The 72089-nt window shown below is 38.3% G+C and overlaps 1 protein-coding gene and 1 long non-coding RNA gene across 2 annotated transcripts in view; both read left to right on the plus strand.

Moving 5' to 3' along the window:
* The first annotated feature begins 10878 nt into the window (after positions 1-10878).
* Positions 10879-50105, plus strand: TMEM26 (transmembrane protein 26). Its single transcript, XM_046649349.1, has 6 exons — positions 10879-11339; positions 27082-27160; positions 31251-31361; positions 33361-33581; positions 42987-43063; positions 46039-50105. Exons 1-6 carry the CDS (start codon positions 11149-11151, stop codon positions 46461-46463), a joined length of 1104 nt encoding a protein of 367 aa, XP_046505305.1. The 5' UTR covers positions 10879-11148; the 3' UTR covers positions 46464-50105.
* Positions 50106-66295: 16190 nt separating this feature from the next.
* Positions 66296-72089, plus strand: part of LOC124234829 (uncharacterized) — an 18256-nt gene continuing 12462 nt past the window's right edge. The window contains exon 1 of the long non-coding RNA XR_006887423.1: positions 66296-66493. This is a non-coding gene — a long non-coding RNA (uncharacterized LOC124234829). The remainder of the gene's footprint in view (positions 66494-72089) is intronic.

Consider the following 72089-nt stretch of genomic DNA (forward strand, 5'->3'; position numbering starts at 1 on the left):
ACAGTGAAATGCATTAGGGATTACCAGATGTTAGCTAGCCACACTCCATGAGAACTCTGCTCACATCTGTTTTTGACCTCTAAAGTATGTAAAACACTTTCTTTTCTCTTCTATTATTCGATCTCCTTATTTTTGTGGCCAAGTATATATTGGATGCAAAAACTTTTTCAGACCAAAACTTGGCATGTGAACTCTTGATTTGGCTGCAGTTGGGTTACCACCAATTTGCAAAATAAAGTATGAATAATAATCCAAGCTGTAAGAGTGCAAAGTAAAATAAATCTTTACCATCTTATCAGGGAATATAAATCAATCTGGCACATACGTCAACCTTAATTTCTGTGTAAAACTTCCAGATGTAGTTACGATTCTATTTTATAAATATAACCAACATGTTAGATATAATGAAAATTAAAGACCCCATGGATCTCATGAATGGCCCTTTCGTCATAAACACAACCCAAGCCCAGAGCCATGGAATTCAACTGAGTTCACTCAACAACGTCGCCTCTATGCAGGTTTTCCTCATCTCTTTGTTCCTGTCCTCTACTCAACTCAACTGCTTCCCCCTCTCCTTATTTTCTGCCATGCGTATGCCTCCTGTCTAGCTACAGGTGACAGATTAGCCCTTTGGGGAGCGCCTGGAGCCAAAAAGGGAATTGTTTTTAGAAGACATATCTGCGGGAGTGATTTGGGATGTTGACCTCCACCAATTTTTGTATCTCAGGGTAGGCGTCAATATTAAACTCTTGCTACTGGAAGCTCTTAGTCATATCAGACTCCCAGTGCGACTCTGCCTGCCTGCACTAGGGCATCGCCGCTGCCCTGTTCACTGTGTGCGGGCCTTGCATAGACTGGCCAGATGACCCAGAACTCTCAGCCACAGCGAAGGTTGAGAAAAAATCCACCGGCTCTCATGTATTATGTACCACTTACCATGCCACAGGTGCATTACCTTCTTTACAGCTTGTTAGAGCAGTATTCTTACAAATGAGGAAAGGCAGGCTTAGAGAGATTAATGTACTTGGCTGTAGTTACATAGTTAGGTTGGCCTGATACCAAAGCCTATGCCTTCACCATGAGCTGCTTCTCTCCTGACCATATTAGAAGCAGTCTATTCCAACCATTCTTGCCATTTTTGCATCCTTGGTCATCTCTACCCCATCTCCTCTCTTTGGTGTGTTTTCATCCCTTAATGCTTTGCAATTCTGCACCCCCGACAACTCCACCACCCCAGGATGCACTCTCCTGAAGCACCATTGAGCTTCTACCCTCTTGTGTCACCCTCTGTTGAAGTCAGTGTCATCTGGGTTTAATGTCCTCTGTCTCTTAATCCTCTTGGCATCTTCTTTTTTTTAATCAGAAGCTTATCACATGGATTAGTTTTCTTTTCTACCAAATCAATTTTTGAGAGATTTTTACTTTCCCTTTTCCTTCTAGAGACATCAAATTTTGCACTGCCTTTATTTTCTTCCAGTCTGTTGACTTTCTCTGTTTCCTTTTGTGCCCTACCCATACTGGACTTTACAGCTGATATCTGAGCAGTTGATACTAGCCATCGTTGGTTCCTGTGTATCCCTGCCTGGGAAAACTGAACCCAGGATGAATGCTACAACCCACTTTCTCTGTACTTTCTCTGAACTTGGACAGCTGAAGGCTGCCAGAGGAAATTGCATACTCCTATTTGTTGGTGCTAATACCAGCCCAGAATTGTTCATTAACCCTTTATTTACCTTGCTTAGAGTCTACTCTCTTTTCCCTCAGATACAGGCCCAAATCTTTACCACTCTCCTCACATTCCCCACTCAGCACCCATCCCTCACTGTCAGCACACGGCTTCACATCCTGCTTCACTGTGATGACTGAGGTCCTCAGCCCTGATCTCTGTCGACTTCCTGTCTCCCTTCAGCGCTGGCCTTATCTAAACCCACACCCTTCTTTCCTTCCTTCCTTGCAATCTCAGAAGACAAAAAGTCCTTTCTCCTGCCTGGAATCCCTTCCCCCTTTCTTCTCCATTTGGCCAACTCCTCACTCATCTTTTAAGGCATCTCAGGTGGTTACTCTTCCAAGAAGTTTTTCTTAAAGCTGGTGCCATACTTGGGTCAGGTGATTCTCCTCAGAGCTTTCCAGCACACACATCTATCCTTATGCTTATGGGTTTTATTATAAAACTTTGTTTTAGTTTGCTTCCTAGACGGTCCTATGAGGTCCTCAAGGTCAGGGACCAGATCTGGCTCACCTTTAAATCCTCAATACCTTGTGCATGCCTGTCACAGAAAAGGGACACAGCTTTATTTATTTGTTTTTGATATCAAGCTTCCTTCCTTAACTAAGCTAGCTGTGTTTCCTTAGCAGTGTAGACAAAAAACCCCACCAGACTAACAGACCCACTAAGACACTGTCCTATGCCTTTACATCTTATTTCTATTAAAAGAAAGATTATATATGTAATGCAATATATAATATATACTATGTGTGTATGTACATTTTATACACAAACATATACACACCCATATATTCATATTTTTTCTAGTACTTTATGTGCAATAAAAAATATCTTTCGTTTCACAGTTTTAACACCACCAAAAACTAAATAAGTTGTGACTCTGGACAAGTCACTTGCCCATTTTGGGCCTCAGTTTGCAAAGAGAGGAGGCTGGACCAGGTAAACTCCACAGACCCCTTAGCATTAAGATGATTTTGCTGATGACAATGATAATAAAACAGAGACTCTATTCTGGGAGACAGCAAAAAGCTTATTGACTCAGCTATTCTAAAAGTATTCTCAAAATAACATACAATAATTCCTTTATCCGACATTTCTAAAATGAGTTTTGAATTTACAAACTGCTTTCAAATAAATTGGAATAACCAAATAAAAACCTCATATTTTTATATCAATTTAATTTTTTAAAAAACTGTTTATTTTATAATAGTTTTAGATTTACGTAAAATTTGCAAAGATAGTGCAGAGAGTTCCTGCACACCCCTCATCCAGTTTCATTCTTGTTAACATCTTCCGTTACCTTGTTACATTTGTCACAACTGCAGAACCACCATTGCTGTATTACCGCCAACCAAACTCTAGACCTTACTTGGATTTCACTACTTTGTCCACTGACGCCCTTTTTGTGTTCCAGGATCCCATCCAAGATACCGCATTGCATTTAGTCATCCTGCCTCCTTCATTTCTTCTGGGCTGTGAGTTTCTCAGTCTTTGCTTGTTCTTTATAACCTTGACAGTTTTGAGGAGTGCTGCTAGGGTATACTGCAAAATGTTCCTCAGTTTGGGTTTGTCTGATATTTTTCTCATGGTCAGACTGGAGTTATGGGTTTGGGGGAGGAAGACCACAGAGATAAAGTACCATTCTCATCACATCGTACCGAGGGTACATATTACCAACATAACATCACTATAATGTTAACCTTGACCTCAACGTACATTTACAGAGCATTTTCATATTCATTACCTCATGCGATTCTTTGAATGATCATGGAGTGTACAAGGTTGGCATCCTCAGCTCCATGTTACAAAGGAAGATCCTGAGACGGGAGCTGGAACTAAGGCATTATGACTGCCACCCCAGCATAACACCCTTATCACCTCCTCTAAATCGCACCTACAACAAGCATTTATAAGAAGCAACATCGTACAATGCTTTCCAGTGTAAATTCATTTTAGTGCTTCTGTGGTTAAGAATGTTCATGATTAAATGATAAATGGTATCTTCATCCTATAGTTCTAACCCTAGGCTCATTTGAACAAACTCTAAATGGATCAAAATGTCCAATCAACTAATCTAGTAACAACCAATGAACTACATGAACTAAACATCATGATTTAAATTCACATTTTGAATAAACTTTCTTTTTCCAAACTGATTCTTTTGTGTTTTATAGTCATATTCTATTTTCTTAAAGATTCAAGCCTTATCAGACCCCAAAAATCATTTAAAAGAAGATTGTTTCCTCATCTGTGAAACAAGATTGTGATTAGAAAAAGATGCAACATTTTGGTGTATAACAATGTTGCTCACTTTTCAATCAGTTAGGGAGGGGCTCTGACACTGTCCCTCTGGAGATAGTAATAATAACAATAATAGTTACCATTATTATAATTATAGTACTACTAATAATAGCCAACATATTTAAGTCTTCTATGAGGCTGGCTCTGTGCTAAGTGATAATCTCATTTCACCCTCAAAACCTACGGGTTAAGTCCTACTAATGTCCTCATTCTGCAAATGAGGAAACTGAGGCTCAGAGAGACAAAGAAACTCACCCAAGTTTACACAGCTCATATGCTGAAAGCATTTAATTTGCTAGGGCTGCCATAACGAAACATCACAGACTTAGAGGCTTAAACAACAGAAATTTACTTTCTCCACCGTTCTAGATCACAGAAAGTCCAAGATCAAAGTGTTGGCAGGTTTGGTTTCTTCTGAGGCCTCTCTCCTTGGCTTGGAGATGGCCACCTTCTCACTGTGCCCTCACATGGTCTTTCCTCCATGCATGTGCATCCCTGGAGTCTCTTTGTGTGCCTACATTTCCTTCCTTTATAAAGACACAAGTCAAATTAGATTAGGACCCATGCTAATGGCTGTGTTTTAACGTAATCACCTCTTTAAAGACCTTACCTTGAAATCTGGTTACATTCTGAGGTACTGGGGGTTAGGACAAAACATATGGAATTGGAGAGAACACAATTCAGCCCATAACAGAAGCTGTGATTCAAACCCAAGCTGTATGACTACAAAGCCAAAATCTTAACTACGTGGCCATCCTGGGAGATAAGTCTCACAATATTCAGGGTAGTAAAACCACCAGCATTTTCAGACTTGCTTATCATCACAGCCAATCAAGCAGTGTTCCCACTGATCTGTGATCTCCTTTCACATGACAGAATGAGGCATTGAGCTCATACCAAAGACATTTAGTAGCTTTATTATTTACCCCATCATTTACAAGCAGCTGGCCTTAGAAGAAGACTCAGCTATGCGACCAGCTGGGGAATAACACACTGCTGTTTTGGGGTGTTGTTTATTCAATCCTCATTCATGTCTTAATTTATTCATTCCACAAATATTTACTGAGTGCCTGCTGTATTCCAGGCATTTTCTAAGCACTTTTGAAATATCAAGCAATTTAATTCTTACAATACATGAAGGTACTATCATTATTCTTATTCTTGTTTTATGGATGAGAAACCAAGGCTTAAAGAGATTAAGTAACTTGCCAACAATCGCATCACTGAAAAGATAGAGCCAAGGCTTGAAGAAGGCAACTTGAAGGCAGCCTACTCCAGATCCTTCACCTGCACTTCAGATTTCTCTTCTCACTGGCTGTTGAAGTGTCTGAAGATTGATAATTACCACTGGCCTTTACTTTGTTTTTTAAAAGAAGAGCAATTATTACAGCTATTGCTAACTTAATGAAGTTCTGATTTTCCTCCACTAGTGTATATAATATGAAATAGTTGCAGTTACAGTTCTCATTTAATCCACACATTTCAGGACAGTAAATATATCTGTGAGTTTTTTAGTTCGAATTTGTGAACTAGGAATTAAGCCTTTACCTTTGAAATGATAGAAATGGTTCTTAAAGCCAAAAGAATGCAGTAAAAGCAATGCCAGAAAGTTTGAGGGGGTGGACCAGAATTTTTGAGGAATTTCAGGAAGGTAGAATACAGACAGGATTGGGTCAATGGAGAAACCAGAGCAGAAGAAAACAGGCTAAGACAGCAGAGGTGGACACAGTTCTTTCTATGAGAGCCCTGAAGAACCTGAAGTCATACCAGCAAGTACAAAGCACAGTTGTGTTCAAGATATTTGTTCAATAACTATATTCACAACAGTAGAAATGATTGGAGTTCATCTCTGCTTCCTTATCTAGTCATCAATGATCTCAAGCTAAAATCTGAGAAATGTTCTTCAAAGAAAGATGAGATGGGGGTGAGACTCCTAGTAAGGGTGTGAAGAGAATCAGAGCATCCTTAGGGGTGGATATGGATCTTCAAAGCAGTCAGAGCTGGGGAATGGGGTAGAGGAGAGAAGTCAAGGCAGCCCTACCAGGACTGAATGAGATGCGCTAGGCACCAGCTCTCAGAGGAACCCTCCTCACCTGGAAACCACTGCCTGCCTCTCCCCACTGCACCCCACAGGGAAGCTGACCTGACAGTGTCTCCTCCCAAGTACCTAGGACCATAGCCAGCTCTCCTATTCAACGGACAAACAGCAACTCAGAACATCTATACCAAATACGTCTCCTAGCCAGCCCAGTTCTTTATTTGTAAAGATGAATGGAAAACAAAGGATTATTAGATTATTTGAGGATCACCAGATTAAAAAACCTGAAAGTGATGGAAGGAATGGAATAAATTGAACAATCGACAAGGTAAAAACAGAAATAATTCAGGGAAGGCAAAATAATTAAAAATTTATAAGTAATATTCTTAAAGAAATTTAAAAAGATATTGCATCTATCAAACAAGAACAAGCTGCTGTGAAAAAACAAGGTATCAATTAATAAAGCTTGTTGCAAAATTAGTTGGCCAAAAGAACCATTGCTAGAGTGGAACAATAAAATGAAATCATCTGAAGATTAAGCTAGACATCTAGAAGATGAAGTTATGAAATTCCACCAGAACTTAGATCAAAAAGAAAAAGACAGCAAATATAAGTCATTCTAGAAAGAGAAAACAGAAACAATAGAAAAGAAATTATCAAAAAAAATAACAGAAGAAGATTTCACTTACCTAAATAAAGATACACAATTACTGTGTGGGGTAGAGTACATGAAAAAAAGTCCAATATCTAGACACATTCAAATGATAAAGCATTCCAGGGATTAAAAAAAAAGACCTAAAAAATTCCAGAGACTAAAAAAATACTTAAAGAGTATTTACAAAGAGAAGGCAATGAAATGTACGTGAGACTTCTTATCAGTAACAGTGGACTCTAGAAAATAATGAATGTCTTCAAAGTTCAGGGGAAACAAACATTACGTCTGAAAAATACATTGAATAATAATTACATATTTTAAAAATTTTGTTGATTTCCAATTTTTAGGATCAACCCATTGACAAGGCACAGTAGACTTAATTATAACCAGAGAACAGAATGTTGTTGTTATAGACAAAATCATTAACAGAATTTGGTTAATAGAGGTGGAGTGAGGAAGAAAAAAAGTATTGAGAGACTATTGGACTCTCCAACATTCAAACCGAGAACTCAACCGTTTTATAACTTGGTAAATTGAGAAATGGAGGAATATAAAATATATATTTGTAACTGTAAGATGTAATTGTAAAAATGGAAAGTGTCAATTGTGAATAATTCCTCTGGGGAATAGGATTGTATTTTCCTATAGTGTATGATTTTTTCGTGCCATATAGTATACACATAGGCACACATGTATATAATGTGTGCATGTATAAGAGTGACGTCTGAATATGATCAAAATGGAGCCAAGCGGAGAATGAACACTACTAGGAGGCTGTGGCCTTTGAGACCAACCTGCAGCATTGGTGGCCTCTGTATGCAGATGATGTGGGATTGCATCGCTGTTGTGAGGCCATAGATGAGCCTATAATTGCATGCACAATGTTTAGATAGGACCAGGCAGGGACATCTCAAACATTGTAAGTATAGAATGTGTTCATGTCAGCCCAGGGCTGGATGGTACTAGGCATGTCAGCCAATGTGCTTCCCTTGCCCTCTTTCTCCCCTGCTCAAACTGCCCTGCCCAGAACTCTACCTGGAAGGATGAAAAAAACAGTACTAAATTGGTCTTTGCATAGGGATGGCCAATGACTGTTCTACAGTCAATCAGTAGCGCACTCACTGGTCCATGGTGTGACCTGGTACCTAGAGTTGAAAGAATTCAATCGAATTTCTTTTTCCAGGAATTTTAACTGAGAATTTGGAGTGATTTGGCTGGAAGCCAACAGTGTCAGAGAGTTGCTTTGAAAAGGTCCACAGACTGTAACCTTGAGATCTCTGGAGCCACTCGACTCCACAGCTGTCCTCCAGCTCCAGTTGCCCAAGGTTCTATTGTACCTCCTGTACTTGAATTCCAAGGGATTCTATCTCCCTTGTTAGACTACGTACCCTTCCAATAACTACTCCTTTACTTGAGATGGCCTGAGACACTCTTTTATGCAACCAAAATCACTCTAATTGAGAGAGAAACCTGACAACTGTGTTCGCTTTACATTCCGAAGGGAAGAGAGGCCTGGTGACTGCTGTGCCCTGGGATGATAGGATGTGCTGGTATTGCTTTATTGCAACCCCAGCCTGCACAAGAACTGGGTGCATGAGGCTGAGATTGCTTTTTCAGGAAGAGTAGATTTTTTTTTTAATTACTTAATTCTTTTCTCTTTTTTTAAAGATTATTAGGCTATTGGATTGGAGGTCTCAAGACATTTCTCAAAGCCTCCAGTCTTCTGAAATGAGCTTAGGAGGAAATTAAAAAGATATAATCTTAGAGTTCTTTTTAATGAGTTTTGTTTTTCAGATCCAGAGACAACAGAATCTCTGAGTTGAAACATTCAAAATAGAGAACAACAAAGATGTTTGGAAGATGTCAGACTGACCACCCTCCTTTTTTGTTAAACTCTTCTCCTGGGGAGCCCTTCCTAGGAAGCCTAAGAAAGAGAAAAGCAACCCTTGGCAGCAGGCAGCTGGCCTGACACCATCAACCAGGCCTCAGTACCTTCCTGTTGAACACAACAATTTCAAAGGACATCAAGATCAAGCAAGGCCACTCTGTGAGTGTGATGGATCAAGGCAAAAATAGGACCACTCTGCAATCATATCTGAACACAAACAAAACATCAACATTGTCCAAACCACAAAAATGACCAAACATTCCCCTATCTAAATAGGCTTTATTAAGACACCCAGTCATAGAATTAGCCCCAGTTCCTGACAGGATCCAATTTAGAGTAAAGCCCCACTTTATTCATCCCTCCCTAAATTTCTTCATCCCACCCTAAAATCACCTACCACAAGCCCAGATCCTTACTAACTTTCTAACACCTTCTTACTGGGACGCCCCACAGTTCCCTATGAGGTATGTTCTCTCTCCCTTAGAAAGTAATAAACTCAACTTGCTCAGCAACAGATGAGTTCCTGGTGGTGTTTGGCCGGAGGGCTTTGACCAGCCTAAGGAATGTTATGTTTCTCTGCTCCTCTCCTATTATTACTTGCCTCAGATCAGCAGAGTGCTTCCCCTGGCCAAACTTTCTTGGTCCAGGTAATAATTGCCAACTTTTACAAAGCACTGGTTACCTGTCAGGTGCTTTGTATGGACAATCTCATTTGATCCCCACAATGGCCCTATGAGTACATAGGCTTACTACCCCATTTACAGATGAAAAAACTGAGGTACAAAGGTTACAACACTATTAAATGGCTGAGCGAGGAGTCCAAGGCAGCCAGCTGGCCCGGCCCTATGGCTCCAATGTCCATGCCACACGGCCCCCTGCTGCTTTGGTCTACAGTGCTCTCATGCATCACCGCATAGTGGGCTGCCCCAGGTCACTATGCCATCAGCCCACATTGAAGGGCACTACGATAAGCAGTCCCAGGAAATCACTGCTGAGTTTCCTGCAAGACGTGGGAGAACGCAGACCCACAGCAAAAACAAGACTTCTCCCTAATCACAGTACCAGAAACAACTGAGCTGCTTCTTGGCAGTTGGATTTTTTTCAACTAATTAAGACAATGATGTAATCAGAGTTTTTCAACCTAATTTAACAAAGATATGGGATGATTTTAATTTGAATAAACCTAACCAAGAAAGATATTCCCTTTGCGTGTTTCTTTCAGTTTTATTAAAGTGATCAAAAGAGCATTCTTGCTTGATTGGGGTATGACTAGCATTTCTTTTTCTCTCCAGAAAGAGGGAGGCTGAGGCACAGAGTCTTGGAAGGCGACAATTAATAACTAGCGAGATTTCAGTAACTTCACTTTATTTTATTTATTTTTGTAATTACCTTCCATCTATAGGCATTTATAAGTGACCTAAAGTTTCCTTTTAAAAATTATTTCAGGAAAAATTTGAGTTCGTCTAAAGAAAAATGTTAAGTAAATAGTGGTACAGCTGGTAGGAAACCTAACAAGGAAACGAAAATCATGAGGGTGTTTTGGGAAAGCCTGACTTCAGTTGCGTCTTTGCCTCGGATGCCGGAAAGACTAGAGAGTGGTTCACTGGTCATTGATTTCCAGGGTGCAGTTCCAGGCTCCATGATTCCACCTTCTAATCTAACTCCTGGCTTTATCTTCTGTCTTCCCACACTCCCCCGTCTGCCTTCTTGTCTTGCTACCCTATATCCTTTCAGAAAAAAACCGGGGGCGGGGGTGGGGGGGGAGGAGGATGCCATGATAAAGAACATCTCTTTGCGTTAACAACACCTTTGTCCAGAGAGTAGAAGTGACCGGGCTACCTGTTCGCTATGTAAAGTGCTCGGAGCTCTCAGAAAGCCCAGCACGTCTGGTTTCCTCTAGTCCTGGGAAGTTTCAGTTCTTCAAACTGGGCAGGAACTGCGCTTCTAAAACTGCTTGGACAGCAGATTCTTTGGCCGTCCTCGGTCCCAGCTTCGAGTCGCTCTCAGAGCCTGTCTCAGTAAGAAGTGTGAATGAATGAAAGTCCTTTAGTGGGAAAGCAAGGAGGAGGTGCCACAGATGCGTGCCCCTCCCCCTTGCTGATTATGCAGCACCTTGACCTTCCGTCCACCTCCTTCCTCTTTCAATCCCTCGGAGTGGGGAAGTTCTTGGGGACCCCACTGGAGGCATGGGGTGCAGTGAGGGTAGAGGGCAGGGAGGGAGACTGGCTCCCGGGATTGGGAGGGGGATGGGCAGCGCTGGAGAATAACGCGCAGGAGTGCGGGCAGCACAGCCCCAGACTCCCTGGAAAGCTCAGCAGTCTAGAAAAGCGGGGTTTAGATTCTCCCCCAAGAGTTCTCAGGAAGTTTGGGGGAGGGGCGAGCCGCTCTCTCCTATCTACAGGCGCGGGAGAGTGCAGAGGGACGCTTGCAGCAGCTGGTCTCGGAGCTGTCGCGTTCCCGCCCACGGGCGGGCTGGGGTGCTCCCGGCGGGGTCTGCGGGGCGCAGGCGGGGGTGCCGCGGGCAGCGCGCGCCGGCCGGCATGGAGGGACTGGTGCTGCTCAACGCCCTGGTCACCCGGCTGCTGTTCGTGCTGCACTCGCTGGTTGGGGTCTGGCGAGTGACCGAGGTGAAGAAGGAGCCGTGGTACTGGCTGCTGGCGCTGCTCAACCTCCTGCTCTTTCTGGAGACTGTGCTCACCCTCAAGTTCAAGCACGGCAGAGGCTACAAATGGTGAGCGCACCCCGGGAAAAGGGGAGGCGCGCGGGGTCCTCGGGTACTGTTCCCCACGGCACTCACGGGCAGCCCAAGAGCCCACCTCCCCGCTGCCCGCCGATTCTTTACTCGGATTAGGACCCCCTTTGTCCTCGCTGCGAGCTTCGAAGGAGCGAGAGATGCTTGCGCGTCTCTCTGGCAGCCGGGGGTACCTCAGGGTCCCAGGGCAACACTGGGACGGCTCAAGCCGTGAACGCGGCCACGCGTCACCCAGTCCCAGGTTTGGGAACTTGGAAGATGAGGAAAAAGAAAGAAAGCGCTTACCTGCTGTACAGAAAGTGCTCCAAAGTGGGGGAGTGGCGGGGCAAGGAGGGCGGCATGTGCCTTGTTTTCTGAATTTGGGGTGTGCGGGTGTGCATGGGTTAGTCTGCGTGCGTGCAAGTGTGGGAATGCCCTTCACTGGGCTTCAGTGTCTTCTGCTTGAGCTTGTGGGCTTCCGGCAGCCTCCGAGGGCGAGAAGCCCCTCGCAGCACGTCTGTGGTTTCGGACTCTTCGCTTCCTTGGAGCCTCGGGCGCCCTGGCGTGACACTGGCCTCAGGTATCCCGGGTTAGCAGCTTCGGAGCTTAGTTAATGGGCAGCCTGTCTTGTCAAAGACGGGTTGCGACTCTGGTGGAGGGACCAGTAGGTAGTGCTTCAGACTTAACCTCAACGTGCAAGAACTAGAGGCTCTGCGTGGTGCTGTATTTCTTCCCCAAAGACTTGCACGGCAATAGAAGACTCGAGAAAAAGAGTCTCTTGCCGTTTACCAAGAGCCTCCACCTCCATCCGTCCACTCCCAGATTTTCATCCCAAACTTCTCCAAGTTAGGCCTCTTCCTGTATCAATTTTTTAAAACAGTGAGGCTATGTCTTATATTTCTTATATGTCGATACTTTTAAAAATACCTAATGCTACGAGAAAGAAGAAAATCGTATTAGCCAATTCAAGAATTACATATACTATGGCATTATAGCTGGCCACCATATTCAGGGGGAAAAAAAAAACCCAAACCCTCTCTACTGTTTTACATATTAAACTACAAGAGGTGGTGCATTTCATGACAGTCCAAGGAAGAGAATGTGTTATCTCTTAAAATGATGTGAATCTTGTTTAAATTGAGAAATTTCTAGAATTATCAAGGAAAAAAATTGTTCAAGTAGAATCCTAATTTAATACAATGAGGACTGGAATGTTACTGCTCTCCACCCTCAGCCTCCCCAGAACAGCTTACTAAGCAACAGAGAATCAAGGTACTTTCCAGTGTGTCTTCTGGAAATGTCAAAGAAAAATGGTATTAGCTTCCTAAGTAAGCCTTAGGGTTAAAGAAACAAAATGGGAGAAAAGTGTTCACCCAGCATGTCGTATGACATTGATTTAGTTTTTACCAAGTAGCTTTAATATGCTAGGGTAGAAATATCTTCAGTAACAGGAGGATGCAGTCTGAAGGTGAAAAATGTTCCATGTAAAGCAGTCTGGCTACCAACATCAGAGCTTCTGGGAGAAATGTCAACCTCATAAGAGGGACTAGCTCAACAGGACCTAAAATATTCCATCTCCTGCTCCAAGAGTAGACCACAGGCCTTAGCTTAGGTTAAGTCAAAATTCCACTGCAGTTGTGAAGAAATACTATAGCCAATGGAACTTTACCTCCACGTCTGTATCATCACTGACAGCTGGTTCAGACTGACATGCAATTTACAAACAAGAGAGGGAAAAAGATTGGGGCAAAATAGGTGATGGTCAGTGCATGGAGTTAAATTAGGTACTGGGGAGGTCTTCATGTTTAGAGTGTGGCCTCAAAATCAGACATAAAATGGGGTAAAATCTGGGCTTTCCTACTTACTTCCTGTGAGGCACTGAGCAAGTTACTTAACATTTTTGAGCCTCATGTTCCTCATCTATAAATACTTATCTCATAGGTTATTACAATGAAATATATGTTGATGGCCAACAAATAAAAAAGGAGTAGTCTTTTCTAGATCTTAAGGTTTTTCTTTCTTTTCTTCTTATTAAAAAAATAGTCTGTGTCAACTGGACGTATTTTCTGTCTGTACAAGTCAAACAAATTCACTTGAGAGACTGGCCAATAAACCTTTAGTTCAGAGCCAAAAAGTAGAAAAAACAATCCTCATCATTGTTTCAGAACAGACCCATGATGTACATTATAGCACTAATTTAAAAAAAGTCTTGCTAGTTCAGTATCTAGACTAATATCTGAAAATAAGCAAAGAAACAAAGTTGATAGATTTGGCTTGTTACAAAATTTCAGGAACAAATGAGTCTTTGTAACTGATCTAAATAGAAATGTGATGCAGTGCTGTGTTCTACTGATGTTACCAAATACAACTAAGTCTGCAGATATGACCATTTTTATGGTGGACAAAGCCCACACACCACTGTGTCATAAGTTTGAAAAAACATTAGAAGATGGAGTGCTAAAAAAAAAAAAATAGAAAATTCTCCTTGAAATAACGTGGTGGCAGTTAAAAAGGGTTTGATTTGGGGCATATTTCATTTCTGGGTCAAAGTTTTCTGAGTAAAGCAAGGCATAATTTTTTGTTGTTTTTGAGTGTTAAAAAATGTTTCCATCAGAAAATCTAGGCTGACGGAGCAAAAACAAGACAAAGTAAATATTATGGAAGTATCTATACTCTACATAGGAAAATATTAATATGTATAGATCTATATAGATCTACCTCTTGATCCATTGGTCTTACATTTTGGAATCTACCTTATAGAACCCAAAGTACTGATGTGTCAAGACATATGTACAAATATATTGAGGTCCATCTTGTTAGTGGAAACTAAGCCAAAAGTAACCTGATTATCCATCAATAGAATGGTTGAAAAGTTGTATCATACCCACACTATAGAATATTTTGCTGGTATTAAAAATAATGAACTAGATTCTTAGCTACTGACTTAGAGGGATGTCCATGATGTGCTGTCAGGAGATGAAAGTTACAATGATGTATATTACAGTCTCATGTTTTTTTAAAAGAAGGACTTGTCAAAGAATTCCCTTTGTATCAGCTGAGTACATTATCTATTAAATCAAGAAAAAGAAGAAGGAGAAATCTTCCCATACTGAAAATCAACGAACCAATCAATCAATCAAGTAATGCTTGAATGGTGGACAAAACTCCGTACACAAATGAAGTGAAAATTTCTTTTCTGGAACATCAGACCCATGAACCTCCTTTAGACTATTCTGGGCTAGTTTGAACATTGTTCTTTTTACTAAAATTTGCACCTGGCCCAAAGAAATAAAATCTACAGGACTCATGGAACAATAAACAGAGCTATAGAGGAAAATGTGAACAAAATTTCTTGAAATGTAGCAAACATATTACACTTGTCCAAAGAATGCTTCTTTAGCTATCCTTTGGAAAGGAAAAATGGAACTGAAGCTGCTGAACTCAGCTGTCCAGGGACAGGCAACATTACGTCAACACTAATAACTTGCCAGTTGGAGAAGTTTAATTTGTTGAAATCATATAGGATACAGAGAGTGAGCCAATGACACATCCCTTGTTAAACCCAATAACCGTGTGCTAGAGGAATTTGCTCCTTTTCACTTAGTATCTATTTATTTCACCTGCATTTTCACTTACATTTCTAGAAGATGGAAATTAGTATCACTTTGCTTTATTTTTTCATGATTTTATTTTCTATTGACTGGGCAACGATCCGATGGGTCTGTGAATCATCATTTAGGTAAAGTCAAATAGAAGACAATATTTTAGTTGCTTTCCAGCCAATACTGATAAAATATTCCTTAGGGGATAGAAAAATTGCCAAGAATGTGACAAGTTTGAAGCATGTTCACTTGAAAGCAGGAGGTATCCGAGAATAAGTAGAAATCTAAGTTGAATTTATTGGCAAAAGGACAGAATTTTAAGCACTGAGTTTTCTTCATCAGAATTGCAAGAATACGAGGGAAATATAATGGAGTTAATAGAAATACCTCACCTATGTGGTCACCTTTCTCTCTCTCTCCTTCCCCTTTCCTTTGTTCAGTCAGACATCTATTTGTTGAATTGCCTACTAAGGAAGCATGACACTGCGCTAGACACTGCCTGACAAGGCAGAAGAAACAGAAAACAAGCATACTTGAAAATTTAAAATAAAAGATAGCATTTTGGTTAAGTGCTCACATGTGTGGGAATAAGAATAATTATGAACATTTAGCATTTACTGTGTTCAGGCTCTTTCACGTGTTCTACACAGATGATCCCATTCGATCGTGACAGCAGTTGTAATTATTTTCTGTTTCTCTGTTTCCTCCCATTTTTAGCTGAGGAAACTGAGGCACAGAGCTGTTAAGTCATTTTACCTATGATCACTTAGCTGGCAATTGAGAGAGCAGGGATGTTAAGACTCCAAGCTCATGCTCTGACCACTGCTGTCTTTAACAATTTGGAGAAAGGGTACAAAGAGGAGTACTTTGAGGGGAGAGGGAGAGAGGACCTTACAGCATCCGAACTGTTGCAGGAAAAATGGGTAAGATGCACATGTGGAGAGAGGAGTGCAAAGGCTGTGTAGGTAAGGGGCATCCTGAGGGCAGAGAGTGTGGGGAAACAGGAGCACAGAGCCTTATCATTCTTCATTCAACAAAAATATCTGGAACATATGATATGTGTTAGACCTTGTTTGAGTGCCAAGAATATGGACGCGAATAGAACAGGTAAGATCATGCCCTTAAAAAACTCATGCTTTAGTTAGGGGACTCAGAAAATAAAGAAGCAAATAACAAACAAGGGAGCTAATAAGTAACAATAAGCAAGTAAACAAATGAGTGGTCAGAGCTATGGAGGTCTACGTGGTGGTGTGGGTTATAGAAGGATGGAGTACCAGGGGAAGTTTTCACTGGGTGGTCAGGGCGGCCTCACCGGGGAGGTGACATCTGAATTGGGTCTATTAGAGAAGAAAAGGAGCCAGGCATGGGAAGAGCCAAGTGTGCCTTGGGACATTCTGACATACTGCCAGAAGACAGACGAATACTGACTTTCTTTTCTACTCTCCTTGTCTCTTCTCCTCCCCATCTCTCCTGCCTCCAAGTGAAAAATGCCATGTAAATTTTGTATCTTTACCATATCTCACTTGAAACACTGTATGTTAGAAAATGTCTGGGTTGCTCCCAACTGAAAACAAGAAAGTTAAATTAGAAATCACAAGAGGTGCCAGCCCTGTAGCTCAGCAGTTAAGTTCACACGTTCCACTTTGGCGGCCTGGGGTTGGATGGCTTGGATCCCTGGTGTGGTCCTACACACCGCTTATCAAGCCATGCTGTGGCAGGCGTACCATATGTAAAGTAGAGGAAATGGGCATGAATGTTAGCTCAGGGCCAGTCTTCCTCAGCAAAAAGAGGCGGATTGGCGGCAGATGTTAGCTCAGGGCTAATCTTCCTCAAAAACAATAAATAAAGAAATAAATAAAAACTCACAAGAGATTCTATGCTAAATTAATTTCAAATTCAAACCAACTTTGTAAAAAAGTTGATGAAATCTGTTTTGAGTGGTCAGTTGTATTTAGAAGCCTCAACAGTAGAAATGAAAGACCTAGACTTGACAGATAACTTATGAAGTCTGGCCTAGAAGAAGTTTCGAGCAGTGTAGAAGAACTTCTTTGTATGATGTAATTCTGTAGGATTTGATAATATGTATCTTCCTCCACCAAACCGTTTACAAAAATGCCAGAGAGAAAGTTGGGGAATAAAAGCGCTCTTCTCCTGCGGATCTTTTTAGATATCAGAGAGGATGAAATGGAGGGATTTGGAAGCAGAGCCTGTGATTTCCACATAGCCAACCTGGGCACTAGAAATTCTCCCAGCAGATAGATTACTTCTCTTGCTGTTCACACTTGCTGTCCAGATTTCCCAAAATCTCTCCTTAGCTTTTTAGTTATTCCAATAGCACTTTACACTGTGCAATGGATTTATCAGCCCTGTCTGCAGTGTGTATACAGTTTTATTATGTTCATTATCTTCACATGTGTGCATGTTTTCTATATTTATTTATTTTTTTGGTGAGGAAGATTGGCCCTGAGCAAACATCTGTTGCCAAACTTCCTCTTTTTTTGCTTGAGGAAGATTGTCCCTGAGCTAACATCTGTGCCAATCTTTTTCTATTTTGTATGTGGGACTCTGCCACAGCATGGCTTGATGAGAAAAGCGTAGGTCTGCACCCAGGCTCTGAACACATGAGCCCTGGGCTGCCGAAGCAGAGCTGGTGAACTTAACCACTACACCACCAGGTGGGCCCCGTGCATGCATTTTATATCCTCAGCCTTGGGATCAGTGCAAAGGGTGACTTAAATTTGCATCCTTTTTGGAAAGGCACACTGAATGTTATCAGCAAATGACTGCTTTAGTTGATCTGAGTCACGTTTAGGAAGAAGAGTCTTATCCTATCTTGAATTAGTACTATGCTTCACCCCCACAAAAAAGTCATATGTTCTTTTATTTTACAACGGACTTGGGATCAAAGCAATAATTATGTTTGCAGTTAGAATGGGACCCCCAGGAAACCAAACCATTGAATGCTGTCCATGGTTTCTCCATGAGTATGTTCAATTGAGACATTTAGAGCTGAAAATTAAGGTTAAAATATTTTGTAACTTCTTGTACTTGATTGGGAGAAAAAACAGTTCGTGTGGACAGCTGCCATGAGTCAGTTTAAATATATCCCTACTTCTAAATTTCATGCACTTCTCCTTCTCATGGCAGTGGCATTATTATGCATACAGCAACAGGACAAATCTGAATAGTTTAACTTCTTTTCCAACAATGGAGAATTCACCTTTATGTCCAGGTTCATTCTCCCCATGGGCCTGTCCTTTACTATGCCAGAAGTTCCTCTGAGGCTCTGCTATCAGGAGAGCTAGACCCTGGGTGTAGAAATCATTTTATTAAAGAAAACCGGTGGGTTTTTTTAATAAAATAATTTTTTTATATGCAGGTATCAGAAAATGAACTTTCTTTGAAAGTCACACTGAAATAACATCAAGGGCATATGGGTCATTAATATAAAATGCCAGGCTCGGGACTGATTTTGTTTGCTTTCTCTGCATATAAACCTACCACCCACAGTTGTTCAGGGAGGGGGGTTATGCTTTATCTTTAGCTTGTCTGGCTGACCTCTGGGAGGTAGCTGGAGTACAACTGACTTAATGTTGTAATCTTACTAGAATAAAAATTACTAATTCTTAGGAAAAAAGAAGTCCTCTCTACCATCAGTGCTGCTGCCAGCCCTGGGCATGTCCTCGGAAGGATTTTGCTTTCTTATTTCCCTGATTGAGCCTCCTGTCCCACACACCTGTTTTGATCCACCTGGCATAGCTTCCTAAGTTGGCTGTGCCATTTTCTGACAGTCTTTTGCTAATGATAATGAGAATGATGATGAAGGTGATGGTGATAATGGAGGTGGCAAGAGTTATCAATTCTTGAGCACTGACAATGCTCCAAGCCTGCTGTACATCCATTGTCTCATGTAATCCTCACAATGACCCTATGAATTCGTTTTCATCTTTATCACCATCTTATGATGAAGACACTGCTGCACAGTAAGGCTAGATCACTAATCTAAGGTCACAACTAATAATAAATTGCAAAAACAATTCCCAGCATCTGGTGAACACCCACAGCTACTGAGCCAGGCGTTTGCATTGCATGCTTTACCTCATTCACCCCTCACAATAGCCCTGATGGTCCTATTCTTGCTCCTACTTAAAAATGAGGAAGCCAAAGTTTAGACAAGGATTTCCCAGCCAAGGATTGAACTCCATCAGCCTATTTGTTGTGCTCTGCATTCAATAAACAAATTGGGTTTTGCCTGTGAACGGTACAATGATATCAACTTTTAGGGTCAAGAATTCCTTATAGTGGAGAAAGGTTCAAAATGTTTTTTCTTTTTTAAAATTGAGTAAGTAAATCCCAGGGAACCTGTTAACGAGCACTGAGATGGTTTTGCATAGAACAGAATGTAGAAAACTTCAGACTACAGGTGGACATGGCTCAGAGATACTCTTGTACAAGCCAACATCCTTGTAAAACCAAACAGGATATAAAAGAAAACAGAAGGGAAAAATTCTAGATCATCTTTATTTTTGGTCCTAAAGTGAAGAACAATCTCTTCTAAGAACAGAAATAAATACCATTGTCTTTTATAGAATGAAATAAATTAAAACATTACATAAATAATTCCACAATGCATTTATCCTGTCTGAGACCATTAAAATTCCTGTAGTCATTAGTGCTTGAGTCCACTTATTCATTAAACAATCATTTATTGTACTAGGTACTATGATGGTGTTCTTGAAGGAATATAAAATATATGCAATTATATGAGAACAGTACAAAACAACATTCTGAGAAGCAAATAATGTTCCACAAATTAGGCCCAAGAGTGCAGAAAGGCTGCAGGATAAAGATAGAATCAGTACGGTAGGCTTGTTAGACAAGGAAAATTTCTCAGGTAAGTGGTTTATGTACTGCCCTTTGAGGTAGCTGATGGTTTTACCAGAGTGGGGAAAAGAGAGGGACGCGTCTCAGGTCAAGGGAATATCGTGATGGCGAGAGTTAGGATTTCTCTCAGAACCAATTCATTTAGGAAGATGTCGTGATTTTCTTTGCCTCAGAAATTTTATGAGAAAACTAGGATGTAGATCCTAAAATTGATGCATATTTTATTCCTAGAATTAGTTTAGTCATCCTGAAGCATACTGCTGAGGTTTGAATATGAGCAACTTGAATTTTAATAAAGCTTGTTCTTGCTTTAGATATGCTCTTGGAAAATTGTAAGTTAAGTGAGATATATAATACTAATATTCCTACTGGTTTATATCATAATTTGGGAATATGACTTTATTAAAAAAAAACTGGCAACATGCAATACAAATTATAATTAAGACCCCTAATATTCACCGTCACAAGTGTTCTCCTCTTTGCAAAACCTAAATGTGGGCATTCCTCAAAGGCTTTGGAAGTATAAAGAATGATTCCATTGCAATGGATAGTCCCAACCCATTTGAAATTTCTCTCTGTCTCTCCTGTTCTTGTTACTAGTCTGCTCTCCCATAAGATCAAGGACAAAACCTATCGTTTCCTCTTAGCACCTATGAAAATATACACACTCCATATTCAATTTTCCATTTGGGGGGAAGTTCTCATGCACTTATGACCATTTAGTTGTGGGCTTCCTCTACCCCTGCTGGGCAGATACACACAAAGGGCTCTGGGAGGGAGGTGGTTGGGAAGGGAATGCTAGTTAAGAAGACAAATGGGTGGTGGCTGGGGTCAGATTACTGACTTCTCAGGCATTCAGGGGTTGTGTGTTCTGCAAAAGAATTGGGTGGATTTTGAGGGGCTGCAAAGTGGTGGCTGATATATTGAGGCTGTCGTTTTGGCCACTCTTTCTGCCTGTGCACTAATAGAAAGCCCTTGCAGGGCAGCCAGGTGGAAACCATGGGTGTTAAGGCCCATTTAGAGAAAGCAGTCTACGTGTAAGGAGGACAGACAATCTTTAAATCATTAGACAAGGTTTAGAGCCTCACAAAAGGGTGTCTTGACCTAGTTTCTTGATTTCCATGAAAGTAGGCCTATTATTATAAAGTGCTCCAGAAATTTGATTTCATGTGAGATTTTGAAACTCTGGTTTAGTATCCTTACAATTCCACTCCACGTCTGTAGAGGGGGACCAGCCTGGTGGCGTAGTGGTTAAGTTCACATGTGCTGCTTTGGCGGCCTGGGGTTCTCAGGTTTGTGGGCCCAAATCCCAGGCTCAGACCTACACACTGCTCATCAAGCCATGCTGTGGTGGTGTCTCACATGTGAAATAGAAGAAAATTGGCACAGATTGGCAATAGATGTTAGCTCAGGGCCAATCTTCCTCACCAAAGGAAATATTGAGACATGAAATACAACTTAAATTGCGATTCACATTGAAGTAATTTTGGAACATTATTTTTGGTTCACCTAAATATTATCTACTTTTAGATTTATGCATATGATTAGAAGACTAGAATCCTCATTGTTTGTAGAGAGCAAAGCTAAGCAGGGTAGTGGGTGATATTATGGTTAATTTTTCTTCTATTTGCTTATTTATACTGTTATATGTTTCTAAAATGAATGTACATTACTTTTTCAATAAGAAAACAACAATAACTGTCATTTTTAGAAAGAGAAAAATGGAATCTAATGCTAGACTAATGGTGAGATGAAGTAAATATAATGCATTGCAAGGCTAAATTGCTAGATGTCATGACATAATCATTTTGTGGAAAACATCATAATTTGTTGAAATGACAACTTTGTATGATAAATAATATTTTATTTTTGCATGAAATGAACTGGAAAAAAGCACAATGAGTAGAGCTCTTTAAAAGCTCAGTGTGGTATCTAGCAGGTAGCAAGACCTATAAGCATATTTGATTAGTAAACAAATAAGTACAGAAACAAAGAAAGAAAAACATCCTTTAAGATGATGCTCCTGCTGTGTACTTGAGAGAGAATTGGTATGGTCTCTAAAGGCTGTGAAATAAAAAACAAACAAACAAAACTTTCTGTGGAGAGAAAGAATATCTTTAGGAAGGTTTTAATTTAGAAAAAATAGATAAACAAAGGCAAAGTAATTTGGCACTAATGTTGAGCCTCTTCTGTATTCTGGTACGATGGTGGTAATTGGTACTGTAATAAATCTGAGTCTCTAAAGGCAGATAGTTCATTAGCAATAGAGTGTTATCAATTTTGTAAAAATTTCCCACCTAGAAATGTCTTACTTATTTAATCATATATTTTTTCATATATATTTAATCATATATTTTAATCAAAAAGTCAATCACTTTTTGTTAGTCTATGAATAGTGTATCTTATTTTTACAAACAAGTATCCGGAAAGCTGATTTAAGCTATTTCTGAGTTGGCTAGACCCCTCCATGGTATTAGTCTTCCTACGAGGTACTTGGCATCTATTTACTTCTGATGCCATTAAGACATGAAGTCTGGAATAAAATGATTTGCTGGCTAGCTCCTAGGAAAGGACATACAATTTGATTAATTACACAGAAAAGGGTGGGATCACGCCTACTTTTTAATTTTTAAAATTCATGTTCTCCTTGGTTCCAAAAATGAATTGCACTGACAATGCACGGTCAAGAATACGGCAGACCTTCAAAATAATAAGTAGTGGCTAAAATGTCACCTTGAAATATTAAATCTTTCATAGTAGTAAAACAATATTAAATTCATACAAGAACAGAATAGTTAGTTTCCTTCAGTAAAACTTCTGATAAGAATCAATTTATAAAGATATTTCAGAAGAGATTTCTAGTCAAACCAGCCACAGAGCGTCAAGAAAGAAGGAACCATGAATCAACTAAGGCCTTATCAAATCACTGAATATTTACGGGAGCCCACCATGTGCCAGGCACTGCGGAAGTTGTTGAAGGCATAATGATGAGCAGACAGACACAGTTCGTGTGCTGTACTACCTAGAGTTGCTGGGAGACAATTAAGCGACAATAGACACAAACACACAAGCATTTGCACATATGCTATTACAAATTTTGAAAATCTATGGTATAGGGTAAAAGTGAAGAGTGCTATATGACAAGCATAATAAAGAGATCTAATTTAGCCTGGAGAGACAAGAAAAGTTTTTCTGTGGAGCCCCGTGCAGCTGATGTGAACAATGAGAAGGAGATAAGTGAAAAGTGAGGGAGAGCGGTATTTCGAGGGAGAGAAACACATGGGTGAAGGCCTGAGTTAGGAAGGCACTTAGCTTTTTTCCAGAACTGGAAAAAAACACTGTTGCAGGAGCACAGTGACGAAGAATGGCAAGCAACAGAGCCCACGAGATAGGCAAGGCCCTGATTGTGCAGCATTTTATAGGTCATGATGGGCAAACGGTCCTTGCAAACCGTGACTGCATGACAGCAATTGCTTTAACATTGAATGAGAACTTAGCTGTAATGACATCCTCAGAGGTATAAACAACTTCCCTTGATTGGAGAAGTCTTAAATAGGTTTAGTTTTGAGAATCACAGTTTAAAAATAGGATTGATTGTAAGTTATTTGAAGAAACAGTCTTCTAAACTGGTATCCTCTGAGTCCTCTTTAAGTGTAGGTACCGACTATGAGGCTGTGAGTTTATTTGCAGAGCTGAGCCTAGAAACGGCAGCTACTCACAGGCACTGAGCGTGTAAACTATCAGACCCGTGGCACACACTGCCTCATTTAATCTTCACAACCACCATATGAGGTAGATATTAGTATGTCCATTTTATAGATAAGAACATTGAGTCTCAGGGAAGGTAGTGAATTTCCACAACCCTGGAAGAGGAAAGAATCAAATTTGGCTCTCGTAGGTTTGTGAAATTTCTACTGCAGTGTAACAATTCCTCAGGGACACAAGGAGCATACTTGCTCCTGAAATGAGAATAAAACGGCCTTGCAGAGGCCAGTAGCCTCCATTCACTCCTTTGCTCAGTCCTTCCTTTATTCATAAATTCAGGCATTCAAGCATTTAAGCATTTGCTTAGTAAGCATCAATTAAAGACTTAGTAAGACAGCTGATATCACTGAGGAGAGGAAAAGATGAAGGAAAGGGAAGAGACGCAAGACTCAGGATCTGCCTTCAAAGAACTTACGTTAGGAAAGCTAGGTCTTATATACATATAACTATAAAACAGTGGAGGATGTGCCAGGTCATAGGTAAACACAAGTTAAGATTAATTCCTGCTGTGCCATTCAAATACAGGCAGGATTTTCATGGTTAGAGATGTAAGAGGAGGGCATTCCAAAACAAGCAGTCATAATTTGGGGGGACATTTGCTCTGAAGCCTTTTCAGAACCTCTTTTCTCAGATTAACCAGGCTGAAGGAACATGGGGCACTTCATTCTTAACAGGAATCTGTGGTTAGTTAAACAACATATGTGCTATATATGACTGAAATTTATTCATCATGTCCAAAATAAAATCTATTCATACATGTTTTAATGCTTGCCTAAATAATGGAGATTTTACTTTCTCCATAAGCTTTTTAAAAATTTCAGTTGCACAACTACCACACCCTGCTACTGGGCATTAGAGAGAGAGGAAGGAGAGATGGAAGCGCCTGGTTCTCGTCACCTTGTGGTACTATGCATTTCATGCTAACTCTCGCTGGAGGCCATTTGCAATTCCAGCAAATCCTCTTAGGTGTAGAGCTAAGAGGTGGGAAATATGGGGAGAAAGGCTATGGATTAATTCTTGGGCCTTCAATGTGATTCTTTCTTTGAACTTTCTTTTCATTTAGATCAAATAAATTTAATAAAGAGAGATTGAAGTGAGGGGAAACTTTCCAAAACATTTCATTTCTTTTTGTTTTTTGAATACACAGTAGATTGCAACTACTGAGTTGCTCAGCTTGTAGGACTTGCTAAGGGAAGTGGAAGGGGAAGTGGTGATAAGACTACACAATGGAGGCTTCGAGTATCAGATTATGGAATTTAAATTTTCTGTAATAGGCAACCCAGAAAATCTTGAATCTTGAAGTTTTTTTGTTTTTGTTTTTGATATAATCAGATACGTTGAAATAGAATGGTAATTTGTTTTCCAACTATAGAAATAAATCTTATGCATAGAAGATGTTAATGGTTATTGTTTGTTTTATTTTTAACCTCTTTCAAGAGCTAGTGTATGTTCAGTCTATGATTTCCCTAGATTATTATTCTATCAGTACTGTTAGGGGAGTTAATCCCAAAATTAATCCCAAAAGAGTCAACAAAATTGAGTCCAGCCAATATTTGCCATATCCAAACAGACATTTACGTATTCCAACTGTTCCTCTGACTAGAATTCATTTCCTTTCCCGATTTCATAAAGCAAATATTCTCTCCTGATATTTCCCTTGACATGTAAGTTCAAAGAATTAATTGTTCCTTTTCTTTTTAAGAACATGCTCAACATGGGGGCTTTCGATATCTCTCTGCACCCCACCCATCTTCCAAGTCAGATTTTAATAATATCACAACCCGTAACCTTTTCTTTCAAAATTTATTTTTGCAGGAAATTAAAGGGGGGGTGGTGTCTATATTAAATATTCATTTTTTTTGAAAGACCTCTCTTTTTCCTGCCCTTTCTCTCTCCCTCTCCCCCAGAAGTTGAAAGGAGACATGAGTGAAAGGGTTAATAGACTTTAAAAAGTCCATTCTAAATGTTCTCTTCCATTTAGGTTGGTTCACTTTTCTCTCCTTGCTTATAATAATATGGTTTAGTACTATTTCATCTCAAATAACTCTATATGTTGAACAATTAGCATTTCTATTTTTCAGGCCATTTTAAACCATCATGTGCATACTAAAAGTATTTTAATAAGATTAGATTGACTTACAATTTTGATTTTGCCATGGTCTACAAAGCAGGAGTCCAGCCTAAAATAAAATAAAATTTAAAGAGATAAATTTGGAAATTATATTATTTTTATCTTATTTCAAATTTGTAAGGACATGTTTTCATTTCACTATGTCCCATAATAATACTAATAATAGTGATCTGTTATGGAATGCCCACCTCTGCAAGGCACTGCTTTATAGAAAGTGTAATAAAAACCCCTGTGAGGTAAATGCTGACTGCTGTGGACTGAACAGTGCTCCCCCCAAATTCATATGGCGAAGCTGTAACCCCCAATGTGACTGTATTCAGAGATAGAGCTTGTAGGAAGTTATTAAGGGTAAATGAGGTCATAAGGTTGGTGTCCTAATCCAATAAGATTGGTGGCCTTATAAGAAGAGAAGAGAGAGATCTCTCTTTCTCCTTGTGATGTGAATACAGTGAGGAAGGACGCAGTGAGAAGGTGGTTGTCTACAAACCAGGAAGAGAGCCCTCGCCAAACTCCAACCATACCATACTGGAATCCTGATCTTGGACTTCCAACTTCTACAACTGTGAGAAAACTAATTTCTGTTGTTTAAGTCACCCAATCTGCAGTGTTTCGTTATGGCAGCCCAAGCCAACTCATACTGTGACTGTCCCCGTTTTTTGGATTAGGGAGCAAAGAAAGGTCAATGGCAAAACTGGCATTTGAACCTGAGTGTGTCTGACAACAAAAGCCCACTGTTTGGATTGCCCTCTGAATTTTGAGTCAGAAAATAATGAATATAGGTAGCTTTTTAAAGAAATACCAAACCTGTCTTCTGTTGTTGTTTGTTGGTATTTTTATTTTTAGTGGCTTTAGCAGATACACATAAAGCCAGTTGATTTTGCTTATTCCTATTCATTATCATCCGATTTTTGTTGCCCTAGCAGGAGTCATTATTTGAGCTCTCAGAATTCCAGGTTAATATTAAAAAATGTAGCCAATCTTTCTGAAATTGCAATGTTGAAAGTCCAAGATTTACTGTTGCTGTATTTGCTTTTTGTAAACCATATTAAATACAAAATATCCAGTTTTGTGCCTGAAACTAATTGGCAGTGTCCCATTAAACCATATTAAAATTAACATCTATTAATTGGATTAGAAATTCAGTGAGAATGACAGCTGCTAGTGCCTTTTACAGTTACTTTGTTTCTCTATAATCCATATGGCAGAAATCACATAGTGCTTTTCTCTCCATTGAAATAAACACTTGAGATAAAAAGGCTTGACACAATGTGGTCAGGGCATGTGCATTTGTTTCTCTTTCTTCCTTTTAAAAAATTTTTTGTAAAAGCTAAATTATCTTTTTTTCCCTCCTCTTTCACAGGTTCTCACCAGCCATATTTTTATATCTGATTAGCATTGTTCCATCATTATGGCTTCTTGAAATGCACCATGAGACCCAGGTACGTCCTTTTGGAAAGCAGGAAAGTGGAATATTCCAGCAATAAACTACTTTCCTATTAAAATCCAGTTTGTGTCAGAAATCTACTTTTCTAAGGGACTGGAGTTATCAAGCATTGAATAAATAAGTGTCCATCAGCAAAAGGAAGTGAATCCATGATCTGTCAAAACCAATAAAAATATTATATTTGTTTAAGACTTAAGATTATATAATTAATTAACAATTTGCCTTAGAGAGCTTGTTCCTAAGACCCCTCTCCAATATACTAGAGTTTATTTACATGAGGGGGCTAAAAATTTGGTTTTAATTCTTGCGGCTTCAATGAGTTTCTATATTGTGCTAAGAATGGGCAGGCTTCAATAATCTAACATCCCATAAAATGACATTTTTAGGAACAACAAAAGGAAGCCCCATCATCTGTGTTCTGCTATATAAATAGAATCAAACTTGGAGGGGCTATTTGAAATGGTCTGTCTTAAAATACAGGCTTCGCAGATTACAGGAGATTCACTTTTGAGGGTCCCATGAGCTGACTTAATGAAAGAAGAATTCTACTCTAGAGCCCAAAAATAAGGGTAAAGCGTCCCAATGGGACCCACCATTGGGAAAGGTGAGATCTATGTATTAGGACCACATTGACCTAGAAACTAAACCGTGGCTTCCAGTAAAAGTCTCTAATCTATGTATAGAGAGAGGTACTGACTTTTAAGTGAGCTGCCTCTTACATGGGCAACCCTAGGTAGCAGGTTCTGGGCTGGATTAATGCTCCTGAACAACCCCGGGAAGGCGGTTCGTAAAGTCCATCCAACTCCAGCCTGGACTTCACCTCTTCAGGGTTCAGATACAGGACCATGTTTTATGGATAAATTGTGGCTATGATATCATATTATCTTATTACCTTCATTGATAAAACTCTTTGGCAAGATCTGTGAGAATATGCCCCTATACAGGTTTCTTTGCTACAGTTAGTCATTCTGTAGCAAAGTGAAGCTTCTGATATGTTTCAGATATTCAAAACTTATCTGGAAAGTACTTGCTCCAAATTTTAGGCACACAGAGGGGAATTTCGCTCTGTGCACTATTTTTGAAGAATTCCACAAATATGTACCAGTAAGATAGGCATGAAGAAAACATTTGTCTGCCTTAAATCTCCTGCTTAAACAATATTAAGGCCATATAGGCTATATCTATGCCTGTGGCAAAAGTATTTTTTTAACAGCAGGTTGGTTGGTTCAAGTTACCAGGGCTTTTAAAAACTGTACCATAAGGGATTAGGGAACTGTTTCAATTTCCTTACTGCTTCCTCCTTTCAGCGGTATGGAAATCAGCTCTGGTGATTTGAAACCTTTTTTTCCTCCTGATACAATTCTATGACATGGCTATCCTCCACAATAACAATTCATTTCCGCAAATGCCTTTATAATACAAATGTGTTGCACAGTTAATTGATATACAGGTCAAATCCCATTACAACAAATAGCATGCAACCAAAAGCTCTCTTTTTAATAAAAAAAGATTTTTGAGCCCCGGGCAGTACCTCCCTAATTTTCATACTACGAAAGAAATTGGACTTTTAGCAGTAATGGATTTGACTCGTTTTGACACCGAGAATTAAAATGAATGCCCAGAGACTGAACTGGGCAGAGTGGGCAGAGACGGAAGTAGAAAAACGAGAGAAAGAGAGGCAAAAACGTACTGGTATTGTGTTTAAAGAGATAAGAAATGGCAGAATAAAGGGAGGTTTAGCAATTCTCTTAGTCCATTCATTCGGGAAATTTTGGTTGGGATAATAATCACTTTTCTTCATATAGTCCCTTTGTTTCAAAGCATTTTCAGAAACATTTTCTCATTTTTGAACCCAACGACTCCACAAATTAGCCATGGTTTATATATTTCTATTTTATAGGAGAGGAGCTGGAGACTCAGAAAGGTTAAGTAATTTTCTCAAGGCCACACAGCTGATCAACATTTCTGGAGCTTAGAACCTAGGGCTTGATCTCTACTCCGTTAAGCCACACTGCCTTTCTCAATTATGTCTTCTGTGTTTTAGAGGAGTTTGCGTCAAAATCATCTGAATTTTTCATGACAGGAAAGAGTAATTTATTTTCCTTTCACATTTTCCATTTATTCTGCATCCTAAATGTTCTACCCTATGACTTGGCATTAGGAAAACATCCTGAAGACGCTTCTCTTAGATGATCAATTCCTGAACCTGGCTAGCTCTACATGAAATGGAAACAAATGGATATGACGACAGTTAGGACCTTAACTCTTAGGTCCATTGATGGAGTGGCGTAACTAAAGCAATGGAAACTTTCTGGTCTTGTTGGTCTCACAGTCTGGTTTGATTCAAAGGAATATTTTTAAAGCTAATAAGAGTTTTTAAGACAGAGCTCATGAAAAGGTGGCTTGTTGGCACCCGCATTGTCTAGATGAACTCACCTTTACAATGCTGAATGTAAACAGTATTACCATGAAAACAACACAAGTGAGGTTAAGCGTTAGGTTTTAGGAGTCAAACCAGTTGTTCTTTGCGGTCTTAATGCAGCTGCCACTTGAAGGAAAGTCTCATCAGTTAATAACAAACAGAATTACAAGAGTGGAGAGGGACTCAGGTCGTAATGTCATAATGTGGACTACAAAGCTGTTTGCTACCAAGTTATCTCATACTACAGTACAGATAACTTTGTTTTTAAATAACAAGATGGCTACAGATTTTTAGTGTTAACGATGTAAAAAACATATCAAGGTCATCACTTTTAATAGACGATCTGCTTTCATGCCTGCAAACAAAGTGGTCAAAGTTTGTTTCCTGTTGACCATTTGGTTCTTAGATTGTCACAAAATTACTCTGCAATGAGGTTTGTTGCTTGGTTCAAAGATTTAATTTTTTATCTTCATTATCTTTTCTTGGAACCTTAGTCATACCAAAAAAAAAAAAAAAGTGCAAACAGCTGTATTTTTGCTCTTAGAGATATGGCACATGGCCATTTTTCTTAATTATTCTTGTCATTCCACCCATAACACTAGTTGTTTTGATGAAGGGTAGAAAAAATAGTTTCTTGACAGGCTTTCTTTTCTCCTTTTTCAAGTAGTTCATAGAATGACCGACGAAATATCTAGAATAATTAAGAAAAATACACTTCTTACAGCTGTGACATTAAAAAAAATGTTTCCCTCTAAATCCAAATGTGTGCTCATGGATGTGTGGTGGTGGTGGTGGGGTGTGTGTGTATATGTGTGTGTGTGTGTGTTTGTGTTTCAAAGGTATGTTAGCCCTGCAGATGTTTAAAAAAATCTTCAAATTTTTTGTTACACATTTTTTTTTTTACCCAATTGTAGCCAATAATCATTGGCTACAGTTACATTTTCAAGTGCTGCCCCTTTTCTCTTTCATATACTTTTTTCTTCTCTTTCTCTTCCTCAGATTCCCAGCAACTGGCTGGATAAAAATCTTGCACAGTTTACTCGCAGAAATGTACATGCAAAATGAAGGAACAAGAAGGGAAAAAACGTCATTTATTAGGCCTATGGTCAAATTTTCTATAACTTGAAGTGACTTCTAAATACAATAAAATGTATCTTTTGGTGGATGAACATGTTAATTTATTTAGTTGTTACAGTGCTTACCAGGGTAGATTTAAAAGTAATTGGATTATCTGCTTAAGCAAGATGGTATTTTAGATTAAGAGGCTTCAGGACAAGAAACAAACTCAGAGTGAAAGCTTTGCTCAGGATCATACATGTTTTAATACTGTCATCTGTTGTTGGTTTGTTTTACAATTGTTTCAGGGTTCAAGAAAGGAGCCCCAATTATCAATCCATAAATTCTACAGCTCTCCACAATGAGCTCAGAGAGTCTGCATCCTCATAGACTTGTGGAAAAATAAGATATGTATAGTTGACTCTCTTCTCTTATTAATTGAAAAGTGCTTTTCTATCTCATGCCTATAATCTGATTTTTGGAAATGTTTATGCATCCTGTTGAAACTCCATATATCTGCTTATAATCTCTTAGCTACACTGAAGCCATTTTAAACTCTTCCTATTATGGTATTTTTTGACATATTGCTTTTTTACAAAATTCTTAGTATTGCAGTAGCCAATCTGAAGGAATGTCACAGAATACCAGCAGCAAAGAAGACTTCAATCAAACTCTGATGTCGAGCGAGCAAACCAATGCAGCGGATCTCATTAGGACGGTAAGAGCTTTTCCCTTGTATACTCGAGGAGCTAGCCAATCACCTTTTCATGTGTTGAGGACAACGTTCTCTACAGCTTTCAGCTCACTCTTTCCTAAGGAAATTTGCCAATTGTTTGTTTGGCTCAGGAATTTGCAAAATATTGTATTTTTTATATTTATTAAACTTATTTAACATGCCTAATAGGCATATATATCTTGTATATATTAATAGATATATTTAGCTTGCAGGTTTAAGGAACCTTGATCACTTAGGACAGACAATATATGCATAAAGAGAGAGAAAGGTTTGTGAAGGAATAATATAACTAAAAGATCCGGATCTGTCCTATATATGTTTTTAGGTGTTTATATTAACAAAATAGAGAAGGTTTCCAGCCAAAATAGAATCACTTCTTTGTTCTTCACATGCCTGATATTTGGCAAACTAACCATGGCCTCTCAGAAAGTGATACACAAGAGAGACTCAAGACCAAGACGCCCACCATGGAACTGTGTTTGTGACAGTAAGATAGGTTATTGATTCTATGAGGTTTAATAGAAGTAGCCTTGGGTTCTAGTTCAATTTCCAATCACAGTTTGTGAATACCGCTTTGAACAAATCACTTAATCCCTCTGTGTCTCAGTTAGTTATCTGACAATTGAAAATATTATTTGCTCTGCTAGCATGCTCCCTGTAAGAATTAAATAAGATGTATGTAAAGTCTCCTAGAAGAAATATAAAGAAGTGTGCAAATGAAAGCTTATTGATCTTCATGCATGGCTCCAATCAAGTCAGCATCCTGCCTCGCCTTTTATCTGCCCTTCACCTTTACATTTGACTTTTGCAAGTGATCAAGAGGAGTCAATAGATTTTGCACAAACGTAGTTAGATTTTGTGTATAAATCAGTTGGAATCACTATCCAATCCACTTGCACCATATGCCCTTGTAGTCTTTAAAAGATCATAACCTTTAAGGCCCAATAATGTACTTTAAAATTTATTTAGAAGCTAAGTGGTCAAGAGATATCATCCAGAATACATGAATGGATGTAAATTTTTCTGAGAGTCCAAGAATAAGGACAGAATAAAATTTGAATTCTAGCTTTTTTTTTTTTTTTGCCTTTTATTTTTTTAAGGTATGCTTTTTTTGGTGAGGAAGATTGACCCTAAACTAACATCTGTTGAAAATCTTCCTCTTTTTTTTCCTCCCAAATCCCCCCTACATAGTTGTGTATCATAGTTGTAAGTCCTTCTAGCTCTTCTGTTTGGGATGCTGCCACAGCGTGGCTTGATGAGTGACGTGTAGGTCTGTGTCCAGGAACCAAACCAGTGAACCCTGGACCACTGGGGATGGAGCACACAAACTTAACCACTGCACAACTGGGCCAGCCCCTAGCTCATGCGTTTTTGAACAATACGTTTAATATTCAGAATAAAAATAATAACTTTATAGTTATTCTCTTTCTTTACATTTAGGTAATGAATAAACATTTTATATATTTTCTTATTTGCTATAGTAGAGTTTTAAAACAATAAAAAACAAAAGAGAAGATTTGTACCACACTAAAATATTCCCAGATGAGGAAATTCAGACTTGAAATCTCTGAAAGAAAAATATGGGAATTTTTAGTGATTTTGATATGGGATTTAACAATATTTGCTATGTGTTATACTTTGTTACAGAGTATAATAAAATGAGAAATGATCTTTGAAACACTGTAAAATTGACTCTTTAAATATCATATGGCACAATCCCGCTAGCAAATGTAAGGTTTAAATTACTTCTAGTTACAGAGCTTCCCCATTTTAAGGACCACGTTAGTTGTTTTATGCTTTTTGGTTTTCTTCAGTGTTCAGTTGAAAAGAGTTTTACTTTCTTTAGTAAGTGAAGAATCATTTTCTGAAAATGACCTTCCACAAAATCTAACTCTTGATTGAAAGGCATGGTGAAGAAGACCTTTCTCTCCAAGGTGGCAACTCACAATCCTTTTGTCTGTATGACGTTTCTCTTCAACAGGCCACAGTTTTTGTAAATAACTTATCTACCGTATGTGAGAAAGTTTGGACTTTGGGACTCCATCAGACATTCTTGTTAATGCTAATAATTGGAAGATGGCTTCTACCCATTGGAGGCGGGATCACTCGGGACCAACTCTCTCAACTTCTCCTTATGTTTGTGGGGACAGCTGCGGACATTCTGGAATTCACAAGTGAGACCCTAGAAGAACAAAATGTGAGGTAAGCAGGCCCTGCAATGACAGACCTTCTTTTCAAGGACAGGCCCACACACTCGTCTCTTCATTCTATCATTTACGTTCTGCATAAATAAGGATTTTCAGTATATCATATGTCCAGTGGTAGAATCATAGAATTTGCGCTGTTCAGATATACATTACGTACAAGCCCAGTTTACACACATATATATATTATGTAACAGTTTACATATACAGTTTATATATAAATAGCCCAGTTTATACACACACACACACACACACACAAAGAAAATTTCTGCTAAAGAAAAGGGGCAAATAATATTTCTCATGGGTCAGGACGGAAAAGCTCTGCATGTCTGTGTGACCACAGGTTAGGTGGGGCCATGGTTATCTGAAAACCTTCTAGAGGCGGAATGACTATCCCTAGGTCCTCTTTCACATTCTCCAGTGTCGAGGAATGTAGCCAGTCAGATGATTTCTCTTCCAGAGCAGAGCAGGGCTACAATTCCAGGAAAGCACCTAGAGGAGTCGTGGAGAAATCTCTCCAATACCTAGCTGGGGAATTACATTCCCTGGTGTGAATGGCAAATTGGGCAGATTAGGTTTTATTTTACTAAACTTTATTTTTTTAGTCAGTTTTGTTCAAAGTGCCCAAAGGCTTTCCTGTGTAGATGCCTATAAATTAAAACTTATTGAGTTGGTACTTTTATTTTTGCCACAAGCAAATAAGCTCAGAATCCATGATCACATCTGTTTATGGAACTACTTTCTTACCTTTAGGGATTTAAGTCTCAATGCCCGAATGTACTTTCAGCTTGGCTTGTTTTGCGCTGTGCTGTAAAAATAAATTGCAATGAGGCTGGCTTTTAATACTACAATTTACTCTGTGTTATGTTTCTCAAAGAGTGAAACATAAAGCTGAAGCAAATACACTAGCTTACTCAGTAAACTTAACATCCCAATTATAGCACAAAGCATATCTGTAACCATAGGTTACCTTTACATGATAATTTTCTGCCTCATTTATACTCACTTTTCTTATACCTTATTAAGTAGACATAGAATTTTTAAAAGAATCCAATCTAAGTTGATTCATTGTCCTCAAAATAATTGATTTTAGTTTTGTAGCTTTAATACCTTACATTTGGTCAGTGCTTTACACTGTATAACAAATGTTCAGATACTTTAGGACACTTATAATATGATGCAGTTACAAGAAAAACATGAAGAAATCATAACCAAGCACATAAAAACAATAAACAACTACAGACACAGTGATGGGGACATGAGAATATAAAGATGACTAACTATACCTACACAGAAATAAACACTTTCATGCTAAATATCTAGAGAGATGGGAGGGGTATAGGGCAGGAAATGGGGTATTCAGGAAGGACATATCATGTGGACCTGGTAATAGAACGTGAGAAATGCCAAACTCAGCTATTTGACTGTATGCTTGTTAGGTCCATCCATAAGTGACACCAAGGGGCATTTTATAGATCCCTGTTTGCCCATAGGTATTGAATATTAAATAAGTTAATGACTAGAATCTTGATTGCCCAGCAAAAAAAAAGCCTTTGTAAATACCGAGGTATTCATTCATTCACCAACTATTGATTGATTGTCTAGTACGTGCCAGGCAATGTGTTGGTCAGAGACTGGGGAGCAAATGGTGAGCAAGTGATGAGCAAAAGGACACACAGTCCTATCCGGGCCCAGGCAATTTCCATTCAGCAATTTCCCCTGCCACCTACAAATTAATCCAAATGTTGCATAAATCTTTTTTTTTCTTATTTTAAAGTATTTCTCATTTAACATATCATGTTCCAAGAATGAGATTGAATAAATTATGCCATGGTTTTTGTTTTTCAATTTCTTTTCAAGTTCCATGATCTCAGACTGAAGCCATTTTATTTTTAATATAACTACACTGTGCCAGTGACCTACTGTCATCTCTACTCTACTCCTGCTTGTGTCCATCTCTCTCAAAGACCCCAAAATCAAGGCCCAGAAAGAACTTAGAGATTTTTCTCTCTCCTAAAACCCACCTCCCAAGCTCTGATCTCCTGTCTTCTCTTTTCCTCTCTCATTTCCTTTCCTATCTCCCGTCTATACTGCAAGAATTGACACTACAAATGTCCTTGTTTTCAAAGGTGACACTTAAACTCACCTCCCCTTTGACTTCAAAGAGACCATCAGTCATGAAGAATGAATTTAATATACATGTAAAAGATGTATACATCTAATAGAAAAAAGAGTTACTTCCTTGTAACCCACTTAGCATTGCCTAGTTTTACCACATTTTATTTTCTGTTTTATTTTATTCCATAAGTTTGGCTGATAAATTTAGGAGAAAGCCTGCAATGATGGCTATATCACAGGATGTTTGCCTCTCCTTCTTGCATCCTGGCTAATATCTCAAATCTATTTTTTTTTAACCTAAATAAATTTTCTTCCTTATGCTCACATCGAAGTTCATTTGCCTAATTCTTAGGAATTTACATGGACTTGTGAGATGCTGTAAATTTGTCTTAATGCCTTGACTTTACACACCATAAAATTCAACTGCTGTGATTCCATGGTTCAATTATATTTAGTGAATTCATAGATTTGTGTAACCATCACCGGAATCCAGATACCCGTGGCTGTTTGCAGTCAATTTTCATTTACACTACAAACCCTAGGCAACCACTGATATCCTTTCTGTCTCTATAGATTTTCCTTTTCTAGAAATTTATTTCTGCTAAGGTACATCTGCTAGCAACAAATTCTCCTAGTCTTTATCCAGAAATGTTAAACACACGTTTGTTTTTCATGTTTGAAAAATAGTTTTGTTATATATAGAATTCTTGGTTGACAGTTTTTACTTTGGCATTAGACATATATCTCATTTTACTGCCTTCTGGCCTTCACCATTTGTGGAGACATTAGCCATTGTTTTGTTGTTACCCTGTACACAAGGAGTCATTTTTCTCATGCTGTTTTCAAGATTTTGTCTTTCTCTTTGGCTTTCAGTGGTTTGACTGTGATGTGTCTAGGTGGGGATCTCTTTGTCTTTAATCTTACTAGGACTTTGTTGTCCTTCCTGGTCTGTGAATTAATGTTTTTCCTCAGATTTATAAATTTTCAGTCACTATTTCTTCAACCATTTTTTCCTCTTTTTCCATTCTCTCTTTCTTCTTCTGGGATTCCTATTACAAATATGTATGCTTATTTGTGTTCCGTAAGTGTCTGAGGCTCTGTTCATTTTTCTCCCGTCTGTTTTACTCCCTGTGGTTCAAATTTAATCGTTTCCATTGATCTATCTTTCAGGTCATGGATTTTTTTTTCTTTTACTCTCTCAAATCCATATGTAGAGTCAAATTTCCCATAGTTTCAGTTCTAGAATTTCTATTTAATTCTTTTTTGTAGTTTATATTTGTTTCTTCAGATTATCTATTTGTTGAGTCATTGTCATCTTATTTTTTTTAATTTATGAAACATTGTTTTCTTTCATTCTTTGAACATATTTTTAATAGTTGCTTTGATGTCTTTGCTAAATCTAACATCTGGACCCCTTTGGAGTCCGTTTCTATTGATTTTTGTTTTCCTGAGTCACACATTCCTGTTTCTTTGCAAGTCTCATACTATTTTGCGGAAAACTGGACATTTGGATTACAATTTGTAGCAATATATTGTCTCCTGGCTTCCCCCCCAACCCTCGAGCTTCTTCTTCTTGCTGTTTTTTTGTCTCAATAAATTGCTTGAACTTAATCTGAGTAATCTATCTCCCCTTGGATTGCAGCCACTGATGTCTCTGCTCTGTTTTTGTATTTGTTTTTTAATTCCTATTTTTGTTTTTAGATTGGAGTCATACCTATAACTGCATAGGTCATGGTCAGCCAATGATTTGGGCAGTGTTTGTGATCAAACACACTCTGAGCCTTGATCACTTTCACCCTCTGCTAATGGATATGTGTATGGGTTGGATAGCATATTCAAAGTTCATAAAGCTTTTATATATACCTCAGTTTTTAATTTCCACTTGGCCTTCTTGGGTCTTCCCTGCACATGTCTGACATACATCGAAACCTTATCTAGCCCTTCTACAGTTCTCTTAGTTTTGGACTCTCTCCATTAAATTTCAAGTTAGTCCAACCGCTCATCCCAACTGGAACTGCCACCTCAAAGTAACAAAGCTGTGGGCTTTCCCATTTGTTTCCAACCAAACTCGTTACTTTTACTGACCATACCCCTAAGCATGGGATTTCACACTCCACTGCAAATCAAGTCAGCATGCTAAGGGGTTTCTGGTTTTCATAGCCATGTCTTCCTAGTAAAACTACCACTCTGGCTGACCAAGATGACCTTAACATTGCCCTTAGCTTAAGTAAACTTTAGAAAGGTTTACTCCCTAGTAAGGCCTCTGATCTGCTTTTCCTTAGAGTATTTACTTCAGAAAATTTGAAAATGTAAATTCTTTTCTGCCCCTTTGAAAAGTAAGTCTTCTCACAGACTCTCTCCAGTTTTACCATCCAAGAAGGTCTTTCTTAAGGACCTAGGAGCCATCCCTTTGAAATGTGATCATCAAGAAAGATGGCACCCCTATCTCCCAGTCTCTTTGGGAGGATGAGAGCCTAATGTAGATCAATATCAATTAGCAAACACGGATGGCCTAATCACATTGACCAACCTTTCTCCTTAACTGTCCTCTAGACTCTCCCACTAGCTCACCCCAGTGCTTAATTCTCCTGCCTTTCGTTTCAGTGGGGATGAATTCAATCTCACTGTCTATTGCAATAGTCTTATATAAAGCTTTCCTTGCCTGTTTAGCTCTGACTGGTGCAATTTTTCTTCGACATAGCCAGCCTGGTTGGATATGAGAACAAACATCCCATGGGCAAGAATGTCTCAGACTCCCACTCTTTATAACTGAAGTTCTATCAGCTTCTCATAAATAATTGTTACTCAACTTGTTATTTGCCTGTGGTTGATTTCCAGAGACCTGAAGTAGTTGTTTTGGACAATTTGTCCAGTGTTATGTATGCTTTTTGGGGAGGGGATTTGCTGATCTTTTCATTCGATGACAGCTACCCTCCAACATTTTAAGAGATTTGAATTTCAGTGTCCGTGCCAGGAAGAGTTAAATGATTATTTACACCTTTGGAGCTCACTCTATGCAGTCTTTTTGTGAACACAGACCATTTATTAAAAGGAAAAAATTCTGTTCCTGTAGTGTTACTGATCCTCCACTCTGAGTATTTGACCACACAAAGGAGAATTTTCCTCTTTAGCCTGTGTTTTCTTTTTACTTAGCTCTTTTTGCTTGGTGGAACGTTTCTTCCAGGCTAGATTAATACTTCATTTTCTTTCTTTCTTTTTCTCACTCTCCTTTGTTTTTTTCTCTTCTCTGAAGGGGTTTGTTGGATGCTCTTTTAAAAGCTAGATGAATTCTATCCACTGATTATCTCTTATCTACAGGAACATTTACACTTCCAAAAAGAAATACTTAAGCAAATTAGCAATGTATGACTTTATTTTTACTTTTCACCCAACAGATTTGGTGCACTGAGCTACCAAATGCCAGTCTTTTATCCTCCCAGTTTTTCAAGTAGAGAAGTGTTACTCACATCTATAATTATTCTCCTCAAGATCTTTTGTCTCTTTATAAATAGAGTCCATTGTCTGCTTACATGCTTCTCAGTTGACATTTATGAAGACAGATTACACGTGAGAAAATGGGGAGAGACAATTGGGGAGATAGTTACACAATGGAGAGAATGTTGGATAAATTCACTCCAAAATTCCTTCACAAATTTTGAGGGTTTGCCATTTAAGCTTAGTGATTTACATTCTAACGTTTAACTTTCCTAAGTAACTTTTACCATCTGATTTAATAATACAAATTGTTTCTGCTTCAAAATTTTTCTGCCCTTTTTTCCAAAGTTATTTTTGACAGCTCTACTAATATGTTTCTCAACAGCCCCATTCTCCCCTATTTTGTGTGTGCCCAGATAATACTTGGATATGCAAAAGACATACATTCATTATTCTAGGGTTAGAATTTGGCTTATTTAGGGCTAGGGTTAGTTTATTATTTATCTCTATTTTATACAATGATGAAATTAAAACACAAGGAATTTAAGAAGTATGTTCATATAATAATAACAAAAATACTACTAGTAGATAAATATTTATTTATCACTTGCTGTATTCCAAGCAGTGTTCTAAGGGTTTTAATTATGATAAGTTATTTAGTCTTTACAGTAACACAATGAGGTAGATACTTACATTATTACCATTTTGTATACTGAACAGTGGCAGTCAGGAGAAATTGAGAAAGTCTCAAGGTTACATGGTAATAAAAATAATAACTAACGTATAGTGATCTACCATACTTAGTCTGTATCAAGTGCCTTTCTAAGAGCTTTGTATGTTTAATATATTTAAATGTACTTAATAAAATTATATAAAATCCAACAGTTATTATTATTGTCATCCTCATATTGAAGATGGGTAAAACAAAGCGTAATTACTTATTCATATTTGTGTAGCTAGTAAAGGATCCACTTGGGATTGGAGGCCCACATCCTATCTCTCTGGAGAGGACCGGAGCTGGTATTTGAACTCCAATAACCTAGGACCAGAATTCATGCTTTACCACTGCTTTCTGCTGCCTTGCAGACAAATTGCACATGAGTTTTTGGTAGAATTATTGAAGTTTGAGATGAGAAGAAACTTCAAAAGTGACCATCTATTGAAAAATCTATTTTACATCTGTTGCAAAATCCTATCCAAAATTTTCTTACCAAGTTTTTGTCCTGACTTTCTTTGAAATTTTTCACTAATAGAGAATGTAATAACCCCAGGGGCAACTCATTCTATTTTGAGTTCACGTTATTAGAAAGTACTTTCCTCTATTGTGATGAAATTTGGATTCTTATAGGTGCAACTAAAATCCTTTGAACCTGAATTGGTCCTCTGAAGTCACAAGAAATAAGTTTAATTCCTTTTCTACATGATAACTCTTTAAATGTAGGAAATAAGACTTTTAAGGAATCTTCTCTAGTTTTCAGTTTCTTGGACTGTCCTACATATAACATGGCTCTGAGTTCTCTCATCATCCTAGTCTCTCTCTTTTGGACCAAAAACTTTATAAATGTTTCTCCTAAAACATGAAGCACAACACATAATATTTCAGATATTTTCTGAACTTCATAGAATAGAGCAGGGCTAAAACTTTCCATTTCCTTTATGGAAATAGTATAATGTCGTGGTCAAAAGTGTGGATACTGTAATCAGCTATCTCGTTTTGATTTCTGCTCCCAACACTTATAATCACATTGCTTTGGACAAGTATCTTCAACTCTCTAAGTTTCAGTTTCTTCACTGGCCAAATAGGGATAAGTGTACCTACTTTGAAGAGTCGGTATGAGAATGAAGTGTGATCGTGGAGTTAAACACAGAAAACCGCTTGGCACATAGTATGAGCTCAGAAACCGTAGGTAAAATTATTTAAAAATTCAGGCACTTATTTAAGATCTACTATATATAGACATTGATATTGCAAAGAGGGAAAGTTACAGACTGCGTTCCCTAGGCATTTCCACTTAAAATTCTAGACTTTATACTTCTTGTGAAGCAACTCATGATTACATTTGATTTTGGAAATTCATAAATCATGTCACACTGTGGACTCATAATTAGATAACAGTAAGGGAAAATCCCGAGCCATTTTTATGGCTGCTGCTGCGAAATGCTACCTCTCCTATTCTAAGCCACCCAGTTACATCCTGTCAAGATCTTTTGGGATCCTGATTGTGTCTTTGGGGGTATTGGTTTCCTAGCCCAGCTCCATGTCATATGTGCATATGAGAAGTCTTCCATCAGTGTCGGCGACCAAGTCATTGATGAAATGTGAAGTAGAACGGAATCAAAGTCAGAGCCTGAAGCATCCCATTAGAGAGCTCCCTTTGGGGAGTCATTTCGCAGTTAGGAATTCATCTAACAGTACTCAAACTCAGAACATTTCTTAATCTTGTTAATAAGAACACTATGGGAGGCTTTTTCATAAGCCTTGTTTAAATCCAAATGTCTATTCCTAATTTATATATCATTACCTGCCTGGCAATCCCAGCTCTATTTTGAAAAAAAAAAGGAAAGAGAGAGAAAATAATCTTAGTGGAATGCAATTGTTCTTAGGGAACGTCTGCTGATTCCTAGCAATTACTGTCTTCTTCTGTAAGGGTTCTCAGAAGTCTTTTAAATAATCATTTATATAGTCTAACTAGGGATTAATAGTTAATGTGCCTTTTGTAGTTTAAGATATATTTCTGCCTCCTTTTGAAAGTTAAGACTTCCTTTTTTTTCTCACCAGCCTTGTCTCCACCAGTAACTGCCAAGACAGATAATGATGGCTTAGAAATCTCATTTACAAATTCTCTTGGAGTTTTCAGATCAATTTTTTCAGGGCCCCAACACTTGAAGCACTTAAAGATATCCCTTACAATCGCGCCATTTGGTTTGGTTTCAGTTATTCTTCCCTGATGCTTTTCTATTCCTTCCCAATCTGAAAATCCCTCTTGACAAAGAAGTTGGCAACAAAACCTGTTATTACACCACTAACCTCAAATTGATAACTTCCTTTATATTTTTGCTAGAAAAAAATAAAGTGACTTTGATGCTTTTTTAATATCCTCTGTATTTTTGTAACCCCTATTCTTTCTCACTTTAGTCTTTGAGACCATTCTCCTGGGTCTATGATGTTTGTATATTTGCGAAGTATGGGCCCTTCTTTTGTACACTCAACGGTTCCTTCCACAAATATTTTTGGAGTGCCAGGCACTGTTCTTGGCACTGGGGATACAGCGGTGAATGAAACAGACATATTCCTTTCCTGACATCCTAGTATCTAGTGTAAATCTGTGTTTTGCATTTATCTCTCCATTTCTGTTCCAACCAAGGATAGTTTTCTTTTACTTGCTGGGCTTTTAATTTTTAAGCATCATCTAGCCCTTTTGAGATGGCTCTTTAAAGAGTCTCAGGATCTTTGAACAATTTTCACTTTTTCTCCTTGAAATTTCTCGAAACTAGCCCTCTGAATGTCCAGGTCAATGTCTAACTTATTTCCCAGCGTTTCTCTCCTACAATGTTTCTATGATTTTATAAAACTAAAAACAGCAAAATGGGCTTTGCCATAATTCACACAGATGTTGGCACATGTGCGGTTGGGTTTTAAGTCTCAGATTTCTTGTTTTTCACTTCTTTTTCATTTTTCCATTGTAATCATGCATGGATTTTTCATGGATCTCTTCTATCACCAAGACATTTTGACAACTCTCAAGAGTTTTATTAGGGTATACTCAAATATAAGCAAAAGAAAATATTTCTCTTTTCTGCACGTTATTGTATTTTTTATTACTAATTTAAAATGTTGTCTGCATTCTAGGAATAGCCCTGCACTGGTCTATGCCATCCTTGTTATTTGGACCTGGAGCATGCTGCAGTTTCCACTTGACCTGGCAGGTAAGGATGTTGATGTTTGCTCAAAGAAACAGAAAATTACAGCTCTTGATTATAAACTGTGTTAAAGTTAAGGAGGCATTTGAGAGGATATCATTTTCATCATTTTGAATTCTTGGTGTTAGTTCCAGTTCAGCTTAGAAGAAAAGTAGATTGAAACTTAGGAAAGCCACCAGCAGCCCCACTCTGGTACATGGTGAGCCTGAGATAGTTGGGTGGATAAGAGCACAGCTGTACTTTCGCAGCATACAGTGCTTCCATCACTTATGAATTATAAAACCTCTTGCAAATTAGATAATGCATCTGCACCCCGGTTTTTCATCCATGAAATGAAATGATAATCATAGTAGCTAGGGTAGAGGGCCCTTGTGATAGCTAGATAAGACATAGTTTGGAAAGTACTCAGCACAGTTGCTGGCATATGAATGTTATGTCTTGATATTTTTAAGAAGTCATTTTCATTTCTTTGTCAGACCCATGCATTAGAACATCAGAGGGAGTAAGAGCAGTTTCAGTGCCACATGGAAAATTAAAGTTTTCCTCATACTGGCCCTTGAAATCCCATTGGTCTTATTTATTTATTTATTTATTGCTTAGGAAGATTTCCTCTGAGATAACATTTGTGCCAACCTTCCTCTATTTTGTATGTGGGTCACTGCCACAGCATGGCCACCAACAAGTGGTGTAGGTCCGTGCCCAGGAACCGAACCTGGGTTACCGAAGTGGAGTGCGCTGAACTTAACCACTAGGCCATGGGTCTGGCCCCAGGTCTTACTTTAATAAAGACACAAACCTGTAGGACTTTGTGAGAAGTAAACTGTTTTCCAGGAATTTCATACTAGTGATGATCTAGAGCTGCATTGTCCAATATGGTGCCCACTGGCCACATGTGGCTATTTAAATTTAAATTAATAGAAATTAAATAAAATTAAAAGTTCAGTTTCTCAGTCACACTAGCCACATTTCAAGTGCTCCATTGCCACATATGGCTACCATATTAGACAGCACAGATAGAGAACATTTTTACCATCACAGAAGATTCTACTGGACAGCATTGATCTGGAGTCATCCCATACCTTCTAGATACCCTGGAATTTTGATTTGGCAATTCTCCTGGATGCCACTTTACTCTGAAGAAATTCTAGGATTTAATCATTACATTTTCCTAAGTCTGCCTTCTTTTTTATGGCTTCCTTCCTGATGGCCTCAGGATTAGAATTAACCCTAGGACAGGGATATTTAAGTTTTTATGCCACTTTTTGGCTCACTTTGATAGGCCCAGAGGTTTCAGAGGGCATTTTAGACCTCAGCATCTACTTTCTGAAACAAAATTGTCACCAGAATAGATTGAAAGAGTAGCTGTGGCTTTTTCAGAAATACCAAAAACCCAATTACTAGTTAATAATTGCAAACAAATATATGCCAATAACATACACACACACACACACACACACAGAGTTTGTCATAATATGCCCTAGAAGATACTCTATACCCATTGATCAGCTGATGTCTTCTGACAGAATATTAGGCACCATCCCTTTAGATGTCAAATAAGAGTCCCCTGGGAGTCATTTCCTGACCCTCACTTCTTAGGAAAGGCTATTATCAATCTTATGTTAGTTTTTCTTTTGTCATTCACTCTGCTGGTCCTCAGCCTTCCATATCTTGTGGTTTATAGCCTTGCTAAGAAAATTTTTATTTAAGAAAGAAATTCTATAAACTTTCAGGGGTGATAATATTATGCAGCTGTTTGTAAAACAAAGACCAAATGTTACTTCTGACTAAATCACTATTGTATTTTCCAACAAACAGTACATTATGTTCACCCATTTCAAAGCAGCTTCATAATATTTGCAGACTCCAGTAGACGAAGGCATTCTTTGTTTGAAAACTCCAAATGGAAGCCTTCATTATTATAAAGGGATTATTTTCTGCCCTTAACCTTGAATTAAGTTAACGTTTTAGAAATTAAAACAGAAAGGTTCATCTATTGATTGGATCGCCTTTTGTTTAACTGGAAAATCCGTAATTATATCCAGTCTTTCTTGTAAACTGTGAAACAAAACCATAAGGAATTACACAAAACAAAATAACAATGGCATTTATTTGGCCTTTTTTCCCCCCACCATTAGAAAAATATGTTTAACATGAAATGAGTTTGAATTTGAATATAAGCGCTTGAATTTTTGCAACACAGTTTTCACATGTGGCTGAGTGAGTCAACCAGTAAATAGGTAAATCCCAAAGAGAGGATCCAGAAGGATCTGGGCCACGTATACTCTGTTCTGTCTCCCAAAATTAGTAGTCAGGTAAGTCATTTATTATTCCAAGGGAAAGAGGGAGTGAGAAAGCAGAGAAGAGCCAGGCGTCTTACTCTGAAGGAAGCAAAGAGAGCCGGTGAATATGGGCTTCTCTCCTCACAGATATCATTGTTATCTCAGTTTTCAAATGAGGAAACTGAAGCCCAGGCAGGTTAAGTAAGTTGGCCAGCATCTTGCTGCTAGAAAATGAGGGAGCCAGGAGAGGCAGCCATGCTCCTTGACTTGAGGCCTAGCGCGTCCATCTGTGCTGCCTGCCGTCACTGCAGACCCCAAGGGCAGACATGCTACTTTCTTTTATTCTTTATTTTCTCTAGTCTAGTTAATTGTGCTTTCCCCAGTGTGAGGACTAGAAGGTGAATTTTTTGACGTGGATATAAATTAGAGGACTGGCTTTCTTTGATGTGTTTTATTGGAATTATAAATTATTACCAATTTTGAATATAAAATGACCAATTATGTTAAATGGTTAAGCGTGGTTAAGGGTGATGTGAAATCTTAAGGATGGCTTCGCCTGTTCCACCCAGAATTCCATTACAGAATCACTCCCAGTCGTTGACTAGTGTAGCAGCCATTGTTGATGACTTGTCGTCATTTCATTCTGTCTTACTTTCCCACATTTCAGAGAGATATGTTAACTGGTCTGTCTTGTGTTTTCAGTAAAGTACGTCATGTGCCCCTTGTCTGTGACATCGAGGGGATTCCCCAGCCTGTTCTTTTGCCAATACAGTGCCGATCTCTGGAACATTGGAATCAGCGTCTTCATACAAGACGGTCCCTTCCTAGTCGTGCGCCTCATACTGATGATCTATTTCAAAGTGATAAACCAGATGCTGGTGTTCTTTGCGGCGAAGAATTTCCTTGTCGTGGTGTTACAACTCTACCGCTTGGTGGTGCTGGCGATGGATGTCCGTGCTTCCTTTCGAAGTCAGCGAGAAGGCCTGAAAGCACAGCACAGTCGCCCAAGTGGCCCAGCCGAGAGCGGGGCCTCACCCGGAGACTGGGAGAGTGTTTCTAGGGAGGGCTTGGCCTTGCCTTTGCGGGCCTTGCCAGACACCTCCGAAGACTCTCACCCCACACCGTAGTTATTTATTGACAGCGGCATGCAACTAGAACATTCGACTTTCTGGTTCTTCCTACAGACAGAATCTCCCTCTCTCTCTTTTCTTTTTATAACCTTGGCATATAATAATGTTCAAAAGAACAACATAAAAGGTGATCTTAAACCAAAGCCAAGGAATTTTCTTTTTTCAACTGAATGTAAAGAACTTTGATTAGTGGCTACGGCTACAACTTCTGTATGTTGCTATCAGATGTTATAGTTGTTCAACGACTAAGTGATTTGTTTGTCTTGAACTGTTTGAAAAGCTGTGGGCAGGGTTACGGTGACATGCCCTCCAAAGGTTTAGTGCAGACAAACCGTCGCGGCCGTTACCTGAAAATGGAGAAGCTTTGAACTTCGGCTCTATTGTCAGACTATTCTCATCTGATCTTTTCTGCAATGTCCCTCTGACATCAAAAAATGTACATTCCGTGAATGCAGAACAAATGAAGGGAAAAGTGCCTTTAAAATTACCTCACTGTGGGCTGGAAGCAGTGAAAATCTCTGCTCAGCTTCCATAGCATGGCGAGCCTTGTTCCTCGCTGCACAGATCTTGCCAGGAAAATCATTTTTCTGGGCTGATGTGGTATGCTGTCATGGCGCATATGCTCTTACAGAAATTTTATTGCTTTTGGCTTGGGTACTGCAAAATTCACAGCAAGCCATTTCGGTTACAGATCTACTGGTTGTGAGGCAGGAAATACTGGTAATGCTAGGAAAGTCACAGTTTCCACTCCGAACGTGATTTGCGGTATTCGTCAGTGTTTTTCTCCACTCCGCTTTGCCGTCTTCTGTATTGCCAAGTTGAACTCCGTGGGTTGATGTAAGGAAGCGCTGAAGCAGTGAAGAAAGGTGTTTCAGGCCCTTTAAGTGTTACCATAGTTTCTGGGGTCTGCTGGCGGTCTTGGAGCTCCTCTGAACTGCCACTACCGGAGATGGCCTTTGGTCTCAGGGACGATGTTGGTAATGGCGGCTCGCATCAGCCCTGTCCACGGTCAACAGCCCTTGATTGGTGACGGCGGTTAGAATATGCCACAGCATTGTGGAAATCAGGAAATTGGCTTTTCTTCCCTGCATTAAGATTTCATTTCCCCAGGATTGAAATAGCCATCTTTTCCCTTTATATAGCTCTGTACTTTCCAGATGGAGGTGATTCAGAGCCTTTTAAAATGATTTTTGCTTTTAAAGATACAATGTGAAAATTTCCCCGGCCATCTAGCAGTAATGACACGAGGCAAACACTTTCAAAACTGTTCTTTTAGAGTTCAAAGCATAGTTCCTCCTTGTTATTATGCTCAAGAATTCAAGGGAACTTTAACAATAAGGCAGGGTATGACCTTAAATTGGATGTGACCTATAGACAACCAATTGGAACAATTTTATCAATAAATCTGTGCGACATGATATCTGTTCAAAACATGTGATAAGAAGTTTCATGGGCAAATTCTGTTTTTATACAGAGAAATTACTATTTTCCAACTAATGGCTTCTTCAGTGCCTGATATCATGTTTCTATTTCTTTCTTGTCTTCCTTGCCTTTCTAATTTTAACAATATGATGATGGTAAAATTACACGTGAAACTAATGGCATACATTTATAATTTGCCATAATAATTTTATGAAAGTTAAGATCAGAACATTATATTTATATAAAGAACTTGACAACTTTTAAAAGCTTGTTATTTAAAATGCTTAGCAATTGAAAGCAAAGTAATAACTGCTATTTATAAAACCGCCTCAGCAGAATCTGTTTTTATGTTGACTGTTTTACGTTGACTGTTTTCCCCCACAACATGTATGTGCCGCTTATTATTACAGATTTGCTCATGGCATACTTTTCATGTTTTAATTTTTTTCTTCCAGGAAAACAAACATTGAGCCTCTAAAAATAGAGGAAGTATAAAGTAGTACGGCTGTTGCAAGGATATTTTTAAATGCTTTCAAATCTGAGACTTGGCTTGGCTTCGAGAATGAGCTTCTAGTGTTTAAGTATTTTGTAATTAGCACTCCTCCAACCGCTTGGGAAATAAAAAGTCCAGAGTCTAGCTTTCCTCCGAGTGCCAGAAAGGCAAAGAGAGCCCAGGACCAGCTCAGCAACTAATTGCGGCAAAAATAGACACATGCTCTGCAAGGTTTTCCAGGAAAGTCCGCTAAGCGCAGCATTTGCGACCCTGACTGCCCCTACTCCCACTCCCTGGGACTCACTGTTTTTAGAGCAGAAAAAAATCTATATTCGTTTAGTTTATTTAAAAGTAAAACCCAAGTCCAAGCGGCATCCCTAGGACCCCTGATGAAAAGTTCAAACTGTATTCAGTTAATTGTATGTTTTTATTGTCGATTGTTCACGTTGTAATGTTTGAAAACATCCAAGGGTTCGCTCTACAGTGGCTAGAACAGCAGTTACCTCCCAAATGCTGACATCCTGGGATTTGCTTCCATTTTATTTGTAATGAGATAACTGACCCAGATCATCTGTGTAATGTGATGTAAACCATACCTCTCTCCTACCCTCCACGGACACACAACACGCCAATCCCCAACCAGTGAAGAATGGGGCTTATTGGTGGTTGTTGGTGCTGTTGTTATTTGTTGTTGTTGTTATTTAATTGCTTAGTTAAAGCTCAATCAAATGTCCTTCCTAAAATCACATCATTCCACTGGTGAGAAAACACAGTATATATACGTGTTTTAACGATGCTGTGTAGAAACACACCTCAGAGAACCATCTTGTGGGTTTTCTTTACTCTTATTGACCGAATCTCAGAGGACATGACGACAGTGCAACATTAATAAACTATCTTTGCCTTTGATTATTCTGTTAATTTTTATTTAAGCTATAAAGGATCATATAAGAAAATAAACATTTGTGTTGGCCAATAACATTCTTTCTCATCTTACAAGAAGAAGATTCTTTCATAAATTTATCGGTTGGCTCTGTTTGGTTCTACTAACATGTAGCAACACTTCAGGCCTTTTAAGACCAGAAAGATTTGGCCGAGAAATATCAAGATTCAGTATTGTAATGTTAATTGTTAAATCATTATTTAATAGAAACTCTTCGAAGTCCTGGGAGGGCATGCATTGTAGGTGCACATGCTTTAGGATTTCCACCCAGGTTTCAGAGTTCAACACTGACCCTGTTTATCTTTGGCATTTAATCTCAATGATTCTTTATCAACTTTCCTGCTAAAAGAGAGAAAGAATTGCAAGGCCAAGCCTCTCTCCACCTTCATTGTACTCCAGTGCCAGAAAAGTGAGGTTGCTGAAATATATTGCAGACCCTCAGAGATGGAAGTGAAAAACCAAATAGTCTTGAATTATAAGAAAAGAAGAGACTGTTGTTCTAATTTCGGACTTTGCTTTTTACTTGGTGGACATTCTGATCCACTCTCAGAAACATCTGATTTGGGGTTACACCAGGCAGCTGGAGGATGTTTATAACTCTGAGGCTTCAAATAACTTTCCATATCATGAGAGTAACTTTAAACAATGTTTGAATAATCAACTGCTACAGCCATATATTTTATGGGTGTCCATCCTCCGGATCTTTCTTTCTAGATGATTTTATAAGAATATTTTCTCTGAACTATTTATATTTATACTATTTTGCTGTGAATGACCTTTGTATTTTATTATAAACATTAAATTGTGTACAACTTTATCTTAATGCCTGTTTTTTTTTGCCTGCATTTCTCATCTTTGTTCTTTACTGTAATTCATCTCATTTAGTTTTTAAGCTCTGGTTTAAAAAAAAAACTGATCTATTTAGAATATGACTAAAGTGGCATTTCAAACTGGTGAGGAAAGACTGACCAGCTTTATAAATGATGTTGAGAAATTTTGCAAACCATCTGGAAAAAATAAAGTTAGATTTTTATCTCACGCAATATATAGAAATAAATTCCAGATGGATTAAAGATCTAAATGTAAAAGTGAAAACTATAAAATATTAGGAGAAAACATGGAATGTATCTTTAGCATTTGGGGAATGGGAAAGATTTTCCAAAGCAAGACATGAAACCCAGAAACTATGAAAACAAGATTGACAGATTTTCCTTGAAAAAGTTTAAAATTTCTGAATGGCCAAAGGTATCATGGATACATCCCTATTATTTTTTTTCCTGGAGAAAGATGTCAGTGCATTTGGACATGAAAAATGAGAGGTATGGAAATTAGAAAGGAGGACTCAAATTTATTATTTATTTGTAAAAGATTGAGTCTGGAACATCCAAGAAAAGTATTTAAAAAAACCTAAGAAGCTATTAAAAGTAATCTGAAATCATGCAAAAACCAATAGCTTTTCTATATATAAACAAACGTCACACAGAATATATATTTGAAGAAGATATCTCTGTTATAATATAAACTAGAACCATAAAATACATAGGAATAAACTTAACAGGAAATGTACAAGATCCATGTAAAGAAAACTCTAAAATGATTTTGAGGACTGTCAATGAATAATTTCACAAATATAAAGATATATTCTATCGGGGAGTGGGAAGAAACCCTGCTATTTTAAAAAGTATCAATTTCTCCTAAAGTGATCTATAAGTTTAACACAAGCTCCATGATGATATCAATAATTTTTAATGACTACACGAGCTGATTCTAAAGATTTATGATAAAATAAGCAGGAAAGAACAGCTAGAAAATACTAAAAAGAAGAGAAAAAGGAGAGAGAATTTCCAGTGTCTTTACTTTATACAGCTCCAAAAGCCAAGATAATTTGATTCTGTCAGGCGGAAAAATGAAACAGAATAAGGTCAAGAAATAGACTAAAATACATAACGATTTTGATATGTGATAAATTATGGCTTGGGAGGAGATAAAATATTATAAGTGGTTTAGGGTTTGGAAAATATTAATTTGGATCCTTACCGCAATCCTCACGTCCAAAACATTTCCAGATGGATCAAAGAATTAAACATTAAAAATAAAAACCAGTGAATTTTGCTTTTATAGTTACAATGGTGAGAATGTTTTCTAAGTAAGATACAAAATTATAAACCATAAACAATTTGTAAACACCGACTCATAAAATTAAAAATTTCAGCATTGTAAAATTACCGTAAGCAAATTCAAAAGTTGAACAACAAATTGGTAAATATTTTTGCAACGTGTATAAAAAAGCATTAGTTTTTTTAATGAGCCAACAGTTCCTACAAATAAAAAAAAAGTAAACACCCATTGGAAAAATGAGCAAAAGATTGAAGTACATGAATCACTGCAAAAAGAATAATTAAAGAAATGAGAATCAAACCACAATGAAACACTATTTTTCAAATGCAGACTAAACCACAAGATACCATCTTTCCATTATTGGGTTGGAAAAGATTCAAAAATTTTTCAAAATGCTGTATTAGAGGGGATCAAAGGAAGCAGACGTTCTTATTCATTGCCAGTGAGGATGTAAACTGGTACAATTCCTTTGGAAGACAATTTGGCAATATCAGTCAGAATTAAAAATATATTTATCATCTGACCTAGCAACTCAGCTTCTAAGAATGTATCCTATAGATAAATGCGGGCAAAATTTTTTGTATAAAGCTGTTCAGGCAGTATTTTCTATAGTAGCAGCATAGTGTCCATCATTAAGGTGGTTATTAAGCTGTGGAACATCCACACTACATAGTACCATAGTTAGGGAAAAGTAAGGGAGCCACCATGAGTATGTCACTCTTTTTGTAAATGTTATCCAGACCTTTACAGGTGGCTAATAAATGTATGAAATGTGTCTCAAGTTTCCAATGATCATGGATATTCTCACCTTTTCTTTTCCTTTACTTTAATGCCTTTTACAGTTTGAAGGTTATCAGCACGCGTTACTTCTGTAATTTTAGAAATAATTACTAATAAAAAGAAGCCTCACCAGCTTAGAGAGGCTGCTGCCATGTAGAGATACTCTGATGTCGTTTTCCAAATAAAGCAAACCTACACCCATCACAAGAAAATAAAGACTTTGCCATTATAACTAAGGATGATCTTTAGATACTTTAGATAAACCGAAGGTTTAAACCATGTCAAATTCGGCTTGCCTTATGAAGCATCAAACCTTGGGAAATGAAATAATGAATAGATCTATAAGACCACAGAAAAATCAAACTGACCAAAACAATTCATCAGTTCTTGATGAGTACCATGGAGACTACTTTGCAACAGCCAGTGTGACACTTTCACACTCCCTGACATTTATGGAACCACCAAAACAAACCATAGAGGAATTTCACATTGAATTACATAGTCAAGCTGATTTCCCCTGGAGATAGAGAGAACTGAAGGAACCCTGAAAGAGAAAACTTCAGAAAAAATCTGTGCATCTGTTTCCAAGTCCATGTTCATAGCCCATCTGACTTGTGTATGTAAGCTTTTTTGATTTTTGTCAAATATTTACTAAATTTACAATTGATTGTGGTAAGCGATCAAATGAATTGTATGCAAATTTGATCAAATTATTGAAGAAAACAAAATGTCTTAACCCAATCGTATGTCAGATATCATATAGTCTTTGTATCCAAACAGAATTTTGGGCAAGGAAAATTGGATCTACAAGACAAAATATGTTTTCTCTGCGGATGCTGTTGTTCAGCTTCTGCCAAGTGCATAGCTAGAGAATTCAGATGGTTGTGGTTCTGGGATCTTGGGGGTTGTTTCTACCTTCTGGCAATGAATGTTCTTCCCTATTATTCAAGAGTTCCCATGTGACCTGAATGACAGCTAACAGCTGGGTCAAAAGCTATAATTATTCCATCAGCTTTCTTGGTTTCAAGTAACTTCTATAACTAGTGGTTTCATTGGTCTCTAACCTCAATGTCTTTCCTGGACTCCATGTCTGGATTTGCATCTCCCCCTGGATATTCTGCAAGCACAACACAATATGTATAGAATACGTATCTTACCACACCCAACTCCCTATATACTCCCCTCCTTGCATTCCAAATCATGGCTAACCGTGTTGCCAGGCACTCATGCTAAAACTGGAGATATCCTCGACCTTGGTTCTTCTTTCTTATCCCTCCTTACTAAGTAATCTACAAATTCTTTTGGTCGTGCTGCTTATAATTCCTTTTAATCTTTGCCCTACCCTCTCTATTCCAACTGCTACTATCTTAATTTAGCATCTCATCATTTCTTGCCTCACTGACTGTGGTCATTTCTCAACTGGTTGTCCAACCTCCTGGTTGAATGTCCCATAATAATATCCTAAACTGCATTCAGAGCTGTTCTAAAACGAATAGTGCATCATGTGTCTCTTCTATTTAAAACACTTTGGTGATGCCTCACTGCCAGCAAGATCAAAAGTCCTTTCGCAAGCTGGAAATCATTTAAGACCTTTCATAATCTGGCCTTACCCTGACTTTTCAACTTTGTTTCCCATAGCTGCACACATACACACACACACACACCCAACTGCCACCGTAACATACTCCTTGTCCTCCTCTAACTTGCCGTTGTCACTTACTTCACTATATGTTTGCATGCACTGTTTCTTTTTTCAGTGATCCTCCCTCCGTTGCCACCACTCCATTACTGATTCTTTGTCTACTCACCCCTCACCTTTCCTGGGTGGCCCATTTCCATCCAGAGTTGATGGCTATGGGAGGAAGAATAATCGCATCAGCCAAGATTGCTCTGCACGCTATGGGATCTCCAGGAGAGTGAGCATAGACATCCTCTGAGAGCAGAGACATCCTCCAGCCCTGGGTCCCTGATGTCAAAGAAGCAATGCTGATGAGGACACCAGGTAGGATAATGTGGGTGTGAGGCTATGTGACTTGTCACTTACAGTGGTCCCAGACTAGAGTTTGCAGGAGTATCAATGGGATGGTGGTCCTCAGAAGTTTTTCTCTCTTCTTCTCAGGTCTAGCTGAATTATGCAATTTCTCCCATATTTTCTAATCAAACCACCTCTATTTATATTGCCTTAATAATGTCTTCCCTGGCTCCTTACGAAGATTCCCCCTTCTAGCAGTATTTTCCACTCAGCGGTCACCAACCTTGACAAAAATCCACATAAAATCTTCAGAAGGCTTAGTTCAAAGATCACCTCTGACTTCTTCCAGAATGGAGACACTCTTCTCCTTTACTGTATATTCATAACACTTTGTACTTGTCTCCATCCCAGTGTTCATCAGAATAAATGTAATGATTTGTTTATGGGACTGTCTCTCCCAAGTCTGTGAGCTGTCTGAGGGCATGGGCCATTTCTCGTACTCTATATAATAACAATACAGCTCCAGACACACTGAAATTTTGTCTGTTCCCAGAATTCACCAAGCTTCTTGCTGTCTTGGGGACTTTTTTCTTGCTGATGCTTCTTCCTGGGACAACCCCCAACCCACTTCCCATTTTCCCAGTGCTGGCTCCTTGTCTGCATTTGGATTCTAGATTAAATGCAAGATCCTCAGAGAGGCCATCACTTTATCCCTTCCTCAATAACCTCCATCACCTCGATCTTTATTTTATTCCTAGCATTTATCACCAGTTGAAATTATCTTTATATATCTATTTATTTATTCTCTATCTTACCTACAATGAAAATGTAAAGGTCAAGGGTATCTGTCTTGTTCATCTCTGTGACCCCAGTGGCTAGCACATAGTAGCCGCTCAAAAACTACTGTTGAGTGCATTATTTTTTCTATGCTTATTTATCCCTATAATACTTTTACAAAACTAAAGTCATGCTACATATTTATGTATACACCTGCTTTGCTCACTCATTATCATTTCTTGAGCATTTCCTAATGTTGAGTATTTTTTTGAGAACATAACACCTACTGACTCCTCTATGTGAATGTAGAAAAAGACCTAATCATCAAATACCATGGGCTTTCCCAGCCATCATCTTCCTTGACACTCTGCCTTCAGTATGGTGGAATGCCTTTTCTTGGTGGCCTCCTCCACTCCCATAGTGATGTGAGGTTCTCATATTCCCTCATTATCGGTTCTTTCTATACCCACGGGTCTGTTTACTCCTTCGCTCTCTAAATGTACAAGTCCTACCTTTTCCATCCAGGCTAATGTCTCCCTTTGCAATTTCACTACCATCCATCACTCCTTCAGTCTACATCGCTAGCTTTTTCCCAAGCTTCTCTTCCACATTTCCATGTAGATGCTCTTCGGGCACTTCCAGCTCAACATGTCCACAATTGGCTTCAAAACATGTCCTCTCCTAAATCAGTTTCTTTTCTTGAACCCTCAATTTCTGTTAACAGAATCACCATCCTTCCAGTCATTTTGGTTCAAACTAAGTTGTCATCTTTGACAGACTCTTTTCTTCACACATTTGCTGAATCCTATTTCTTGTTTTACATAATGAATATAATTTTGTTGCTTTTCTCTGATTATTTAAGCCATATTTCCTCAATGTAATGATTTCAAACAGACAAAAATGTATAAGAGGGTAAAAATCACGTGGAGTCCCATCTTACTACATTGTTCGTCATTAATAATTTGGAGGTCATTCCTTTGTGAACCTTTTATTTTATATAGAAAAAGCATGGATAGGTAGATAGATAGGTAAGTTTACATAAATGTGACAATATGCTAATTAAATCTTTACAGATTAAAAAAATCAAGAGTTGCAAAAATTGTGACAATTTAAATTTCTATGCAAATTTGTATTTTTAAACTTCAGCTCTCAATCTTATCAGAGTTATCTCTGTGAAGGCATACATAACCTCATGTGGAGAAATGAAAAATGTCTGTATTTTAGGCCTTTTGTGAATTTGAAGCCTAGACCAATGGTGCCCCTGTGGTAAACTCTGGAACTGGGACTTTGTTTTATTCATCTTTCTATGCCCCAAGGAGATCCTCATGGTGCATGTGGAATAATTTTTTGCACTATGAATGATCAATGGCATCAACAAATATCTTTTAATGCCTACTATATACAAGCCACTGCTAACTATGTGAGGGATACACAAATGAATAAGATGTTGCTCTTGCTTTTGAGGAAATTTATATCCATGGTCTTTCAAAAAAAAAATGCTACTGTAACCTCCATAAATTTTGCTCCCTACCACTGATCTTTGTGCCTGTGAAGGGCTCATTTTGGTTCTCTGGGAGTTTTGTTGTAGAAGCTAAAGGCCCCAGCCTTTCTCCCAACATGCACTTTCAAATATGAGAGGGGATGCAAAAAAGAAAGGAGATCTGAGATGGCCAATTTAAAAGAAACCAAAGTTGTTTGTTTTTTGAAAACACATTTTGTAGGTTGATGGCTCTTGATCGCTGTGGGATGGCAACCGTAGGATCCCTCAAACATCGCAAGAGCTCATCTTGGACTTATAATGATTTGGGCTATAATCTGCTGTCTTCTTTTCAAACGATGCAGTTATTCTGGAGAGGCTTCTGTCTGAACTCAGCCGTATTTCTATGCTCAAAGTGGTGGGACACCATTCATGTGAAAGCACCATGGAAGACTTACAAGCATTGTATGGGCCTTCAGAATAGTCTAAAGTGTATTCCTAGTAGATGTCCAGGGCAGAAGATGCTCATTCGTCACATTCAAGGGAGCAGTGAAATTTGTTTTTACAGATTCACTTGGCTGAAAGGAAGAATACCTGGGGCCATCACATTCTAGAAATCTCAATTATGGTAAAACAATCTTAGAAAAGAAGTCAGACTTGGTCTATACTTGAAGATTCCAATCTCTTTTATTAACTCTTTGCAAATACTTTTCAAAAAGTTTAAGATTCTCCTTAAGTGGTATTTGGCATAAAAACGTTAGATAAAATGCTAGTTTGGAGAACATGTCGGTCATTTTTAAGAGCAGATGTCCACCATTTCTCTCTTTGGGGAAGCAGCCCATTAAGCTGCATGCTGTTGAATCAGATGTGACAAAAAAGTTCATTCAGCCCGATTTATTTTGGCTTGAGAGTCAGCAGCATGAGTAGCAATGGCTGGTATTTCTGGATCTGCTGTTGCTGCTTTTTTAAAGACTGTTGAGTCGGACCTGACTGAATTTGCAGACATCTCTGGTTCTGCTGAACACACGTGCCTCTTCACAGCCTGAGTGCTGGTGATCTATAGCATCCTGGTAATTTGTGTTGTAAAATTGCACACCTACCTGCACAGATGTAAAATCAGCACCAAGCAAAATAAGCTTACCCTTGAATCTTTGTGTTCCGTGTTCTTCCATAGAAGACTAAACATCCAGGAGCTGATCCATTTATTATACCGTACATGGCATCACTGGGGGTGACAGCCACATTCATCAAAGCTCCAGTCCCTCGAAAGGGATAACGTTCGGGAAATATTTGATCAGCTATCACGGAATTCATCCTTGCCTTATGGCTTTTCTAAAACTTAATAAAAGTCCTCTTTCAAGCCGAATCTTCCAAAGAATACAGACCTCATTTCTCCAACTTCTTGGAGAAGCCAAAGCAAACATCAACTATCATAATTTCTGTTTTTCAGTTTCAAGTGCCTCAAAAATGCTCTTTCACTTAGTGTCACGCTGCTGACCTCCTTTTATTTGTTGTCCACACAAGGATTTTATTCAAGATCGACTCTGCTCTTTGTTTGCACTTTGAGTCACATAGCTTTGGAGCATTTGAGCTTGAAGGAATGTTGGATCTCCTCACCTCTTTGAAAGTGAAGAAATGAAAGCGGGGAGAAGCGAAGGTTGTCCTCGGTGTACTCTGGTGAATGGCAAATTCAAGACCAAAACAACCCGAACACAAATGCGAAGTACAAAGAAAAACATACAATAAAACCAAAAAATTAAACGTGTTTCGTTTTCTGCTGATAACACATAATATCTGTAATACTCTTAAAATAATTTTACTTGCCCAACATTTTAGGGTTTATACAATGCTTTCACATCAGTTGTTTCAATCTTCATAATTACCCTGGAGGCAAGTTTTTTTTCTTAAACAAATGAGAAAATGAACACTCAGAGTGGCCGAAAGACCATGCTTTGTCTTTGGGTTCTGAACAGGAGCTCAGATCCGAAGTTCTAGATCCCCAGGTAGGAACGCATCATGAAATGATTCCACTCCATGAGTGAGAAGCAGTGAGCACAAACCCACTTAAACACTGAAATAGATTTGTCTTCCTCATCAGTCTGAAATTTTCCAAACTTAGCTTTGACTAGCAAAATTGTCCTGTTCTTGCTGGAAGTGGGTCCAATGACAACTACAGCTGTCAGCAAAATTAGAATGTGTTTAAATTACCACTCCATTTCTTTGCACCCTGAACTGGTTTGCTCCCAACAGCTTCCATCCTCAGGAATATTAGAGTAATTTGACTGCCTCTTCTCAAAGAGAGGTTTGCATTGTGCACATTTCTTCTTCTTGCTGTTGTTTCTGCAGTACTCGGATTAATTATACCAGAGAGTTTTCTTTTGATGGTCTCCTTTTGTATACTTACTGGAGCTGGGAAAAATAAAACTCATTTTTCCTCCTTCCCACACTGAAACTTTTACCACATTTTCTAAGACAATTAAGATAATAGAATAGAGACACAATGACAAGGAAGATGTGGGTTTCCTTCACTGAAGATCTGTAGGGTTTCCCTAACACAGACTTCTCCCTTTCCTTCCCTTCCCAGCTCTGTCTTTCATACAAGCCCTTTAGGTCATGGCGACAAGAGTCTGTAGCAGGTAAAAATGAATCTAAAACAGTAAGTCTTCCTTTCTTTTCTTTCTCTGACTTCTTCATTTGCATAAATTAAAACCTGTTCTAAATTGGCTTCTTTCTTTCGCATGAAAATATGTTCTTCAAGTACTCATTAAATGCCCAGTTACCTCATCCTGTCTTCTGCTTCCTTAACTGTTTGTCCCTCAACTTCCCATGGATATCACTTGTCAGACTTGCATAATTTTTTTCTGTAAAACCTGAATTAGTAACCTTGGAAAGTCTGAATTGCATCCAACAGGAATTCATTACTGAGTGGGGTGACTTTGACTTTCATGAAAATGAATACTCTGAAACCATCAGCTTTGGAAAATAATTCATTACCCTCTTTTTTTTGGTGGTGGGTGGATAAAGTGCCTTTCATAAAAGCACCTCTTGTGTGAGTATCCTGTGTGACCTCTCTCTTATGAAAGAAAATGTTAGCACAGTCAGTTATTTAGAAACATTGTTCGTGCAAGCTTTTATGCTGACTTTCAGTGAGAACAAGATGAATCATGAATACTTAAAATTTTTTCCCCATGGTCCTGCCTAAATCCTAGTTTAATTGTTTCAGAGTATGCACCTGGGAGATGCTGTATGCAATATGGATTGGGGAGTTTGAGTTTCCAAGAGCTGTCCAGCTTAGTGGCCAGTGGGAACGCAGCTCCCTGGAATTTTCATCTCAGTCCTCTCTTGTCTCATTGTTTGGGCAGATACTTTCAAGTCTCTTTCTTTCAGGGCAAAACAATACTTACCACTAGCTCCGGTATTTTGAAGGTTAACAAGTTTTAAGATTTTTCCTTACTTTAGAAAAATTATCTAAAAGGATGAAGTAGAAGATTCATGCATCTAATACTCAGATCAACAAACTTTAATATTTTGTCACATTTGCTTCAGTTTTTTTCATATTAAATATATCAATAAAATAGGGATTAAGTGAAAATCCTCTTTGTACTCCTCTTCAATTGTATTCCTCTTTCTCCCTCCCTAGAGGCACACTCTTTCATAAATTTGTTATATCTTCTCCCAGGCCGTGTTTTTATATCTTTACTACCTATCTTTAAACATGATGCAATATTTGAGGCAGACAATTCTAATTGTCCATCTAATCATCTTTATTCCCCTCTTCCATTCTGTCAGAACCCTGGTCTTGTCCAGGAGGCAGGGACCCAGGAAGTCTACTCATCCTCCCTCTCAGGCACTGGTGCAGCTGAAGAGTGGAGGGATGGGTAGAGAAAGATGTGACCCAGATTCGGTCAAGGAGCTATAAGCAGAAGTTTAAAAGGTGGGGCTTCTAGGAAAACCATTGTTTTCTTGGAAAGAAGGCATATTCAGATTCAGATTCATCTTTTGCCTTCCCTCTCTTTGGATCTGAAGTACGGAGACGATGTGTGACGAGAAAGCTATCATCTTGTAATCTTGAGGATGAAAGAGAGGAAGAGAGAATAAGTCATGAGCCTTGAGGAAGGGACCCTAGTTGTAGGTTTGAGCCCTCCTGAAAAGCAATTTTTCAAGTCCTCCAGCAAAGCTGGGCTAACTAGACGTATTTACACAGGTTATATCCTGTTCCTCTTCTGGACAACCAGATCTGGTTAATTGTAGGAATGTCCCCTCCTTTGCATTGTGGGACTTGACTGGTGGCATCTTGGAGCCACCTTCATCTGGATCACCTTCAGCTGAACTCACAGGACAAAATTGTAAACCCCTATTTGGTTAAGCCATTGTTGTTAAATTTCTTTAGATGCAGCCAAACACAATCCTAACTGATAACATATTATCTTGCTTTTAAGATTTTTATAGAAAGAGTATTACCATAATAAGCTGTTCTGCAACGTGCTTTTTTCACTCAATGTCATGTTTGACATCTAGCCACTTTGATGCATATCTAGTTCATTTACTTTTGAATTTATTCTTTCCATCCATTTCTCTTTTATAGGTATTTAGATTGTGTCTTCTTTTCACCATTACCAATGACACTGTTCTGCATAATCCCATAGACTCACATGCACAAGAGTTTCTCTGGGATGTACGCTAGATGTGGAATTCGATGCATCTTTTTGAGATACTTATTTTGGGTCCTAGTAGCTTTTTGAGAATAGAATTGTTTGTGATTTTAGAGGCCGGTGGGTAATGACAGCCTTCAGGACTCTTTAAACTATACCTTGTTTTCTTATCATAATTGTTAAGCCTCAGGCAAAAGTGAAAACTAAAATCTGAAAAAAAGTTCAGAATCATCAGTAACTGAGTAAGAAATATTTTGACTTCCACCGGCTCTACAACAGTTCCTTCTGTTACTCTCCTTTTGGCCATGAAATTGTATACCGTGATTTTTCAACCCTGGCACTATTGATATTTGGGGTCAGATCATTCTTTGTTGTGAGGGACTGTCCTGTGCATTGCAGGAGGGTTAGCAACCTTTCTGGCCTTTACCCACTAGATACCATTAGCACACCCCTCCCCATCTGTGACAACCAAAAATGACTCCAGACCTTGCTAAGTGTCCCTTGTGGTGCAAAATCACCCAGTTGAGAACTACTGATCTACTGTAGCTGATCTTGTATTTAGGACCAATATGTGCAGAGAATCTCATGGAGGCAATGGCAGATCAAGCAATTTTTTTAAAAATAGCCATTGTAAGCCCATTTAAGAAGGCTGCTATAGTACCCAGTTTTAGTAAACCTATAATTCCAACCCTTGAGTTAGGGAAATTAATTTAGAATATTTATAAAACGTTTGTAAAATAAAAATATAAGAAATAATAATTACAATAATAATAATTGCATTTATTCTGTGTTGGGAATTTTCCTAAATATGTTAAATATGCCTGCTTGTTTAATCCTCACAATGCACTTGTGATATAGGTACTATTTTATACCCATTTTACAGATGAGAAAACTGAGCTACAAGAAGATTAAGACTTCTTCTTCTTATAGATTCTCTTTGTCACAACAAGCCTTCAAGGTACACATGATAACAACCATTTTATAGATGAATAACTTGAAACAGAGATTAAGAAACCTAACAAGAGTCCCACAGTATTAAAGTGTGAAGTGATATTCAGTGTGCATTAATATGGTTATACCCACATATATGATATAAATTAGAATTGATATCTCCTATCAAAGCTGTTAGTGTATGGGATATGGATCCCTCAAGAAGAATTTAGTTATCTTTTTGTAAATATAGAAAAATTAGATTTTATAATTTGTTATAGAATATTATAGTTGTGTCTAAGCTTAGAAATTTCAACTTTCAAAAAAAATTTTCAACTTTCTTCCTCTTTCTCTTTCTTGTCTAACCCCACATTTTTTCCAGCAAAGATTTAGGTAAGGCCGCTAAACAGATGTACAAAGCTAACTAAACACAATAAAACACAGTATAGGAACATAAAATGGATTCAGAAAGGACGAGAAGACGCTTACTAACGGATCTATACACTGCTATGGCAAGGCTATAAATGAGTTCCCAGGGCCCATTAAATAAAGAAACAGATCCATTACTCAGAAGAAGCAGCACCGTTCTTGGTACTAAGATCAGACAGGGATCCCTCCTGTTGCGCCTGACAAAGTTCCACTGTACCTAGTGTTTGAACAGCATCCTCGATAGCATTCAAACAATAAATCTAGTGACAAGTTTCATAAGACCGGGTGGGTTGTAAGCCCAATTCGGGGAAAGCATGATTTTCAACTGAGTTGTCTTTTTTATGCTGATTTTAATTTGGTTCTCTCATGAACACATCTAAAGTCATCGAATTATCAAATTATACAAGAATTTCATACGTTATCCTGACCTTGCTTTTTTCTGATTCTTTGGGATCTCCTCTAATCTCTATTTGACATGCGCTTTATAAGCCTTGAGACAAATTCACTTATTTTTGAATAAACATTCTTTTTAGAGTTTTGAAAACTCCTGATTGTGTCTGTTCTCTTGAAACCACTGCATTGAGCCATCACAGAGCCACTGCAGTCGGTCTGTGCTACTAACTTAATAGGGATTTATGTAACTTTATTTCCCCAGCCTGCTCAGTTGCTTATATTCTGTAAGGCTCAGGGCACTTTATAAATTAATAATTTTTAAAAAGCCTACAATAATAGTTGCAAAACCAGCAAAACCCACAGTGGGCAGATTTCAATTTCTGTTCCAAATTGCTAGCACAGGTCTATTAGCAACTAGGACAATGGCGAGGATTATAATGGTTTTTCTTGCACTCCATCTTTACAAGAAGATTCAGGAGGGCAGGTCCAGGTGAAAATAGCTGAAACTTCTAGTTCTTGTTGTAATCCAGGAAGTACTGATATTTGTTATTATTATTAATATTATTATTATCATTATCATTACAAATGGTGAAAGTGGGGATGCATAAATAAAGTCTGCCCTCGGGGCAGCCTGGAGCTATATTCCAGCAAGTTATTGTGCTTCAGTATTATGAGAATTTTTATCCATCATCAATAAAAAATGAGCACAGCAGTTATTATGGCAGTTTCCACAGTCAAGTCCGTTTCTGCTCTTACATCTCTTAGTAAAAGGGTGATTCACTCTCCATTATACGATGTCAACTCATCCACCTTTTCGACATTAAAGTATAATGTACAATCCTTACATGAATTCTTCCCTAGTGAAGTCACATTTCCACGAACCTGGGACAAGGACACAATAGGGCTAAATTAACTGTGGGCAGAAAGTAAAGTAAATTACATTTTTTATAAGCCAATAGCAGCACTGAGCTGCCCCCATTCCTTTTTCAGAAAGGGATGAAGTTGAAATAAATTTGATAAAATAAATATTTTAGAGAGCAGCCTTGTGCTCACCAGTGGTGGAATTATGCCAGGCCAATGCCCTTGATGCTCCACTGGGCACACTCTCTGCAACCACAAAAGAAGCAGATACTTCTCTGCCCCCAAGCTCTCCAGCACCATGGATGTGAATGAGCAGTCCGAGCAAAGTGTCTGGCTGCTGCAGCCATCTTTCCAGCAGCATGGCAGTTAGGGGTGGGTTCTCAGAAAATCAAAGTCCCCATCTTGATACGCTGATTTTTTTTCTTCCCTTAAGCTCTTTTTATCTTATTTTGTCCTTTTAAAAAAAAAAAAAACTAACTACTCTTGCTTATGGTCATTAAAGGGCTATGGAAGTTTCATGGGGAGCTCACTAAAGAGTATATGTGGGGAAGTTCGAGAAGCTCAAGATTTGGAACAGAACATCCCAGTTCAAGTCCAGCCTCTACCTCTCCTTAGATGTGTTACTTTGGGAAAATGTCTTTCTCACTTCTTTTTATAGTCTTCTTTTTTTTTTTTTTTTTGAGGAAGATTAGCCCTGAGCTAACATCTGCTGCCAATCCTCCTCTTTTTGCTGAGGAAGACTGGCCCTGAGCTAACATTCGTGTCCATCTTCCTCTACTCTATATGTGGGACACCTACCACAGAATGGCTTGACAAGCGGTGCCATGTCCGCACCCAGGATCGAAAGTGATAAACCCTGGGCCACCGAAACAGAATGTGCAAACTTAACCACTGCACCACTGGGCCAGCCCCATCCCACTTTTTTTTTTTTTCCCAAAGATTTTATTGTTTTCCTTTTTCTCCCCAAAGCCCTCCAAGTACATAGATGTATATTCTTTGTTGTGGGTCCTTCTAGTTGCGGCATGTGGGACGCTGCCTCAGCGTGGTTTGATGAGCTGTGCCATGTCCACGCCCAGGATTCGAACCAATGAAACACTGGGCCACCTGCAGCGGAGTGCGCGAACTTAACCACTCGGCCACGGGGCCAGCCCCCCATCCCACTTTTTAATAGATAGTTTTAAGGGTATATGACCAGCTCAAAATGATTCCACTTCTCTGGGAAGCCATGTTTGCCTTCTCTGCATACTCCTTAGCCATAGTTGATCGGATTTTCTTCCCCAGCAGTCTTGGTAAAAGATAAGCTGTGACTGGTGCAGCCACTGTGGAAAACAGTGTGGAGATTTCTGAAAAAATTAAAAATAGAAATATTATATGACCCAGCTGTCCCACTACTGGGTATTTACCCAAAGAACTTGAAATCAACAATTCAAAGAGACTTGTGCACCCCTATGTTCATTGCAGCATTATTCACAATAGCCAAGATGTGGAAGCAACCCAAGTGCCCATCAATTGATGAATGGATAAAGAAGATGTGGTGTATATATGCAAACAATGGAATACTACTCAGCCATAAAAAAGACAAAATCGCCCCATTTTCAACCACATGGATGGACCTTGAGGGCATGATGTTAAGCAAAATAAGCCAAACACTGTATGATTTCTCTCATATGTGAAATATAAACAAGCTTGTGGACAAAGAGAACAAATTCGTGGTTACGGGGGGAAGGGGGGTGGACAGTGTGCCCAAGGGGTGAAGGGACATACCATACTTATATGATGTATGAAAAATAATAACGTACAACTGAAATTTCACTACATTATAAGCTATTATGACCACAGTAAAAAAAAAAAAAAAAGATAAACTGTGGAAAACTCTTTCTGCCATGTAGACAAAGGAGCAGATAAAGCTAACTTGCAGGTGGAAAATAATTTGGTAGAAAGAAAGAGAAGCACAAATACAGGAAAGAGAAACTGAATCTTAATGCACCCTTAAGCCATCTGAGGGAAGCGGAGAGAGTGGTCTTGGCAGCATTCCCATCCCGCAGCCTCCCTTTAGATCCCACCTGACATTTGGCTGCACATCTACCTTCTGGTTCTGTGACACACCCTATGTCTTAGTGCTGGAGTTTGTTTTTCTAGAATTTGTGGGTCTTTGTTACCTGCAACCACAAGAGTTCTAAGGCATTCTTGGTTTTTCTTTTCTACCATGGGACTAAGAATTCCTGACCCAGTATCACTGTGGGCTTGTTGTGAGGGGAAAGTGAGTCGATGGACAATGACATTCTTTCTTGTTGGTCATTTACAAGCTTATTCAAATGTTTACTGGACCTCCACTATGTGGCTTATGCTGCTGTAGACGTGAGAACAGAGCACTGTGCAAAAAGAAAACACACAAAACAAAACAAAACATTACCAAATGGAATTTATATTCTGGGGAAGGGAAACAGAAAGTAAAATCTTAAAAAGGAAGTAAATATGTTGTATGGCAGATAGCAAAAGGAAGTTAAAAAAGTAGTGTAAAGGTGACAGGGAGTGATGGAGCTGAGGGGGTTGTTGTTTTAGGTAGATTGGTTAGAGAAAGCCTCAATAATGCAATAAACCTGAAACCTGAAGGGAATTAGGGAATGAGATAGGGGGACATCTGGAGAATAGTGTTCCCGCAGAGGGAAGGGAAATTCAAAAGCCCTGAGGAAGGAGTAGACGTCTTGTGTTTGAGAACCAGAAAGAAGACCAGAGTGACACGGTAGAAAATGAGTTCCTGTAGTGGCTGGTGTGCTATGGTAAGGACTTCTAATTTTACTCTGGGTGAGATGGGAAGCCATTAGAGGCTTTGAGTAGAGACATGACATGATTTGACATCCATTTTAGAAGGATTATTCGGACTCTGTGTTAAGAATAGACATAGAGGGGAAAAGTGAAGCAAGGAAACCTGCTCAGAAGCCACTGCAGTGGTCCAAGTGAAAGATTTTGGCAGCTGTAGAAGGATAAAGAAGCGCCAGATTCTCATTTAATTTGAAGATGGAAGCTATAGGGTTTGCCGATGGTTTAGAGATGGGTTTGAGACAACACAGGGGTAAAGAAAGAATAAGAATATTGGCCAAATAGAAAGATGGAGGTGTTCTTGATGAAATGGGGAAGATTACAGGAGCAGAAGTTAATTGATTGGGGAAAATTAAGAGTTTCATTTTGGATATGGTAAATTTCAAACAACTGTTAGATATCCAAGTAGAAAAGTCAAGTAAGAATTTGGACATGTGTGTTTGGAGGTTGGGAGAGAGCTCTAGCCTGGAGATCTAGTTTATATTCCTGCCACCCCACACACCCCCCCCCCAATCTTCTTTTCACCTCCAGATGAGCATCCCACTTGGACTTGCTAGAAAATTGATATTTTCAGTGGGATTAAGAACTAAGGAGATTACAGATGGCATGACACTTTAAGATCAAACTGTTTGGAAGGGAAGCAAGAGAATTTTTTAAAGCCCCGATTCACTTTCTTAGCTTTCTGTAATTAATTTGGGTCAACATATCTTTTATCTTTGAGCAAAATACTATCAGTAGCAAAACATCATATACCTATAAATATATTTATTGGAAACACTTGAGACTTCTGAGTCAGGAGACAAATGTAGAGATCACTGTGCTAATAATTAACAAATTATTCTTTGATGCACAAATTGTTGGATGAGAGTATCAGTCATTGAACATTTATTAAGCACTGATTTTGCACTGCTGACAACAGCCCAACAGGGCTAGGACTAGTAAAACTCAGTCCCTGCCTTCAAGGGGCTTAACACAGAGAGCCTGAAATCTGGCATATTCCCAAGGTCAACTCACAGCAAATGGTATGTTTGTGAAATCTGTCTTTAGTTCTCTTCTACCACCATATTTAAAAGTTAACTTATCCTACAGCACATCCACTTTTGAAACCAATCCATAAACAAGAGAGATGGTGTAGCAGGGCATAGCCTGAAAATGTATGCAAATAGAAAGAATATATATTTAAGATGTGGAATACAACTGAGAACCATGAAGACAGCACAGTTTGGTGTAAAGAGCACCAGAAGGGAGCCAACTTCTTAATCCAACTTAGCATGTCACTTATCGACCGTGTTATATATGATAAATTTATTTATATGGAACAATTCAATGCCTCATTGATGCAAGAGAACAATTATCCTGCACCAAAGACTTCAGAAATTTCTATTTCTGATCCTTCAAACCTTCATTGTTTTACATAATTTTGTTTTTTAATCCTTATTTTAGTGGCGTTGACTTACCCAACTCCAAAATATTTTAATGTGTAATTATCACATGTGGCACTGATGAGTCCAGTAAACATTAATTGGGCACCTACTGTGCTACCCGCTGGTGACAAAGAATGAGACACAGCTCTTCTTTTCAAGCAGGGAGGAGAACTCTCATAAACATAAATCCTTACAAAAATTGCAAAGGTGGATGTTTGCATGAGACACTGAGTGCCCAGAAAAAGGCATGGATCAACCTAAGAGGGTCAGAGAAGGCTTGTTAGGGAGTCTTAGAGAATAAGTGGGAGTTCACCACTAAACCATAAGAAGGTCATGGGTAGGAAGAAAGATCATTCCTGTTAGATGGAGCAATAAGAAACAACAATGAGTCAGCTGCATGAGATTAAGTGTTAGAATATAAATTTCAAGATAGGGAATCATGAGAGTTGCAACGGAAGAGATGAGTTAGACTCAGATCATGGGGGGGTCTGAACTCTGAACTTAATTATGCTCTTGCTGGGGAGCCATTCTTCCCTAAGCCAACTCAAATCCTTCTTTTTTTAAAGTGTGGGCAGAGTACTTTGAACAACTAAGAACTAAATAAATGACTTTATACAAGTGCAGAGGTTTCTTTTTTTATGTTTTCCTGATGCCTGGGGAGAAATGATGCAAGAAATAAATATTACGGAAATTAATTAATTAGCATATTACTTGTAGTATTTAAAAGTCATCAGAAATAATGATACATGCTGGAAGCATCTTTTAAATGATTATTAGAGATTATAATCAGAAAGCATAAATATTAAGTCAATGACCTCTGGGGTCCCTTATAACTATTGTAAAATTCCATAATTATGACCTTGCTTTTTTTCTCATGTCTGAGGAGTTGCCAGAGGGGAAGTATCTCTAAAGAAGGAATTAAGAACTCAGGCTCAGCTTGTGTTGCAACATCTCTGCTCTTAGAGTTCACTTCATAGGAAACAATGAGGATATTTACCAAGGGTTTCTCGGAAATGATTTCAAATTTCCAGAAAGTACATTATAGAAACTCAGGAGATTAGCCAGACAGAAGCTTATGAGAAACATGCAAATGATGTGAAAAATATGAATTTAAGTAATACAACAAGCTGTATATATATATATGGAAAGATATAAACCATACCTCATTAGTGCTTTTTATGATGTGTGTCTGATTCTATGACTAAAAATATATCTGGTAATACACACAGTTTGATCTGGTACATTTTCATTTAAAAAATCATTCCCCAAATCCTATAATTACTGAGATTGCTGACCAGTGCTATTTGAAAACTCTTTGTAGTCCAGGTTACTTATCATCATGTCGGATAAAAATAGGCAAATGACATCTGCTCCCTTTTAAGAAATAGAGTTCCTGGCTTCATCTAACCTAATTAGCTGGTTAGAGTAGCCATCCATAAAAACAGAAGCTAGCACTTCAGGACCCATTAGCATCGCCCCATGAAGCTGCTCTCCTTAGCTGGCTGATTGCTCTCTTTCCAAGCCTAAGGATCTTGCCCCTAATATGTGGTAGATCCCATTCAAGTTTCCTCTTACCTTTAATTCTGTAACTGGTTAGCGTAGGTTGCTAATGATGTTAAATAACGAGATTTTTTTGTTATTGTTGTTGTTCTTTGAGTTCATACCTTGATTCAGTTAATTCCATCAAAGTTATGATGACAATCAATTGTAGTTTATATTTATATGTTCTCTTTTTGAAAGCACATTCTAACTTTTTTTTAAAAAAATTGAATACAATTTTAAACAGAAAATTTTTTAAAACATTTTAAATTTAAACATTTAAAATTTTTAAACATTTGTTTCATAGAACACCAATTCTCAAAAGAATATTCTTTGAAAAGCAAAGGAGAGGAGGCTCCTTGAGTTGACCTTTTCAAGGTCAGCACTTGAAATGTTGCATGGACGACTCATCAAGAAGACTTCCAACCATTAGCACATTAAAGGTTCTGAGTCTTCTGGCAGTAAACAAACCTGTTTCCCTTCACTTAACCAGAATTATCAAGCTTATCTGATCAAAGAAGGTTTGGTTTTTTTCTTATAAAATATGTTACTATTTCACGGAATTTCACAATTTTGGAAATAAGAGATATTAAATCAGAATTTTCGAGTCCACAGCATTCAAAATTTATCCATTTTATATATCTACACATATCCCACTTGACAAATAATTTGAGGGTCATAGATACCATTCTAAGGTTAGCTTGCTCCAGTTACAGAACTGTAAATGGCAATATGATTTCCTTATTTCCATTCCAAATCATGTCATTGTTACCAAAGAATTTTGGTCAGTTACCTAAAGATATTCTCCACTACTTTATCTGGAGGCATAACATACTTGCTACGAGATTGAAGTAGGAGCATATTTATAATTTTTCATCTAAGAACAAACACATTTCCAAACACATGCAAAATGGAGCAGAGTTTACATTTTTACCACATGCGCAGTTCCAAAATCATAGCAATATGAGGTAAAATATAATATTAAGCATTATAAAGATCATAATGGGGCTCGCCAAGATAAACCCTTATAGATAGGAGAAATAGAATAGAAAAGCAAAGTGGTAAGCAACACTGAATCCATGAATCCAGATTTAGGTTGTAGCAGCTACTGATGGGAAATTAAGAGCGTTCTAGATGATACTAGGACCAAAGTAGGATCATTACCTGAAAACAGGGACTGGAGTGGAGTTCTCCTGCTCCAGAATAATACAGCTGGGGGAAAACAAAGCAAGACAACTACTGCTGACTTGCTACCTGGATCTATGGCATTATAGGGATGAGGCAAGGCAATGACACAATCTCAAATGAAAGAATAATTCCTATTTACCAAGAGCAAGAATCTATAAAACATAAACACATGTAAATGAAACAATCCAAGAGGAGATGAAACAGACTGAGCCACAGACTTTGGAAAGAAAAAATAGAGTCATTGAAATTAAAGAAAAAAACAAAACTCATTAGGTGAAACATTTCTAAAGATGGAGTAGCACTGTACAAAAAGAGAGAGTTAAAGAATTAGATGATTATACCAAGGAATTCACAAAGAGTACATCACAAAGAGCAAAATAAGCTTCAAAAGGACAAGGAAAAGCAGCTAAGAAATATGGATGACTGATCTGAGAGTCTCCAGAATAAGAGAATAGAGGGAATGGTGAAGAAACAATATCTGAACAGACATAACTGTGAATTTTCTAAAAGTGAAGAAAAACAAAAATGCTCATAGCAAACTGTTGAATTCTGAGATGTGCAGGATAAACATAAAGCTAGAACGAAAACACTGAAGATATTAAAAATAACCCTAAAAGCTGGAGACAAAACATTATCTGCAGAAAAGTGGCACTTAAACTGTCAGGAGATTTCTCTTTAACAAGAGACCCCAGAAGATAATGAAGTTATATACTTAAGGTGCTGAGGACAATACCTGTGACCTAGAATTTTATACCCAGTTAAACTAGAAGAGTGAAAGCAAAATGAACACACTTTCAAATACACAAACACTAAGACTATTAACTACCACAGATACTCGGCTAAAAAAAAATTAAACATTGTCATCAAGCAGAGAAGTGAACTTAGAAATTGATAAAATATGTCACTAAATTTAATTATTTATTACCTGAAAAAACAACTTACTGTTTTATGTATTTTTGGAAATGTAAAATATAAGTCTAATTGAAAATAATGAGCTGGTAGGTTGAAATGATAATGCATAGTTGTAGTATGATAGGTTCTGTGTCATGTATGAGAGAGGGAAAGAAACGGTGCATAGCTATAGAATTTGTCAGAAAATAAAATTAACTCTATGTTTCTAAAAATTCCAGAATACCTAATAAAATGATAATACAATGAGACCTTCTATACCTACAGAGGAAAATAAAAAGGACTATTAAAAATTTTATTAATTCAGAAGAGGAGGAGAAAAAAGGAACAAAGGAAAAGGATGTGAACAGAAAACACAAAATAAGATGATAGAAATAAGACTAAATAGATCAATAAGTGTAATAAATGTAAAAGATTTAACACTTAACAAAGCTAACAATTAAAAACAGACTGACTTACAAACTAGGTTTAGAAAACAAAATCCATCTAAGACAAA

Source organism: Equus quagga, chromosome 2, assembly GCF_021613505.1.
Source record: "Equus quagga isolate Etosha38 chromosome 2, UCLA_HA_Equagga_1.0, whole genome shotgun sequence".
Classification (NCBI taxonomy): Eukaryota; Metazoa; Chordata; class Mammalia; order Perissodactyla; family Equidae; genus Equus; species Equus quagga.

Coding starts and splice junctions, on each gene's coding strand:
- TMEM26 (XM_046649349.1), top strand. CDS start 11,149: ATGGAGGGACTGGTGCTGCTCAACGCCCTGGTCACCCGGCTGCTGTTC. Junction 27,161..31,250: donor AAATGCACCATGAGACCCAG/GTACGTCCTTTT, acceptor CAAAATTCTTAG/TATTGCAGTAGCCAATCTGA. Junction 31,362..33,360: donor CAGCGGATCTCATTAGGACG/GTAAGAGCTTTT, acceptor TCTCTTCAACAG/GCCACAGTTTTTGTAAATAA.